At 45.2% G+C, this 61,957-nt stretch overlaps 1 protein-coding gene across 2 annotated transcripts; it reads left to right on the forward strand.

The window, feature by feature from the left end:
• The first annotated feature begins 10,304 nt into the window (after positions 1–10,304).
• Positions 10,305–44,258, forward strand: LOC122919638 (ficolin-2-like). 2 transcript variants are annotated; one of them, XM_044268776.1, is made up of 11 exons: positions 10,467–10,616; positions 11,783–11,896; positions 12,209–12,230; positions 35,181–35,305; positions 37,121–37,234; positions 37,547–37,600; positions 38,531–38,569; positions 39,248–39,375; positions 40,278–40,407; positions 42,658–42,792; positions 43,501–44,258. In XM_044268776.1, the coding sequence occupies exons 1-11, from the start codon at positions 10,547–10,549 to the stop codon at positions 43,746–43,748; spliced, it is 1,179 nt and encodes a 392-aa protein (XP_044124711.1). In that variant the 5' UTR covers positions 10,467–10,546; the 3' UTR covers positions 43,749–44,258. The 2 variants fall into 2 exon arrangements, with proteins under 2 accessions (XP_044124712.1, XP_044124711.1); XM_044268777.1 differs by lacking the exons at positions 35,181–35,305; positions 37,121–37,234; positions 37,547–37,600; ... (3 more) ...; positions 42,658–42,792; positions 43,501–44,258 and adding exons at positions 13,220–13,258; positions 13,937–14,064; positions 14,961–15,090; positions 15,737–15,871; positions 19,402–20,616 and having other exon boundaries at positions 10,305–10,616; positions 12,209–12,262.
• Positions 44,259–61,957: the final 17,699 nt, after the last annotated feature.

The following is a 61,957-nucleotide window of genomic DNA, read 5'->3' on the forward strand; positions in this document are numbered from 1 at the left end:
AATTGAAAATTATTTTTCTTGGGCCATTTGGCCATATTTGCTTTTAGAGTTAAAAGTTGTATTCTGGTTTCATCTCTAGAGCAGCTGTCCAAACACCCAACTTGGGGACCTCTGATACACCCACTGGTGTTATATCCATCAGCTATATTTCGCTTGATACCTTCCTAGTCTCTGGTGCTCCTCTATTTTTTTTTTTTTTATCTTTTTTGCTTCTCTATTGTTGTGGTTTACATGGCGGCAGTGATGATATTCCTTATTTACAAGCATCACTGCTGCCATGTAAAGAGATACTGGTGGTGCAGTGGTGGAGGTTTTCAAGTTATCCTCTCCACACCTTAGGGCATAACTATATGAATAGTGGGGTCCGATTCTGCAACCCCCATTGATCCCAGGAACGGGTCCTGTTCCCCCTTTTTATGGTGTGACAGGCCTCACATATGTCCTGCTGCTCCATTCATTCTCTTTGGGACCACTGGAAATACACAGCGCTGTACTCTGCCGGCGACCCCATAAAGAATGGATGGAGAGGCAGGGCATATGCTCGACCTGCCACTCAGTCAAGAAGGGGGATGAGTGGGGGCTCCAGCATTCAGACGGATCACTTCATCTTTCGGGTGGATAGAGGATAACTAGAAAAGTGGACACAGGCCATTTAACAGACGAGAATTTCTATTTTAGTTTGACACATATTTTGGGCCAGATAAAAAAAAAATTTACACCCAAAGAAAACCTTTAAAGGGATTCTGTCACCAGATTTAACCCTATTAAGCTAGCAGACATTAGCGATGTGCTAATGTCAGCTAAACCTAACTAGCCTATTCCTACTTTTATCTATGCCCCGGTTACGCTAGAAATCTAACTTTTATAATATGCTAATTAGTCTCGGGGGGGGGGGGGGGGCGTTGTTCCTGCTCCTAGAGGCTCCGTTCTCCCAACTTTGTTGCCTCCCTCCAAGTCCTGATTGACCGGGCCAGGCAGCGCTCGCATCTGTCTGCCAGCCCTGTGCTCTGGTGAAATCTCGTGCCGTTCAGCATTCGGCGCAGACACGGTGAGGGAAAGACGCTCGCAGGCTGCCAGCTTCCTCACCGCGCCTGTGCCGAATACTGACTGGCGCGAGATTTCACCAGAGCACAGAGCTGGCAGACGGATGTGAGCGCTGCCTGATGAAGTTGAATAGCAGCTTTACTTTGGTAAACTTTCATTAGACACAATCTTCAAACTTGGTCTTGGTTCCAGCAAGCTTTGGCATGAAACTCTGGCAGGCAAACTCGTCTCTGCTCAGCGAACGCATTCTGTGGATACACATGTCAGCGCCTGGAATTGGCCTCACAGGACGCACTGCACATGCGCCAGCCGGCAATGAGGAGTAAATAAATTAGCAGTGGGGCGGTGCTGGGCTCCAGGAGAAGGGGCACGGCTGGGCACCAACGGCCAGAGGGACAGCCCCTTGGGCACCTTACTCAGGTAATTACCGTATTAATAAATTTTCTAGACAAAGGACAACACATAGGATAGTAATACTAGTATATTTTAATACAAAACGAGCAGACTGATGTAATGATGTTAAAAGCTCTGTCACTAAAATCCAGGTGACAGAATGCCTTTAAGGTCCTGTGTGATATCGACACAGATGAAGGATTGTAAGTATATACAACACTAGATTGGGAAGTCACAAGGAGGTAATTTATTTGGAAAATGTTGATCTTTTGCATTAATATCATTTTCTACTTTTAGAGGGACTGAAACTCAATGGGGGAGATTTATCAAATTTGTGTAAAGTAGAATAAGTATCCCCAGGCCTCTACTGGGTTCTCGCCCTTCGAACTGCTAGATGGCAGACACCCTCGTGGTTTATTGGACGTCGCAAAAGAGCCGTGGGAACAACAAACCACACCGCGCAAAAGTGTAGTTGAGTATGTCACCCAGATGCAGAAACAGATGTTGAGTACACCAGCCAGGAAGGCGAAAACCGCAGCAGGTGTACCATGTGAATCTGCTCAAGCCATGGAAGGAAAGGGAAACCTGTATGGATATAAAAACCCAGCCAGCACGTTCAGCTGTGTGGATTATCCTCCATGACAGAGGAGCTGAGGAGTCTGTGGTTTGAGACACTGAGGCATCTATTTGTGAGAGAGCCATAGGCTGGGGAAACAGGCCACTAAAGCTTGCTGCGGACTGTGGGTGAAAATCATCTGCTGACCAGGTGAAGTCTTTTTGCACTGTGAACTTTGTGTGGTGTGAACAGGCACCAAAACTGAACACTTACTTTTGGCTTGGTTTCTTGCTATCTGTGAATAAACACTGAACTTTGATTTACACCCTTGTTTTTGCCTCTGTACTGCGTCCGCTTACCCTGCCTACCAGAGCGAATCCCCACAGTATATATAATTATATTTGAGACAGGCACTGTCTTAAACTGAAATTCACCAATATATTATCCCAATCTTCAAGGGAAATTCCAGGACAATCAATTTGCCAAGCCTTTTGTCCCGGAGAACGTGTATTATTGAATCGTGTTTTAAGCAACACTTTATAAAATTGAGAAATTTTAACCTTCTGTCCCATATTCCCTATAAATGAATAGACAAAGCAGGAAGATCGAGAAAACAATTACACAGGGCATGGGGAAGGAGGGGGTCAAACATGGAGGCAGAGGAGGACACGAAGCAACATACAGTCAGGTCCATAAATATTGGGACATCGACACAATTTTAACACTTTTGGCTCTATACATATACCACAATGGATTTGAAATTAAACAAACTAGATGTGCTTTACCTGCAGACTGTCAGCTTTAATTTGAGGGCATTTACATCCAAATCAGGTGAACGGTGCAGGAATTACAACAGTTTGCATATGTGCCTCCCACTTGTTAAGGGACCAAAACTAATGGGACAATTGGCTTCTCAGCTGCTCCATGGCCAGGTGTGTGTTATTCCCTCATTATCCCAATTACAATGAGCAGATACAAGGTCCAGAGGTCATTTCTAGTCTGCTATTTGCATTTGGAATCTATTGCTGTCGACTCTCAAGATGAGATCCAAAGAGCTGTCACTATCAGTGAAGCAAGCCATCATTAGGCTGAAAAAACCCAACAAACCCATCAGAGAGATATCAAAAACATTAGGCGTGGCCAAAACAACTGTTTGGAACATTCTTAAAAAGAAGGAATGCACCGGTGAGCTCAACAACACCAAAAGACCCGGAAGACCACGGAAAACAACTGTGGTGGATGACCGAAGAATTCTTTCCCTGGTGAAGAAAACACGCTTCACAACAGTTGGCCAGATGAAGAACACTCTCCAGGAGGTAGGTATATGTGTGTCAAAGTCAACAATCAAGACAAGACTTCACCAGAGTGAATACAGAGGGTTCACCACAAGATGTAAACCATTGGTGAGCCTCAAAAACAGGAAGACCAGATTAGAGTTTGCCTTTTTTGACATCCAAAAAAGCCTTTACAGTTCTGGAACAACATCCTATGGACAGATGAGACCAAGATCAACCAAAGTGATGGGAAGAGAAGAGTATGGAGAAGGAAAGGAACTGCTCATGATCCTAAGCATACCACCTCATCAGTGAAGCATGGTGGTGGTAGTGTCATGGCGTGGGCATGTATGGCTGCCAATGGAACTGGTTCACTTGTATTTATTGATGATGTGACTGCTGACAAAAGCAGCAGGATGAATTCTGAAGTGTTTCGGGTAATATTATCTGCTCATATTCAGCCAAATGCTTCAGAACTCATTGGACGGCTTCACAGTGCAGATGGACAATGACCCAAAGCATACTGCAAAAGCAACCAAAGAGCTTTTTAAGGGAAAGAAGTGGAATGTTATGCAATGGCCAAGTCAATCACCTAACCTGAATCTGATTGAGCAGCATTTCACAAAACTGAAGGGAAAATGCCCCAAGAACAAGCAGGAACTGAAGACAGTGGCAGTAGAGGCCTGGCAGAGCATCACCAGGGATGAAACCCAGCGTCTGCTGATGTCTATGTGTTCCAGACTTCAGGCTGTAATTGACTGCAAAGGATTTGCAACCAAGTATTAAAAAGTGAAAGTTTAATTTATGATTATTATTCTGTCCCATTACTTTTGGTTCCTTAGCAAGTGGGAGGCACATATGCAAACTGTTGTAATTCCTGCACCGTTCACCTGATTTGGATGTAAATACCCTCAAATTAAAGCTGACAGTCTGCAGTTAAAACACATCTTGTTTGTTTCATTTCAAATCCATTGTGGTGGTGTATAGAGCAAAAAATGTTAGAATTGTGTCCATGTCCCAATATTTATGGACCTGACTGTATGTCCAGTCCACCTGTCGAAGGCTTTCTCGGCATCTGTTCCCAATGGGTCAAAGACAGTTTATTCTGAGAGGCTATCTGCAACAAGGATAGTATTCTCATTGTGTTATCCTTTCCTTCTCTGACTGCCACAAACCCTACCTGATCGCTAGAAATTAACTTTGGTACCAAAGGCCGCAATCTGCCCGCCAGCAGACTCCCATACAATTTCAAGTCCGTATTTAGCAGAGAAATCGGGCTATAGCTACCGCAGTTTGTATGGTCTTTTCCTTCTTTTTGAATCAGCATGATAGTGCTACGTCCTCTTCATACAGCTGATCGAGATAGGTGCTCAATATCGGAAACCAGATCGGAAACCCCTTTAAGGGGCTGACCCGTAATTATTCTTAAAAAAATGAAAATCAGACATCATGTAGTAGATAAAAACAAACAAACAAAGCTAGAACCAGCCTTGTACCTCACCTGGATCCAGAGATCTCCACATTCATTGCTACAAAAGCTCTGCTGAAGTTATTTGGAGCGACTTTTCTGCTGCAGCACTCTCCATGTAACTGTCAGGGCATCTAGTAGTAGATATAGCTGATGGCAGTTGAAGGATGGAACTGAGCATGGGAAAAAAAGGGAAGTAACGGACAGCGGCTATACTTAATTTCTAATTACATGCAATCATAAACGTATTCAGATCCAGGTGCTGGTTTGAGAAATGTGTAATGTTTGTAGTGGGACAACCCATTTTAATGGGGCAGTCCATTAAAAATTGATCTTCTACAATGTCATGGAAACTTTTTATAGTATGACACTGGTGGAGTCCAAGATCCACATATGATTACCTGTATGTTTTTGCTGAACTTACCCAGTATATGATGAAGAAATTCTAATAAAGTAGTGTTAAACAAAGTGAAGAATTCGAAGAGAAATTCGGTCCAAAGCTTAGGAAAACCTACATTCGCAACAAAGACGTATTTTATTGTACTTCGTGATAACAAATCAGGTTTTCCAAAAATGGCGTCTGCTCGTTTTAAAAACTGAAAGTAAGAAGCCCGGGAACATGAAATCACCCATAATGTTGTGCAGCCAGCCAATCCTCAGAAAGCCATCCCCTGTGATGTCACAGCCCTATATAAGCCTCAATCCGCAAGGTCTCCACCAATGCTCATGCGCTATGGAAAGTGTTGCTGCAATTATCTAGCGGCCATGTTTAATCCATCCACCATGCATCTGGTTTTAACCCGGATAATTTTAGAAGCGAAATACCATTAGGTTCATAGTAGGGAGGGATCCACATGGGATTATGGTCATCCTTGTTGTGAATCCTTCAATTTTATTACTTTGAGCAGGGGTGTAGCTATAGGGGAAGCAGGGGAAGTGGCTTCTTTGGAGCCCCAACTTAGAAGGGGCCCACCCAGGAGGATGACTAAAAGATTTTATTGTCAGGGCCCCCACAACAGTATTATACAATGACATTATATACAGTGACACTGTAGGAAATTGACGGAGCGGCTGCCGGGCCTCGTCTGAGAGAGTGATCTTGACTAGCCACAGGAGTGAGGGTCGCACGCGAGTTGCAGTGTGGGTTGAATGAGGGTTGCATGGGAGGAGGGGGCCCATTCAAAAATTAGCTGTGGGGCCCAGTCATTGATTGGGTTTTAAGGGTTTCCAGCTCAGGAGAATACATTTCCTAGCATAGAACATTACAGGATGTTAACGTTTCCTCCCATATTTAGTAGGGATTAAATCTGAGACCAGACCCAACCAACTAGTTCTGGGAGAATGCACTTCAGGGAGCCCCATTTTTAAGTTCTGAAAATGATGAATATCTCGACAAAACTGGCAGAGTATTGTACACTACAGTAGACCTCCATGTAGAAGCTAGTTCTTTCAATTGAGAATAGTCCAGTCGCGGTATATCCATCATCCACTTAGCAAAATACTTTATCAATGGAGATTCCTGCACAGCCAGAATCGCACTGTAAAAAGAGGAGACCTTCTTAATAACATTAAACTTCCTCACTATGGTCTCCACTGGTCCGCATTCCAAGGTCACAATCCCTCTACCAAACTTGTTCCCACACACGTTTCAAAACTGAAAATATCTGTAAAAACTAGATCACAGCAGATTAAATTCCTGCCTCAGACTATCATAGGATCGAAAGAGTATCTCCCTCATATAATTAAGTGAGATACTCCACCCTGTGCCATGGCCAAAACTCTAAGTCAGGCACATGTTGCAGCTGTGGAAGAGTAGGGTTGCACCAGAGTAGAAAGTAGGCAGTCCAAGTCTCCTCGTCCACTACTTGAGCATGACATGACTACGAAGGTAGTCCAACTCGCCACTGGTGCAGCCATTTTAGACCAAACTTCAACATACAAAGTTTTACAGTGACCCATAAAGGGTACTTTACAATGCCTGATGGTCGGGCAGATTAGAGATAATCTGCCAGTGTACACGTGCGATCAGTTACCCGAAACCAGGGTTGTACCACCAATGAGGCCAGGTGAGGGGATCGCCTCAGGCAGCACCAGGTAGGGGCAAGGGGGGCAGCAGAACGGCCATGGGCAATGAGGGCTTTCATTGTGGAAAAGGGGTTAGGTTCAGAAATTGGCATTGGGGGGTGCCGTTTTAGTTTTCGCCTCAAGCAGCAGAAATGCTAGGTGCAGCCCTGCCCGAAACACTTGTTCATCAGGTAATAGGATCTTTGGTGCGTTCACCTAAATCTTCTAAACACCGCTCTGCTGCTGGCACACAATTATTCTGTATGGGGACGATCAATGGTATTAGCCATTGTTCCTCCCGTACTGTGGAGATCTCTTTCACTGACAAGCAGGCAGTCATCGGGAAGGAATGCTTCCTACCTGACAATTGTCTGCCCAATTGAGAAGTGTAAAGGGCACTTAAGGGCCCAATAAAGCTGTGGCCAGCACCGCAGCCAGGTTGTAAATGACAACTGGATAGTGGCACAGTATATATACTTACTTGGAAGGGCACGCTCCCTCTGTTGACCCGGACCATTGGGATGCTGCCACGACACAGCAGTGGGCCAATGGGAGAGAGAGAGACGGCTGGACTACTTAGCCACAGACTCCTGAGAGAAAGGGAAGAACAGCTGGCTCAGGCCTTTCCTCCTTCTTCTGTCTGGGAGGAGACTGAAGAAACCATCTCAGTGCCTTGTCTGTATTGTTTTTGCACTCAAGTTCCTTCAGTAAAGAAGCCCACTGGTTTACTGCAGACACTGACTATTAGGACTTATTTCCCATTGGGGTGCATCACGCCTTACCATCCCTTCTGTAGAGCAACAACAAATGGTGTCCGGGAGACTCAGCGTAGCACGGGGCCACCATAAACCCGTCCACTGCACTAATAAAGGTACGAGGTCTGAAATACCACGCAGGAGATACTCTGCTACACTGATATAAGACAACATATCTGAACTAGCAAATTCCAAATCAATCTTCAATAGGGAGTCAGCGGATACCGAGTGGCAGAACTGTTTCAAGTCAGGATGAAGCTGTCTCCACACTACCAACAGGTTATTTGCTTCTGCCGAGGTAACTAAAGATTTGTTGTGTCCAAACAAAAGTAAAAGACTGGCTAGAACCAGTTTGACTATATGCTCATCTAGGACTCCTAGTATATATGCAGAGACCACCAGCCACCAAAAAATCTTGACCCTTAAGACATGCATGTAAGAGAATGTATCAACTGGAAATATCTAGGTAAGGACTTGGCAACCAGAACTAAAACCCCTCTTGCAAAATTAGAGTATACCAGATGGAAGGCATGTCCTACCCATGGTCTCCTAAGGGCCATCACATTCTTCCCCCTTCAGATGAGTATCCTGTAAAACTATAATGGGGTTAGAACCTTTTAAATAGTTAAACTATGGTATTGCAACCCTCCTACTTCTGTCATCTAATTATGTTGCCTTCTTTCAATTTGGACCCGCCGGCAACATGGGGCCACTTTAAAGTTTTTTCCATTGCCACTTTTAGTTTCCAGTTCCCCCCCCCCCTACATCTCCTCCCTCATCTCCGTCTATCATCCTACCCCTGCTCTTTGTTCAGCTAATGACTTAAAACTAACATCCACCATAATCTGAACCTCTTACTCCAGTCTACAAGACTTCTCCCGAGTTGGAATGCCCTACCCCAAGCAATTAGATTAATTCATAACATCCATTTGTTTGAGGCGCTCCCTAAAAACATATCTTTCTAAGTTAGCCTATTACATCCCCTGATCTAACTCTCCTCCATTCACTGTCCACCTCATCACTATTCAACATCAGTCTTCTAAACCTGATCCATCATCAGATATTCACCCCGATGCACTCAGAAGCACTACAGATATCGTCTGGTGAAGGCTCATGCAGTCTTATATCTACTCCTCTATTGTCTTAAGATGGCCGGACAATTGTACAAATCTAGCACTTGTTACCTTTTGTGTCACTCCTATCTCCTCATAGATTGTAAGATCTTGCGAGCAGGGCCCTCATTCCTCTTGTCTGAATTGTTGATTTGTTGCTATCCTTTTTATGACTCTGATTGTACATGAAAACGCTGCAGAATAGGTTTGCACTATATAAATATAGATTATTATAATTATTATTTCAGACCCATATATGCAGGAGAACAGTATAATCAGGTCTCCCTACTTCTCTGATTTTAATCTGTGGAAGCTGTTTTCTTCTTTTCAAGAGCCTCCGCTCCAGAGATATCAATTTCACATTGCTTTAACAGCTTGAACCCATATTCAACTAATAGAAGAACATGTGAGCTTCCATATCTGTGAAAGATTAATTTTGGAAAATATTGGGAAATATGGGAAATCCCCATTTCTAAGGTATTTTGTTTTCTTGCAGGAGAGCTGTAATGGAATGCACTTATCTCCTCTGACATATGGTAGTTTGTGAGAGGTCAGTATATAAATCAATTTGCTTAGAAGGTTCTGGTAGGGAGGGATTCTTTCTAGTCAAAGCCATTACTTTTAATTTTATGAGATAAAAGTGTTTTTGGGCCAGCACATCTCTGGGCTTGGTGTCTGGGATTGATTTGGGTTTAGGGAGTCTGTGGACCCTGTCAACAGATCTAGGAGATGCATCTGGGGTAGCATTAGCTTCTGATTGTATGGCAGAGGTTCTACAGGGGTAATTGTTTCAGGTATGCCCTTGAATTTGATGTTATTTCGACTTAATGAATCTTTCAAATCTTCTATCTTGGATTTCAAAGTGAATTATTGGCATCAAGGAGTATGTTGTGAGCACCAGAGTATTCCGCAATCTTATTTTCTGTATGGCTCTCTCGGTCTCTTGGGTTATCAAATTTGCTGAAAAAGTATTAACCATCTTAGAAATGTCAGCTTTGATGGATCCCTTCAGAGCTAGAAGAATTTATTTCCTGAGATCTACAGTAATAACATCTCCTGAGGTGGGAATACGAGCAAAAAGCTCTGTAGTTTGAGAGGAATAAGACTCAGAAAGCCCTACCTAATCTTCATCTATGGCAGGAGTGGTCAACCCGCGGCTCACGAGCCGCATGCACTCTTCGCACCTTCATTTGCGGCTCGCAGAGGAGCGCGCTCTCCTCTACATATTCGGCTCACAGGGGAGCGGGCCAGCTATTCCTGTACTAGGGATGTCTCAGGTATCGAAATATCAGCAGCACAGGGGAGAAGGAAGCAGCCCTGCTCTGCCTCTGCGCCATTTTTTTATTTTCTCGCCGTCATGAAGAAGTCTGCAAGATGCTTTGGTGGCTCCCTCTTTTTCCTTCCTTTCATGATGGCTTGCTTCCTGAGACATTCCACAGTCAGTTGGGTGGACTGTGGGGCAGGTAAGTGTCTGAAATAGCTTTGTAAGTCGCTTTTGTCAGAAACGAGGTGAGGATCTCTGATAAGCTGCCGCCATCTTGTACGTAGCTCAGACACGCCCTCCAAATTCTTATATTTTTACTGACTGCTTTAGGCTTGTTTCACATCTGCATGAAGCAGATCCAGCAGGCTGTTCCCAGCCGGAACAGCCTGCCAGACCTGCTTCACGCAGATCCTCAGGATAGGTCATCAATATTAGGGGCTGGACAACACCTTTAAGCCTGTTGGGAAATATTTCATAAGGACGTGGTTGGGAAAGTTCAGCAGTGCGGCGGAGGGGCGGCACATGACATCTATAAAAGGGAAGGGTCTTGACAACAAATTTAATTAGAAAGTCCATGTGGAGTCTTTAAGACCGGTGTAAACTTCTTGAGGCCGTCATGCGTGTGCCAGTACTACTCCTGTTTGGAATGGTGTTTGGGCTCTGTAGCAGTGATCAGTCATGTCCGGGTGAGTACTCTTTAGGCTGTGTTCACAGGTTATGATTGCATTGTGTTTTTTTTCCATGATTTAGTAAAAATGATCACAGCAGTAGCACAGATTTATGATATCACGGTCATAAGAAAAGAAAAAGAAAAGCAAAACGATTGCATTGTGTGGACACAAAACCACAGAATAAAGTATTCAAAAGGCAAAAGATGCTTAAAACCCCTAATGCTGTAACGTATTTTTACCCGGGGGAGCAAATCCTGCCCATGTGATCCATTGCTAACAGCAATCCCCAGCAAAAATGCATACAATAACAGCCGATCACATGTGCAGGATTTGCTCCCCTGGTTAGTAATGCACTACAGGATATGGGGTTTTGAGCATTTTCTGCTTTTAAGACTTGTGTAGGATGTTTTTGTGGTACATGTGGTCCGCTACCGGCATCCTCCATTGTATGCATTTTTGCTCGTTATTGCTGTTAGCAACAGACCCCATGGGCAGGATTTGCTCCCCCGGGAAAAAATGCGCTAGAGCATTGCCTTTTGACCACTCTATTCTGTGACTTTGTTTGTATATGTATGCATGGAGGTGTGGCAACCTCAGGTTTCAATGTGCATTAATTTTGATTTATGAGTAACATTCAGGTGCACCTGGGCAGCCTGCATCACATGACCCAGTTAAAGGTGGGACTCAGAACCTCCTCCCTTCTCCCATTGTATGTGTGATTTCACACTGGAGGTAACTGGGAGCTGCTGGCTGTGTGTCGGACTTTATGCACCTATAATAAATTGTCCATATGGCATAGGTAGGTTAGCGTTAGGTCCACATTGCCACATTGAGGGACCTTGACGGGGTGCGCGGGTTCTTGATATAAGAATATAATGGTGAAAGTCTCATTTTAATATCAGTGTGAGGGTTTAACCATATATTGTTGATTGCATCTACCATTGTAGTGCACCATTTTCAGTGATTTTCATTGTGTGAACACAGCCTTAACCACACATGTTATATATTAATATGAAGGAAAGTCAGGAACCAGCACAATATCAGTAAATGAACTCACCATACTGTGTATGAGTGTATCTTATATTTATTCCTTTGGTCTTCATTTTGTTTCCATTTTCATGTCTATTACATGCTTGTAATATTCTAGTTATCCTTTATATGTATGTATTTTTTATTGACAGAAGTGAAAGTTTTAGGGATTGGGGACACAGACAAATTATCGATTCTTCGAGGCTGCCCTGGTCATCCTGGACTTCCGGGTCAAAAAGGAGATGTTGGGGCCCCAGGAGAAAAAGGTTGGTACAAGGCAAATAACTATTGATGTTTATGGAACTATAGAATATCGCCATATGTTTCATCTTATAAAGTGTCTCTCTACATTCATAAATCTATGAACTTTAAGTAAATGGGCACACATACCATAGGGGTAGTCCATGCGGCTGCTATGGGGCTCCAGGTTGATCTTGACCCCATTGTGATGGACGGTGAGATCTTGCACAGGGATGTGGTGGTGTCAAGTAGAAAGGGGCCTAATGTTTACCTTTGCTATGGGGCCCCCGTTCTCTATGTATGACACTGTATATAAGTCTATTGGTATTTTTTTCCAGGGCAAATGGGATCCATGGGGGGACCAGGAAAGGTTGGACCTCCTGGTGAAAAAGGTTAGTAAAGAACTTCAATGTATAATAAAATATAATATAACAATAATGCAATAATGTGAAGGCCATCTTTCTGGAGCCTTCCACTTTTAAAGGGGTTGTCCAACTGTTTAATACTGATGACATATCCTCAGGACAGGTCATAGATATCTTATAGCTGGGGGTTTGCCTCACAGTACCCCCATAATCAGCTGCTTGGAGAGAGTGAGGTGTGTGCTGCAGCCTCTTCCTAGGCCATGTGATGTCACGTTCATTGATCACATAGACATAGCCTAGTCGGAGCTCAGTCCCATTCAAGGTAAAAACCGGGAGAGCAAAAACAATGGCAAATCAGAAACCAAAGGGAGGTACGATTCCAAGCCAAGGTCCAAACACGAGAAGACACGTCAGGGTTCCAAATGTCAGGCAGAAGAAAGTCCAAGTCCAAGCTTCCTCCAGGGCAGCCATTGCACAGTCAGAAATTCATATGGTTTATGGATTAATAACATATTGTTCACATTGACAAGGTTGAGCTGGCCCCACCAGGGTATCAGAAGATCCGCCGGTGAACCCATCGATAATAAGACTGGTGGTGCAGGTGATGTTCTGATATAGTGAGTGGAGATTCCTTGTGCCTCCGCACAGGCTCAGTGGACATGGTTTTTTTGTGTGCATGAGGTTTGATGGAAAGAGTAGGGGAGTAAGATTTCTAAGAAGCCTGGGTAACTGTGTGACACAATTATGACCCCCATAGTTGCTAACATGGCTGCTGTAATTGTTGTTATTTCCTGGACATGGCATCAAGAGGATAAAGGTCTTAAAACATCAGGACGTCAAAATCTTTCCATCGTGTATTTTCAGATCTTTCAAACAACGGGCACATTTTATGCTCTGCCAACTATCTGAGCGCTGTGGGAGGATATGGAAGGACAACTGCTCTTATAACACTCGCTTACATTTATATATATATTTTTCTTACAGGAGAGAAAGGAGATAGAGGGACGACTGAGACAGTCTATGGTATGTTATGTGTCTAGACCCCATTACCTGGGATAATGATCGTCCAAGTGATTGTTCCCGACCATGGTCCTGTGTAAGCACGTCCATCAATCATCAACAAACGAGACAACACTTGTTTCTTGTTGATAACATTATCGTTAGTCGGCAGCACATCCCCTCAGTTAAGAAGGAGAAGTTCTGCTGACAGTTATGCAAACTATAGGGGGACGAATCCACGATCATCCTCACATATAAATTATAACTACACCATGTAAATTGAAGAAAATGCGCAGCTTACTACATAGACAATCTACATTTGTTATGGCTGATTATCTGCCCACGTAAATGGACCCCTACTGAGAGCTGAACTTCTACTCCACCAAGGATCCCCTGACAATAAGTTGATGCCAAGGTCCTCTGATGGTCGGACCCAATGTGATCAGTTGTAATCTGTGAGGGAACCTGACAGCAAGTGTTCAGTTCTCCTACAGCACCACCACAGGGGAGATTAAGTATTACACAATTTCCTTTGAAGTCAATGGTATGTCTCTGTGCTCAGACATACAGGGCCCTCTGGAGTGAAAGATGCTCTTTATCGCTGCTTTCTGCTCCTCCTGATAGGTGACAATCCTAAATGGAGAACCCTATCCTTCTATTAACTCAAAGTTTACTAAAATAATTTTTCTATATGTCTCCTAGCTGCCAGGAACTGCAAAGAAATACAACATCAGGGGGCAGTCCTCAGTGACTGGTACACCATATACCCAGATGGCAGCCGTCCCCTGAAAGTCCTGTGTGATATGGACACAGATGATGGAGGATGGATTGTAAGTATATACAATACGTGAACGGGACGTCACAAGGAGATAATTTATTGGGAAAATGTGGATCCATCACAACCATATCCTCTTCTATGAAATTTAATCATAGCTTAGAGCGGCTGCATCTCCATATTTGCCTTTGAGCAGAGAAAATGTTTTTGCTATATGATTCATGTAGTTACTAGGATAGTGGTAGTGTCATGTTCCCTCAGGTGACTGATGTCAGGAGATCAGGGAGACTGGTTGAGCGTGGAGGAATCTAACAGCCTCCTTGATTTCTTTTGATTCAGTGTTGATAGGGTTAATGACCACTTTCCTTGTCTCAGCTGTTGCTCAGTGGTCATCACTTCTACCCTTTATAGTCTGACCCGATCCTTCTGACTATGCGGTAGATTGCTTCATTTGATTTTGGAAAAAGCTGGAGTGTGGTTCTCCCTGTGTTCCTGCTCATTTTTCTACAACAGAAGCTAAGTGTCTCACTTGTTTGTATTTTGTCTTTTCCCCTTGGTTGTTGTTGCTAGGTCTCAGGGAGACGCTTGTTCCTTCATCTGAAAAGGAACGGGTTGTCTCAGCCCTGCCAATATCTTTAGGGATCCTCAGGATCTCCAGAGCTTCCAGGTTCCTGTGTATGGGCATCTCTTCCTTCAGGGGGTGGTCATACAGTTAGGAATCAGGGAAAGGAGTAGGGTTCTTTAGGTGGTGACCCTTTCCCTTCCCTAGTTTTGAGGCCTAGTGGCTTTTCCCTTCTCCCCTGGTTGTCGGTGTGCTGTTTACTCCTTTACCTCATACGTGACAGGTAGCATTGTTGTAGACTATATTGTTCAAACCAGGACTATTCATTTCTTTAGTTTAGCCACAACGAGTAGGTATGTCTCGATAATCTGGTCTTTTCTTCCCTTTAGGTAATACAGAGACGTTGGGATGGGTCAGTAGACTTCTTCCGCACTTGGAATGCTTATAAGAAAGGCTTTGGAAGTCGGCTAAGTGAATTTTGGCTGGGGAATGACAATATTCAGCAAATAACTTCAACAGGTAATGAGAAACCCGTAGATCATCTCATAGATTTTTTTTCTCCTCGTTACTCGACCCATTACTGTGTATCCAAGGCTGAAGGGTCTATAACTGGCTGTTGCTAGCCTGTTATGGACTAGCTGACCTAGAGCTCCATTATTTGAGGGCACTACTCATCATATTCCCTGATTTATGAAACTATGGGAACTAGATTAGGTTACAGTTTTGGTTTCTGCATCTACCCAAAGTTCTTGAGATCCCCCTACCATCTCTTCTAGGCCACACATAATGGCTATGTAGGACTAAAATGGGCCATACACATAAGATAGCTGTTGGCCTAATGCTTGTTAGATCAACAGTTTTCTCCATCTCCACCTTCCCACTCCCAGACATGATATGTACTTGCCAGGTCAGTTCCGGTCATAAGACCAGGTATATAACACAGGCACTGGCTTGATTGTAGGGATCTCTCTCCCTGAAGATGCCAGATCTTTGCTGCAGTGAGGTTTGCATATAAATATTTACTCTGAGACTAAAGTGTTATATGGTCCCCTTTTTGTTGATGGAATGAGTTGAGTTTTGGAAAGGCTCTTCAAGCCCATTGCCATGTTGTTGTAGCTATGTTAGTTTCCAGCTTCTAAAAGATTCTGTTTTTATCTATCCCCAGGAACATGGGAATTACGTGTTGATCTACAAGATTTTGAAGGCAAAATAGTGTTCGCCAAGTATGCAAGCATCAAAGTATTGGATGAATCTGAGAAATATGCATTATTAATTGGAGCCTATCAGGAAGGAACTGCAGGTAAGATGCAATTTGTTCAAGTTGTCTGCTATGCTATGTGATTTGTTTACTGTCAAAGGAACTTTCTAACAAGCTAGAATTATCCAAAGCAGAGAAGCCCTTTAAGTGAATTAAACATTAATTGTGGCTGCTATAGGGAAAGGAGGAGGTCCAGCCCTGGTTCTACCCATTTCCTTTGTTACTGCTTGACTGAACAAATAAGGGAGTGAGGAACTGGCTTAAATCCCTTTGAGGACCATAAGATTACCGTCATCAATTTAAAAATAATTATATATTTTTCCCTTTAAGAATGTATTTGAACAATAAATAAAGCTAGATCCATTTGTTAATAAGAACTAATATTTTGACAAAAAAAAAGTATTTTAAGTTCTTAACCGCTTGCCGTCACACTAACGCCGATAGTGTGCGGACAAGAATAGGACATGTTCTATATTTTTGCGGAACGGAAGTGCGGACCCGGAAGTGCAGATCTGCGGAACAAAGTCTGTCCCCATAGAAATGAATGGGTCCGCAATTCCGTTCCGCAAAATGCGGAACAGAATTGCGGACGTGTGAATGGGGCCTAAGGGTCCCTTATCACCACCAGTTAGTTAGCTACTTGTTAGTTAGTTAGCGTCCACCGCAGTCACTGATTAGTCGCTGATTAGCGTCATCGCTGTCGCCAATCAGCACTAGTACTATATAGTATCTGTAAGTGATCAAGACTGATCGCAATCAGATCTATATCAGTACATTAGGGTCACCTTAGGCTCTACAAAAAACGCAGTGTTCGCCCGATCAGGCCTGATCTTGTGCGCACACTTGCGTTCAGTCCGCCCCACCGCAGTGACAGAATAAAAAAATTTCTGATCACTGCAAAAACACCGTAAAATCGCAGCGGCGCTATAAAGATCACTTTTGAGCTTTTTGGATCTTTATTAGCGATCGCAGCTTTACTTTGCAAGCACTCCTATGTCCTTTCCCCTAATTTTTTTTTTTGCAAATTTTTGGGGCAGAGATTTTTTAATCCACATTGATCAATGCGAATGAAGAAATCTGTTCCGTTAATTTTTTCTTTCAGCCCAGAGGCTGAACGAAAAAAAAATATCTCATTACCTGTATGCTCAATATAAGGCCTCATGCACACGACCATGCCGTTTTTTTGCGGTCCGCAAACAGCGGATCCGCAAAAAACGGAAGGCACCCGTGTTGCCTTCCGCAATTTGCGGAACGGAACGGACGCCAGCAATATAAATGCCTATTCTTGTCCGCAAAGCGCGGACAAGAATAGGACATGTTATATTATTTTTGCGGGGCCACGGAACGGAGCCATGGATGCGGACAGCACACAGAAGTGCTGTCCGCATCTTTTGTGGCCCCCTTGAAATGAATAGGTCCGCATCCGAGCCGCAAAAACGGCGGCTCGGATGCGGACCCAAACAATGGTCGTGTGCATGAGGCCTAAGGAGAATAGCAGAAACTCCTAATGCTGGCCATACATGTAATGATTGCGGAGACCCTTAAATGCCAGGGCAGTACAAACACCCCACAAATGACCCCATTTTGGAAAGAAGACACAAGAGGGGCATATTGAGTCCATGAAAGATTGAACTTTTTGTCACAAGTTAGCGGAAAGGGAGACTTTGTGAGAAAAAAATATGTAAAATCAATTTCAGCTAACTTGTGCCAAAAAAAAAAATCTTCTATGAACTCGCCATTCCCCTCACAGAATACCTTGGGGTGTCTTCTTTCCAAAATGGGGTCACATGTGGGGTATTTATACTGCCCTGGCATTTTAGGGGCCCTAAAGCATGAAAAGAAGTCTGGAATCCAAATGCCTAAAAATGCCCTCCTAAAAGGTACTCGTTGGACTTTCGGCCAATTTGCGCATTTTGACTGCAAAAAAGTGTCACACATGTGGTATCGCCGTACTCAGGAGAAGTAGGGCAATGTGTTTTGGGGTGTATTTTTACATATACCCATGCTGGGTGAGAGAAATATCTCAGTAAATTTACAACTTTGTATAAAAAAATTGAAAAAGTTGTCATTTACAGAGATATTTCTCTCACCCAGCATGGGTATATGTAAAAATACACCCCAAAACACATTGCCCTACTTCTCCTGAGTACGGCGATACCACATTTGTGACACTTTTTTGCAGCCTAGGTGCGTAAAGGGGCCGAAAGTCCAACGAGTACCTTTAGGCTTTACAGGGTTGCTCACAATTTAGCCCTGCCCAAAATGCCAGAACAGTAAACACACCCCACAAATGACCCCATTTCGGAAAGTAGACACTGCAAGGTATTCACTGAGCGGCATAGTGAGTCCGTGGGAGATTTTATTAATTTTTTGCCAGAAGTTAGCAGAAATGGAAACTTTATTTATTTATTTTTTTCCTCAGAAAGTGTCATTTTCCGCTAACTTGTGAAGAAAAAAATAATAATACATAAACTCATCATGCCCCTCCGCGAATACTTTGGGGTGTCTTCTTTCTAAAAAGGGGTCATTTGGGGGGTATTTATACTATCCTGCCATTGTAGAACCTCAAGAAACATGACAGGTGCTCAGAAATTCAGAGCTGCTTCAAAATGCGGAAATTCCAATTTTTGTACCATAGTTTGTAAACGCTATAACTTTTGCGCAAACCAATAAATATACACTTATTGGATTTTTTTTTATCAAAGACATGTAGAACAATAAATTCTGAGACAAACTTGTATAGAAATGTAATTATATTTGAACAATTTAACCAGAGAAAGTTAAAAATACACTTTTTCGGTCTATTTTGATTAATATCAGAAAAACTAAAAATGTCAGCAGCAATCAAATACCACCAAAAGAAAGCTGTATTTTTGAGAAGAAAAGGAGGTAAAATTCATTTGGGTGCCAAGTTGCATGACCGAGCAATAAACCGTTAAAGTTGTGAAGTGCCGATTTGTAAAAAAGGGCCTGGTCACTAGGGGGGTATAAACCTGTGGTCCTTAAGTGGTTAATAAGATGATACAGGCAATTAAAAACATGGGACAAATACGTCCCTTGGTCGGTCCTCAAAGGGTTAAGGGTCATAAAAAGGGAGTGGTGTGGTGAGTAAAGGAAAAGTCATTGGGTATGAGCATGGCCAGGTATCGATTGACCGTTTAAGCTGCAGCTGTTTTCCCATTAACTAATTACCATACATCTGCATTGTTTCCTCGGTCCTCATTGGTAATGGCCACACAAATCGGATTACTGCACGGACATTACTAATGAAGACAGAAGAAACAATGCAAATGTAATTACTTAATAGGATGCGGCTGCCACTCGTATGAATGCAAAGTCACATCCCAAGTACGGCATGGCCAACCTCGTATGGTCGTAACGGTTCAGTCCTTGTTGACAAAACGATAATTAGGCTTGCCTTTCGAGCTTTGCTGCCGGGTCCTCATTCTACTACGTATGTATCTAATTGTATATAGTGAAGTTTTCCATAGAATAAAGTCAATAGATGTGAGGATGAAGGCCGGTAAATCTTAAAATGTTCTGATATTTGATTTGTCTCTGTAATTTTTCAGGAGATTCTATGGGAGGACTAAACAACATGAAGTTTAGTACTAAAGATGAAGACAACGACACTAATGAGGGCAGTTGTTCCTTAATATTTAAAGGTGGCTGGTGGTATGGCAGTTGTCACGGGGCAAACCTTAATGGACTCTACCACCTAGGAGAGCACACATCCTATGCAGATGGCATCAACTGGAATACTGGCAGAGGGCTCCAATACTCGTACAAGCATGCGGAAATGAAGATTAGACCTGTTTAGATGGAGGAACAGCCTCAGCAATTTGTGGATTTTCAAATATTTGTAAAAAAATTCTTGTACCCCCCCTGAAGGAGAGCGCATCCGGCGCTCCAACAAACTCCCTAACCCCGACAAGAAGAGTCCAGGCAGCACTGACAGGCGGCGCTGCGTGAGAAGATCTCCACCAGCCCAGAGGAGACCAGGAGGGGAAAACCAAGCAGTCAAGCTGCTCCACTAAAGAGCAAAGGGAGAAGGGAGGCAGAGATCAAGCAGCTGCTGAGTCCTGCCCTGGAAGACTAAGTATTGCTTTCCCTGTCCTCCCTCCTCCTTAACCCCTGCTGCCCTGAACCCCTGCTATCCTTCCCTGCATTGCCCTGGGATCCCCTGCATTCTCACTGCCCCCTGCCATTAACCCCTTCAGTACCCAGCAGCCCCCCTGTGGACCCTGTAACCCCACAGCATTGCTGCTGCCCTTAACCCCTGCTGAACTCCCAGCAGCAGATTAACTCCTGCATTCAGTGCCCAGAAGAGCCCTGTACTGCAGAGTCCCTGTACCCCAGTACTCTATCCCTGCCCAGTGGAATCCCTGAAATCGCCACAGGTGTTAACCCTTTCCTGGGTTACCCCTTGCCCTGCCTTTCCCAGAACCACCCTGTGTTCCTTGGCCTGCATGTATCTACCCCTGCAGTGCCACAATTGTGTGTTTAACCCCTTGTACCCCGTAGGGAGAGTGAGTAGCCAGGCGGGCGGGTTACCGATATTTGTGAGAATGTAAATGTATTATTGTAATTGTAGTTAGATTCTGGGGAGGACTTGGGACTGTGTTGGTGTAGTTAGAACCGTATTGGTGTGTTGTTATAGTGTGTGTACTTATATTGCTGTGTGCTGCTATAAATATATATATCTATTCCATTGATATAGATATATATATTTATAAGCAAATATTAGACTGTAACGTGTAGTGTCTTAATAAATATCTTTTATTTAAGCACTGTGTGTAGTCTTTTGTAGTAGTAAGGCACCGCAGCAATATCTGTAGTGTAGTTCAGTGGAGTGTATAGGTAACAGAGGTAGTTAGCTAGTTAACATAACCTAGCTAGGTGTCACGAGTTGGAGGTCCCAGGAGAGACCACCACGTCGTCAAGCAATAAACAAATGTAAATCAGGTACAGACACACAAGAGTTTATTGCACAAACAAAAACCAGGGAAGGCAGCACAGACAAAACATGAGCTCTATGTACCATCAGCACAGTGGGAGCAAACCCCCACTGCGCCACTGTCTAGTAATACTCCAGAGGGGCATGACTAAGCAACTCCTGGTATTCACTAGGGCCCCAGATAGTAGGGTTAGGCTTTGCAGCAGGAAGTTGCCAGGGTCCACTCCAGAGCGTGAACTAGACAGTGACAGCAAGAACGAATGGACAACAGAAGGTACCGACGGCACATAGGCAAACATAACATAGACAGGCAAATACAAACAGGGCAACTAATAACACAAGCAGGAGCACAAGCAGGAGTACATAGCAAGGAACCAGGAGTGACAATGAGCAGAGGAGGACTTGCTCCACCAGTAGTAAACTGCATGGCCTTGCCCATGGCACTCTGCTGCAAAGAAAGGTGCAGCAAGGGCTTGCTGAACAGAGACATGAATACACACAAGGTAACTAAAACATAACTGGCAGAACAGATAACAGAAACACAGGAAAGAGGACATCAAGGAGGACGGGAATGAACAAGTAGGAAACCCACAAAGCACAGACAGACAGACAGGGATCCCATGGGTCAGCAGCATGGGAGAGTGAGTACAAACAGGAGCAGGACAAGACAACACACACCAGGAGAGCTGACCCAGAACTGAGGAAACCTCAGCCTTATATACAGATTACGTGAGTGCAGCAGAGAGGCCACACCCATGGAGCAGACAGAGAGGATTAACTCCTAATAGACACACAGGGGAGTTAACCCATAAAGAACCACAAATAACACACAGGAACAGAGCTGCAGCGAGAGCATAGACAGAAGGTCACAGCCAGAGGTAACGACTGTGACACTAGGTTAGTTATATATATTATGATTTAGGCATAAATAGGCGGAGTCATCACTAGACGATTCACGCCTATTTATGAATATTAATTATTGAGATTTAAAGAAATATCAATAATTAATATCCCCTTTAACACTAGTGTAGGGAGAGGATGCTGATGCTGTGAGGGAGAGAATAGGAAAGAAACTTTAATCAGAACTCCAATTGAACTCAGCGATCTACATAGATTTAGTTGTGTGGGTGCAGTGCACAATCTTTTTACCCTGCCCTGAGCCCAGTGACAGAGAAAAGTAACTTTTATCCGTCTGTTAGTTAGGTGGTCGGCGGCGGCCATTTTATGCAAGCTCAGTGCACCTGCATCTGTGTTTTTGTGACATTGAAATCCAAGCTTGAAATACTGCAATAATAATCTGGGTTTAAAAAAACACCAATTTTTGGCAATATCCTATATCTGGTGCCTTTGCAGCATTAGTCGGTGTGCAATTTAAGCTAGAAATTTTGGGCAAAGTACTTAATATTGCAGTCTTTGCTGCATCTGTTATTGTTAAAACAAGTTTGAAATACTTCAATAATTTTCTGGCTTTGAAAAAACACCAATTTTTAGCAATACCCTCCGTCTTGGGCCTCTGCCGCATTAGTCAGTGTGCAATTTAAGCTAGAAATACAGTTTTATTTTTCTGGGTTTAAAAAAACACCCTTTTTGGGCAAAATACACAATTTTACAGCCCTTGCTGCATATGTGCGTGTGAAATTCAAGCGTTATATACTGCTGTCATATTCTGTTATTTAAAAAAACACCCATTTTGGGCAAAATACTTAATATTGCAGCCTTTGCTGCATCTGTGATTGTTAAAAACAAGCTTGAAATACTTCAATAATTTTCTGGTTTTGAAAAAACAGCCTCTGCCGCATTAGTCAGTGTGCAATTTAAGCTAGAAATACAGCTATCATTTTTTGGGTTTTAAAAAAACACCCATTTAGGGCAAAATACTTAATCTGCGGCCTTGTCTACATCTGTCAGTGTGAGATACACGCTTTAGATACTGCTGTGCTATTCTGCTATTAAAAAAACACCCATTTTGGGCAAAATACTTCATTTGCTGCCTTGTCTGCATCTGTACGTGTGAAAATCAAGCGTTATATCCTGCTGTCATATTCTGGTATTAAAAAAAACACACATTTAGGGCAAAAATCTTAATTTTGCAGCCCTGTCTGCATCTGTACGTGTGAGATACACCCTTTAGATACTGTTGTTCTATTCTGCTATTAAAAAAACACCCATTTAGGGCAAAAAACTTAATTTTGCAGACTTTGCTGCATATGACATTGTGAGATACACCCTTTACATACTGCTGTGCTATTCTGGTATTAAAAAAACACCCATTTTGGGCAAAAATCTTAATTTGCGGCCTTGTCTGCATCTGTACATGTGAGATACACCCTTTAGATACTGTTGTTCTATTCTGCTATTAAAAAAACACCCATTTAGGGCAAAAAATAATAATTTTGCAGTCTTTGCTGCATATGTCATTGTGAGATACACCCTTTACATACTGCTGTGCTATTCTGGTATTAAAAAAACACCCATTTTGGGCAAAAATCTTAATTTGTGGCCTTGTCTGCATCTGTACATGTGAGATACACCCTTTACATACTGTTGTTCTATTCTGCTATTAAAAAAAACACTCATTTAGGGCAAAAAAAATAATTTTGCAGCCTTTGCTGCATCTGTCATTGTGAAATACACCCATTACATACTAAATAGCAAAGAGAAAAAAAGCTTGGTGTACAGTCACAAATAAGCAGCGGAACCCTTATCCAGGAGTAGGTTCAGTCTCCTTAAAACAGTCAAATCCACAAGCAATTTCAGGGACCGCGCTGATATCAGCAGTTTAAGACACAGTGCAGACTCGACACTCGATCCAACAGATGGTTGTTCACATTCCACTCCTATGGACCTCTCCTGCAGCGTCTTGCCACCAACCGAAACGTTCAATACATAGCACCAATACCTTCACAAAGAAAAGAAGCACATGGCGCAATACCCAAGTGGTAAAGTAAGTATACAATTTATTGTACTTACAAAATTCAAGGAGTAAAAAGCATTTTTTTAAAACGTGCCCGACCCGGGTTTGCCTTAGGCTTTGCTATTCTGGTATTAAAAAAACACCCATTTTGGGCAAAAATCTTAATTTGCGGCCTTGTCTGCATCTGTACGTGTGAGATACACCCTTTAGGTACTTTTGTTCTATTCTGCTATTAAAAAAACACTCATTTAGGACAAAAAACTTAATTTTGCAGCCTTTGCTGCATCTGTCATTGTGAAATACACCCATTACATACTGCTGTGCTATTCTGGTATTAAAAAAACACCCATTTAGGGCAAAATAAAATGAATTTTGCAGCCTTTGTTGCATATGTCATTGTGAGATACACACTTTAGATACTGTTGTTCTATTCTGCTATTAAAAAAACACCTATTTAGGGGAAAAAAACTTAATTTTGCAGCCTTTGCTGCATCTGTCATTGTGAGATACACCCTTTACAAACTCCTGTGCTATTCTGGAATTAAAAAAACACCCATTTCGGGAAAAAAATCTTAATTTGTGGCCTTGTCTGCATCTGTCAGTGTGAGATACACGCTTTAGATACTGCTGCATATGTCATTGATTGGGTCTTAAGGGGTTTCCAGCTCAGGAGAATACATTTCCTAGCATAGAACATTACAGAATGTTGACGTTTCCTCCCATATTTAGTAGGGATTAAATCTGAGACCAGACCCAACCAACTACTTCTGGGAGAATGCATTTCAGGGAGCCCCATTTTTAAAGTTCTTAAAATGATGAATATCTCGACAATACTGGCAGAGTACTGTACAGTACAGTAGACCTCCATGTAGAAGCTAGTTCTTTCAATTGAGAATACTGCAGTCGCGGTATATCCATCATCCACTTAACGAAAGCCTTCATCAACGGAGATTCCTGCACAGCCAGAATCGCACTGTAAAAAGAGGAGACCATCTTAATAACATTAAACTTCCTCACTATGGTCTCCACTGGTCCGCATTCCAAGGTCACAGTCCCTCTATCAATCTTGGTCCCACACATGTTTCAAAACTGAAAATATCTGTAAAAACTAGATCACAGCAGATTAAATTCCTGCCTCAGACTATCATAGGATCGAAAGAGTATCCTCCTCATATAATTAAGTGAGATACTCCACCCTGTGCCATGGCCAAAACTCTAAGTTAGGCAAATGTTGCAGCTGTGGAAGAGTAGGATTGCACCAGAGTAGCAAGTAGGCAGTCCAAGTCTCCTTGTCCACTACTTGAGCATGACATGACTACGAAGGTAGTCCAACTCGCCACTGGTGCAGCCATTTTAGAGGTAGAATAACGAGTCGGTTCGACCAAACTTCAACATACAAAGTTTTACAGTGACCCATAAAGGGTACTTTATAATGCCTGATGGTCGGGCAGATTAGAGATAATCTGCCAGTGTAGACGTGCCATCAGTTACCCGAAAACCAGGGGTGCACCACCAATGAGGTCAGGTGAGGGGATCGCCTCAGGCAGCACCAGGTAGGGGCAAGAGGGGGGCAGCAGAATGGCCATGGGCAATGAGCGCTTTCATTGTGGCAAAGGGGTTAGGTTCAGAAATTGGCATGGGGGGGGGGTTGCTGTTTTAGTTTTCGCCTCAAGCAGCAGAAAGGCTAGGTGCAGCCTTGCCCGAAACACTTGTTCATCAGGTAATAGGATCTTTGGTGCAGTCACCTAAATCTTCTTTTACTGGCAGCAGAGCATGCTGTCTAAACACCGCTCTGCTGCTGGCACACAATGATTCTGTATGGGGACGATCGATGGTATTAGCGATTGTACCTCCCGTACTGTGGAGGAGATCTCTTTCACTGACAAGCAAGCAGTCATCGGGAAGGAATGCTTCCTACCTGACAATTGTCTGCCCAATTGAGAAGTGTAAAGGGCACTTAAAGGCCCAATAAAGCTGCAGCCAGCACCACAGCCAGGTTGCAAATGACAACTGGATAGCGGCACAGTATATATACTTACTTGGAAGGGCACGACCCCTTTGTTGACCCGGACCATTGGGATGCTGCCACGGCACAGCAGTGGGCCAATGGGAGAGAGAGAGACGGCTGGACTACTTAGCCACAGACTCCTGAGAGAAAGGGAAGAACAGCTGGCTCAGGCCTTTCCTCACCATGAATCCTTCTTCTGTCTGGGAGGAGACTGAAGAAACCATCTCAGTGCTTTGTCTGTATTGTTTTTGCACTCAAGTTCCTTCAGTAAAGAAGCCCACTGGTTTACTGCAGACACTGACTATTAGGACTTATTTCCCATTGGGGTGCACCACGCCTTACCATCCCTTCTGTAGAGCAACAACAAATGGTGTCCGGGAGACCCAGCGTAGCATTAGGGCCACCATAAACCCGGCCACTGCACTAATAAAGGTACGTGGTAGTCTCCACACTACTACCAGGTTATTTGCTTCTGCCCAGGTAACTTAGGATTTGTTGTGGGTTAAGTGAGGACATAGTCTGTCTTTAAGAGGATCTACAGTGACACGGAAGTGTCCCAACAAAAGTAAAAGACTGTCTGGGACCAGTTTCACTATAAGCTCATCTAGGACTCCTAGTATATATGCAGAGACCACCAGCCACCAAAAAATCTTGACCCTTAAGACATGCATGTAAGAGAATGTATCAACTGGAAATATCTAGGCAAGGACTTGGCAACCAGAACTGAAACCCCTCTTGCATAATTAGAGTATACCAGATGGAAGGCATGTCCTACCCATTGTCTCCTAAGGGCCATCACATTCTTCCCCCTTCAAATGAGTATCCTGTAAAACTAAAATGGGGTTATAACCTTTTAAATAGTTAAACACAGTTGTTAAACACTTGATTTTGTTATTGAGGCCTATTACATTTCAAGATATAACTGAATAGGTAGCCATTTGTAAGTCTGTAAAAATCAAAACAGTGGATTGTTATCGTGGAGCAGATACAACACTCACTCCCACATCCACAATTAATCAGTACAAAGGGAAGAACACCCAACCCCCCCACTCTGTCCAAACAATCCCAACTTGTTTAAGCCTAGCACCCTAGACCAATATTCAACCAAATCTATTTCCTTCCTGACAATCGGCTGCTGCATTGTGCAGTCTAAACCAGCCTTAAAGCAATTGAGATCTAATTGCAAGTTGTCATCCTTGGCAGCTAAGGAAACGTTTATTCTCAACAGTCAGCTACTTGTAAAATGGAGGTGAAGGGCTGTATTCACCAACATAGTATGAGCGATCGCTACTGCTATCACTTGTCCCAATACCAAATCATTGCTCCTGGTCAGCAGAGTTTAGACACAATCTGCTTCCCATAAAACATGATTAAGGTGTCCACACCTAAGATCATTTCACGCGATGAAAGACCATTTTGTGACCTCCTGACAGCTAAATGCAACTGTGACGTCTCTTTACTAATTCTCCTCAATCTCTCTGCAGAATTGTACACTGTAGACCACCATCTCCTACTCACCATGCTCCAATCTATTGGCCTTAAGGACACTGCTCTCTCTTGGTTTTCTTCCTATCGCTCTGGCCGCTCTTTCAGTGTATCATTTTCTGTCTCTGCTTCCCCTCCTCTCCTTCTTGCTGTTGGGGTTCCTCAGGGTTCAGTCCTAGGTCCTCTCCTTTTTTCTCTCTACATGGCCCCTATGAGACAGACTATCAGCAAATTTGGTTTTCAGTACCATATCTATGCTGATGACACCCAACTTTATACCTTGATATCACTCCTGCTGTTCTACAGAAGACCAGTGACTGCCTGTCCACCGTTTCTAACATCATGTCCTTTCTATATCTGAAATGGAATCTTTCAAAAACTGAACTTTTGTGTCTTCTCCATCTACTAACCTACCTGAACCTGATATCTCCGTCTCAGTGTGCGGCACTGTCATCACTCCTAGGCAGCACGCCCGCTGACTTGGTGTTTTGTTTGACACTGATCATCTCTTGCTCGCTCATGCCGTCTGCACCGTAAAAAAACATGTCTACAATTTGGCCTTTTCTGGTAAATTTGAATTTTATTGAGATATTTTTTTCCAAAGTTAAAAGTATAACATAGACGTGTAAAATTCGGCCTTTTCTTACTGTGGAAACAACAAAAACTCTCATTGTTGCCCTAATCCATTACCGTCTAAATTACTGTAACTCATTACTAATTGGTCTTCCCCATACCAAACTTTCCCATCTCCAATCAATCCTGAACACAGCAGCCAGGCTCATCTATCTGTTCAACCGCTACTCCGATGCCTCCGCCCTGTGTCAGTCATTGCACTGTTTGCCCGTACAGTATAAAATCCAATCCTCATCCTCACCCACAAAGCTCTTCACAGTGCTACACCACCAACATCCAGGGGCGGATTGGCCATAAACCCTACAGAGAAATTTCCCGATGGGCCAATGAATTGGTGACCCACCCAAGCCCTCCTCACGGCTACAAGCTGGGTACATAATGAGCTGATTCTCTCATACTCACCTGGCCAGTAGCAGTCCTGAATTCAACTGTATCGACGTCCTCAGGACAACTATACAGTTGAATACTGTGGCAAAGGTGGAAGTATTTTGTGCTTTTCTGTGGTATTTGGTTCAGCTCTGGAGGTATATTGTTTTGCCCTATGGTATTGCAGCCCTCCTACTTCTGTCGTCTAATTATGTTGCCTTCTTTCAATTTGGACCCGCCTGCAACATGGGGACACTTTTAAGTTTTTTCCAGGGCCACTTTTAGTTTCCAGTCCCCCCCGCCTACATCTTCTCCCTCATCTCCGTCTACCATCCTACCCCTGCTGTCACCACCAGACATCTGAGAAGCTCTGACAGACGTCTAGAACCTCCTCCTTGAGGTTCCTTTGTTTTGCTTTCATTTTCTCATCTCGTTAGCCTCTCTCAGCTGTCATGTAGTTGCACTGATTGCATCCCTTTAAATCCTTTTCCCATAGTGCATCACTTTGCGGTTTATACAACTTCTTGGAGTGTGTGCATGCTGTTCCTACTTCTCAGTCTTCTACAAGATAAGTTTTCTTCATTTATTTGTGTTTTTCTGTTTGCTGGATCCCAGGTGACCCTGACTCCCTCCGTATCTAGTGTAGGGAGCCAGTGGTCGTGTCCCCTCACTATTATAGGGTGTTCAGGTGTTATACAGTCGAGGTACGAGGCTATGCGATCATCTACCATTGGGATTTTCGCATAGGCTGAGCAGTCAGGGAGAGAGCCAGGTCTGATGCAGGGCTCTCCCTTTTGTTCCTTAGTTTTGGATCCAGTCAGTCGTATATTCATTTTGTGTTTTCTAGTTTCCTGCACACCTTCCGTGACACCTGCTCTTTGTTCAGCTAATGACTTAAAACTAACATCCACCATAATCTGAACCTCTTACTCCAGTCTACAAGACTTCTCCTGAGTTGGAATGCCCTACCCCAAGCAATTAGATTAATTCATAACATCCATTTGTTTGAGGAGCTCCCTAAAAACATATCTTTCTAAGTTAGCCTATTACATCCCCTGATCTAACTCTCCTCCATTCACTGTCCCCCTCATCACCATTCAACATCAGTCTTCTAAACCTGATCTACTGATCTATCATCAAATATTCACTCAGAAGCACTACAGATATCGTCTGGTGAAGGCTCATGCAGTCTTATATCTACTCCTCTATTGTCTTAAGATGGCCGGACAATTGTACAAATCTAGCACTTGTTACCTCTTGTGTCACTCCTATCTCCTCATAGATTGTAAGATCTTGCGAGCAGGGCCCTCATTCCTCTTGTCTGAATTGTTGATTTGTTGCTATCCTATTTATGACTCTGATTGTACATGAAAACGCTGCAGAATAGGTTTGCACTATATAAATATAGATTATTATAATTATTATTTCAGACCCATATATGCAGGAGAACAGTATAATCAGGTCTCCCTACTTCTCTGATTCTGTGGAAGCTGTTTTCTTCTTTTCAAGAACCTCCGCTCCAGATATATCAATTTCACATTGCTTTAACAGCTTGAACTCACATTCCACTAAATGAAGAACATGTGAGCGTCCATCTCTGTGAAAGATTAATTTTGGAAAATATTGGGAAATATGGGAAATGCCCATTTCTAAGTTATTTTGTTTTCTTGCAGGAGAGCTGTAATGGAATGGACTTATCTCCTCTGACATATGGTAGTTTGTGAGAGGTCAGTATATAAATCAATTTGCTTAGAAGGTTCTGGTAGGGAGGGATTCTTTCTAGTCAAAGCCATTACTTTTTATTTTATGAGATAAAAGTGTTTTTGGGCTAGCACATCTCTAGGCTTGGTGTCTGGGATTGATTTGGGTTTAGGAAGTCTGTGGACCCTGTCAACAGATCTAGGAGATGCATCTGGGGTAGCATTAGCTTCTGATTGTATGGCGGAGGTTCTACAGGGGTAATTGTTTCAGGTATGCCCTTGAATTTGATGTTATTTCGACTTGATCAATCTTCCAAATCTTCTATCTTGGTTTTAAAAGTGAATTATTGGCATCAAGGAGTATGTTGTGAGCACCAGAGTATTCCGCAATCTTACTTTCCGTATGGCTCACTCGGTCTCTTGGGTCATCAAATTTGCAGAAAAAGTATTAACTATCTTAGAAATGTCAGCCGGCGGCTCGCACCTTCATTTGCGTCTCGCAGAGGAGCGCGCTCTCCTCTACATATGCGGCTTATAGGGGAGCTGGCCAGCTATTCCTGTACTAGGGATGTCTCAGGTATCGAAATATCAGCAGCACAGGGGAGAAGGAAGCAGTCCCCCCCCCCCCCCTGTGCTGCTGCCACCAATGAGAACACAGAGGGGAAGAGGAGGGGATGGGCTGTGCCACTGCCACCAATGAAGTTAACGCTCTCATTTATTCAAATACAGGAGGCGGGTGCTGGCTGCAGAATAATATAGCCCACACCTGATCTCTAGGAGAGGTAGCTGAGATCTGCGGCAGTTAATCCATTAGGTGCTGCACCTGAGGGGTTAACTGCCAGAGATCATAGCACCCTAATAGAGGCCAGGTGTCAGCTATGTGATTCTGCCGGCACCCGCCTCCTGTATCTGTATTAAAGGTTGTCATTGGTGGCGCAGTACACCCCCCCTTAATACGTGGAGGTGCACGCTGTGCACGCCAGGTCACTGTGGAGAGGGCGCCACAGTCCTCAGAGCAGTGGCAGCAGAGGTAGGATAAGCCTCCTACACAGAGGTCTTATCTGACATGGGAGTGGTATGATCTCAGATAAGACCCCCCAAATCCTCATCAGACCCACAAAATAAGCCTCCCCAGTGCTCACATCTCCCCTATGTAAAATCACCCCCCACACGTGATCTCAGAATAGGGGTGGGGTGGGGTCATCTGAGCAAGGGGTGTCATCTGAACATGGGTGGTCATCTGAGCATAGGGCAGTCATCTGAGCATGGGCAGTCATCTGAGCATAGGGCAGTCATCTGAGCATAGGGCGGTCATCTGAGCATAGGGCTGTCATCTGAGCATAGGGCTGTCATCTGAGCATGGGTGGTCATCTGAGCATAGGGCAGTCATCTGAGCATAGGGCGGTCATCTGAGCATAGGGCTGTCATCTGAGCATGGGTGGTCATCTGAGCATAGGGCAGTCATCTGAGCTTGGGCAGTCATCTGAGCATAGGGCAGTCATCTGAGCATAGGGCAGTCATCTGAGCATAGGGCAGTCATCTGAGCATGGGCGGTCATCTGAGCATAGGGCAGTCATCTGAGCATAGGGCAGTCATCTGAGCATAGGGCAGTCATCTGAGCATAGGGCAGTCATCTGAGCATAGGGCAGTCATCTGAGCATAGGGCGGTCATCTGAGCATAGGGCTGTCATCTGAGCATGGGTGGTCATCTGAGCATAGGGCAGTCATCTGAGCATGGGCAGTCATCTGAGCATAGGGCAGTCATCTGAGCATAGGGCAGTCATCTGAGCATGGGCGGTCATCTGAGCATAGGGCAGTCATCTGAGCATGGGCGGTCATCTAAGTATGGGTGGTCATCTGAGCATGAGGGTGTTATCTGAGCATGAGGGTGTCATCTGTGCATGGGCGGTCATCTGAGCATACGGCAGTCATCTGAGCATAGGGCAGTGATCTGAGCATGGGCGGTCATCAGACCATGAGGGTGTCATCTGTGCATGGGATGTCATCTTGAAACACATTGTGAAAAACAAAGATTTCCAGAAGTCTCACTAAAGCTGTCTACATTACAGGTAGGAAAGGTGGTTTAAATGCACTATTAAATGTTTGATAAATCAATTGCAGTAATACTGTCATGTGCACGCATGTTTGTGTAAATGTATAGCTTGTGGCAGTCATACATTGTTTTTTTCTGGCTCTTTGTGTCTGTCAAGTTGGCCACCCCTGATCTACGGTAAAAGTGTCCATCCTAGGTCTTTGTTTGGCTGAACTTCTAAGGGTACGACCACACGGCACGGTTGTGAGCCGGTCGGGTTGTGGCTGTGATGTGGTCAAGAACCATGAGGCCAATTATCCCACAGCTGCCTCAGATTTAACTAATGAAGACGGCACTGTTTAGTTGGTCTTCATTGTTAATGGCCACTGGGTTGATATATTTCGACTATACAGTGTGGTCTTCATTAGTTAAATGAAAGCCGCAGCACGTCCACAACCCGACCAGATCACGACCGTGCCGTGTGGTCATACCCTAACTGTGAGAGATTTCAGCTGTAGTACATCATCGACATCCTCCTGGTATTCAACTAGTGCATTTTGTATGGTGCAGTCAGGTTAGATGAGCTAAGGAAGCTCTTGTTTTCAATGCTCTGGAACTAGTTCCTTTTGATTATTTAGATGATTGGGCTGATTTTTTGCTGTGTTGCGACTGATTTATTTTATAGTTATCACCATAATTAGATGAGCTTGATAGGAAACTGCTGCGTGAGGAACTGGGGCTCTGCCTCGGCGCCATTTTTTTCTTTTCTCGCCGTCATGAAGAAGTCTGCAAGATGCTTTGGTGGCTCCCTCTTTTTCCTTCCTTTCATGATGGCTTGCTTCCTGAGATGTTCCACAGTCAGTTGGGTGGACTGTGGGGCAGGTAAGTGTCTGAAATAGCTTTGTAAGTCGCTTTTGTCAGAAACTAGGTGAGGAACTCTGATAAGCTGCCGCCATCTTGGACGTAGCTCAGACACGCCCTCCAAATTCTTATATTTTCATTGACTGCCCTCAACCTCGCTAAACAGACCTACTTCACCACTCTAATCTCCTCACTGTCCAACAACCCAAAAAAACTCTTTGACACTTTCCAATCCCTCCACAGTCCTAAAGTTCAGGCACTCATCACAGACCTCTCTGCTGAAGACTTAGCCGCCTACTTCACAGAGAAAATAGAACATATCCGTCATGAAATCAGCTCCCAGCCACAAAGTGCTATTCACCCCCCTCCCCCCGCATCTCCTCTGGCTGTCACCACTCACCTAACAAAAATTTTCAACCTCTCCCTCTCTTCTGGTATCTTCCCCTCCTCTTTCAAACACTCTATCATTACTCCATTAATAAAAAAAAATCTCTCGACCCATCCTGCACAACTAACTACAGACCAGTCTCCAATCTTCCCTTCATCTCTAAACTCCTGGAGCGTCTGGTCTACTTTCGCCTTACCTGCTATCTCTCTGATCACTCTCTCCTCGATCCGCCCCCTGCATTTGACAAAGTGACAAATGACCTCCTGACAGCAAAATGCAACGGTAACTACTCTCTGCTCATTCACCTTGATCTCTCTGCAGCTTTTGACACTGTAGACCACCATCTCCTACTCGCCATAGTCCAATCAATTGGCCTAAAGGATACCGCCATCTCCTGGTGTTCTTTCTATCTCTCTGGTCGCTCTTTCAGTGTATCATTCGCTGGCTCCACTTCCTTACCTCTCCCCCTCGCTGTTGGAGTTCCTCAGGGTTCAGTCCTAGGCCCCCTCCTCTTCTCCCTGTACACAGCACCAATTGGACAGACCATCATCAGATTTGGTTTCCAGTACCATCTCTATGCTGATGACACAAAACTATACACTTCATCCCCTGACATCACACCTGCTGTATTACAGAACACCAGCGATTGTCTCTCTGCCGTCTCTAACATTATGTCCTCTCTCTATCTGAAACTAAATCTTTCAAAAACGGAACTTCTTGTGTTCTCTCCATCTACTAACCTACCTAAACCTGATGTCTGCCTCTCGGTGTGCAACACCGTCATGACTCCTAGGCAGCACGCCCGCTGTCTCGGGGCAACTTTTCACACTGATCTTTCTTTCACCCATTATATTCAATCTCTCTCCCGCTCATGTTGCCTGCACCTCAAAAACATCTCTAGTATCCTCCCCTTTCTTACTATGGAAACAACAAAAACTCTCATTGTTGCCCTGATCCACTCCCGCCTTGATTACTGCAACACACTATTAATTGGCCTCCCCCTCACCAGACTCTCCCCTCTCCAATCTATTCTTAATGCAGCAGCCAGGGTCACCTATCTGTCCAACCGCTACTCTGATGCCTCCGCCCTTTGTCAGTCATTGCACTGGCTACCCATACACTATGGAATCCAATTCAAACTTCTCGTCCTCACCCACAATGCCCTCTACAGTGCTGCACTACCCTACATCTCTTCCCTCATCTCTGTCTACCACCCTACCCGTGCTCTCCGTTCAGCTAATGACTTACGACCGACTTCCACAAAAATCCAAACCTCTCTCTCCCGGCTCCAAGCTTTCTCCCAAGCTGCACCGGTTCTCTGAAATGCCCTACCCCAAGAAATCAGCCTTAATCACAACATGCACAGTTTTAAGCGTTCGCTAAAAACACATCTTTTCAGGGTGGCCTATCACCTCCCTTGATCTAACCTCCCATAGCCCATTTATCATTCCCTGAAGCTGAGCCTCCACTGCACTCAGAAGCACTTCGTATATTTGCTGCTGACCGGCTCATGTGGCTTTATATTTGCTCCCCTGTTCTCCCAAGATGGCTGGACTATCGTACATAACAAGCACCTCTACCTTTTGTGTCACCCCCTATAGATTGTAAGCTCTTGCGAGCAGGGCCCTCATTCCTCTTGTTGTAATAATCGACTTGTCTGTTGCTATGTTATTTATGACTGTTTGTACATGAACCCCTGAATTGTAAGACGCTGCGGAATATGTTGGTGCTATATAAATAAAGATTATTATTATATTATTATTATTGACTGCTTTAGGCTTGTTTCACATCTGCATGAAGCAGATCCAGCAGGCTGTTCCCAGCCGAAACAGCCTGCCAGACCTGCTTCACGCAGATCCTCAGGATAAGTCATCAATATTAGGGGCTGGAAAACCCCTTTAAGCCTGTTGGGAAATATTTCATAAGGACATGGTTGGGAAAGTACAGCAGTGGGGTGCAGGGCGGCACATGACATATATAAAAGGGAAGGGTCTTGACAACAAATTTAGTTAAAAAGTCCATGTGGAGTCTTCAAGACCGGTGTAAACTTCTCGAGGACGTCATGTGTGTGCCAGTACTACTACTGCTGGGAATGGTGTCCGGGCTCTGTAGCAGTGATCAGTCATGTCCGGGTGAGTACTTCATGAGCAACTGATCATTAATCTTTAGGCTGTGTTCACAGGTTATGATTGCATTGTGGGTTTTTTCCATGATTTAGTAAAAATGATCACAACAGCAGCACAGATTTATGATACCACAGTCATAAGAAAAGAAAAAGAAAAGCAAAACGATTGCATTGTGTGAACAAAATCACAGAATAAAGTATTCAAAAGGCAAAAGATGCTTAAAACCCCTAATGCTGTAGCGTATTTTTACCACCTGAATGTTACCCATAAATCAAAATTAAAGGCAACCTGTCACCAGTTATATGGTGTCCTAACTAAGGGCAACATAAATAAGTGACTGATTCGCTTAGCAAAATGCTGGGTCACTTTCTTTAATTGACCCAGTTAATCTGCTAACATCTTGTATTGAAAAGCTCCAGCTGATAATGATGAGTCATGAATATTCATGAGCTCCTGACTCTCCCCGCCCACCTTCTGCTGAGTGACAGTTTGTTTCCATAGGAATCAGCAGCAGGTGGGCAGGGGAGTGGCTATAGCACTGAATTAAATATACGCTGGACTCAATGACATCACGCTGGACTCAAATCAGCTCATTAGCATGCGGCATGCGGCATCTTTGTGTGTGTATTATGAGGTAACCATCTGTCACACCAGTAAGTGAATACATCTAAGGTACTTTTTAGTAGTTAATGATTGTATATAATTAGTTAGATTATAATCAAATATCCACATGACAGGTTCCCTTTAAGGCACATTGAAACCTGAGGTTGCCACACCTCCATGCATACATATACAAACAAAGTCACAGAATAGAGTGGTCAAAAAGGCAAAAGATGCTCAAAACCCCTAATGCTGTAGCGCATATTTACCCGGGGGAGCAAATCCTGCCCATGTGGTCTGTTGCTAACAGCAATCCCCAGCAAAAATGCATACAATCACAGAGGATCACATGTGCAGGATTTGCTCCCTCGGTTAGTAATATGGGGTTTTGAGCATTTTCTGCTTTTAAGACCTGTGTAGGATGTTTTTGTGGTACATGTGGTCCGCTACTGGCATCCTCCATTGTATGCATTTTTGCTGGGGATTGCTGTTAGCAAAACACCACATGGGCAGGATTTGCTCCCCCGGGTAAAAATGCGCTAGAGCATTAGGGGTTTTGAGCATCTTTTGCCTTTTGCCCACTCTATTCTGTGACTTTGTTTGTATATGTATTCATGGAGGTGTGGCAACCTCAGGTTTCAATGTGTCTTAATTTAGATTTATGGGTAACATTCAGGTGCACCTGGGCAGCCTGCATCACATGACCTAGTTATAGGTGGGACTCAGAGCCTCCTCCCTTCTCCCATTGTATGTGTGATTTCACGCTGGAGGTAACTGGGAGCTGCTGGCTGTGTGTCGGACTTTATGTACCTATAATAAATTGTCCATATGGCATAGGTAGGTTAGCGTTAGGTCCACATTGCCACATTGAGGGACCTTGACGGGGTGCGCGGGTTCTTGATATAAGAATATAATGGCGAAAGTCTCATTTTAATATCAGTGTGAGGGTTTAACCATATATTGTTGATTGCATCTACCATTGTAGTGCACCATTTTTAGTGATTTTCATTGTGTGAACACAGCCTTAACCACACATGTTATATATTAATATGAAGGAAAGTCAGGAACCAGCACAATATCAGTAAATGAACTCACCATACTGTGTATGAGTGTATCTTGTATTTATTCCTTTGGTCTTCATTTTGTTTCCATTTTCATGTCTATTACATGCTTGTAATATTTTAGTTATCCTTTATATGTGTGTAATTTTTTTATTGACAGAAGTGAAAGTTTTAAGCTTTGGGGACGCTGACAAATTATCGATTCTTCGAGGCTGCCCTGGTCATCCTGGACTTCCGGGTCAAAAAGGAGATGTTGGGGCCCCAGGAGAAAAAGGTTGGTACAATGCAAATAACTATTGATGTTCATGGAACTATAGAATATCGCCATATGTTTCATCTTATAAAGTGTCTCTCTACATTCATAAGTCTATGAATTTAAAGTAAATGGGCACACATACCATAGGGGTAGTCCATGCGGCTGCTATGGGGCTCAAGGTTGATCTTGACCCCATTGTGATGGACGGTGAGATCTTGCAAAGGGATGTGGTGGTGTCAAGTAGAAAGGGGCCTAATGTTTACCTTTGCTATGGGGCCCCCGTTCTCTATGTACGACACTGTATATAAGTCTATTGGTATTTTTTTCCAGGGCAAATGGGATCCATGGGGGGACCAGGAAAGGTTGGACCTCCTGGTAAAAAAGGTTAGTAAATAACTTTAATGTATAATAAAATATAATATAAAAAGAATGCAATAATGTGAAGGCCATCTTTCTGGATCCTTCCACTTTTAAAGGGGTTGTCCAGCTTTTTAATACTGATGACATATCCTCAGGACAGGTCATAGATATCTGATAGGTGGGGGTCTGCCTCCCAGTACCCCCATAATCAGCTGTTTGGAGAGAGTGAGGTGTGTGCTGCAGCCTCTTCCTAGGCCACGTGATGTCACGTTCATTGGTCATATAGCCTAGTCGGAGCTCAGTCCCATTCAAGGTACAAAACCGGGAGAGCAAAAACAATGGCAAATCAGAAACCAAAGGGAGGTACGATTCCAAGCCAGGGTCCAAACACGAGAAGACACGTCAGGGTTCCAAATGTCAGGCAGAAGAAAGTCCAAGTCCAAGCTTTCTGCAGGGCAGCCATTGCACAGTCAGAAATTAATATGTTTTATGGATTTATAACATGTTGTTCACATTGACAAGGTTGAGCTAGCCCCACCAGGGTATCAGAAGATCCCCCGGCGAACCCATTCTCTGATATAGTGAGTGGAGATTCCTTGTGCCTCCGCACAGACTCAGTGCACTTGGCTTTTTTGTGTGCATGAGGTCTGAAGGAAAAGAGGGGAGTAAGATTTCTAAGAAGCCTGGGTGACTGTGTGACACAATTATGACCCCTATAGTTGCTAACATGGCTGCTGCAATTGTAGTTATTTCCTAGACATGGCATCAAGAGGATAAAGTTCTTAAAACATCAGGACGTAAAAATCTTTCCATCGTGTATTTTCAGATCTTTCAAACAACGAGCACATTTTATGCTCTGCCAACTATCTGAGCGCTGTGGGAGGATATGGAAGGACAACTGCTCTTATAACCCTCGCTTCCATTTATATATATACTGTATATTTTTTCTTATAGGAGAGAAAGGCGATAGCGTGTCGACTAAGCCAGTCTATGGTAAGTTATGTGTCTAGACCCCATTACCTGGGATAATGATCGTCCAAGTGATTGTTCCCGACCATGGTCCTGTGTAAGCACGTCCACCAATCATCAACAAACGAGACAACACTTGTTTCTTGTTGATCACATTATCGTTAGTCGGCAGCACATCCCCTCAGTTAAGAAGGAGAAGTGCTGCTGACAGTTATGCAAACTATAGGGGGACGAATCCACGATCATCCTCACATATAAATTATAACTACACCATGTAAATTGAAGAAAATGCGCAGCTTACTACATAGACAATCTACATTTGTTATGGCTGATTATCTGCCCGCGTAAATGGACCCCTACTGAGAGCTGAACTTCTACTCCACCAAGGAACCCCTGACAATAATTTGATGCCAAGGTCTTCTGATGGTCGGACCCAATGTGATCAGTTGTAATCCGTGAGGAAACCTGACAGCAAGTGTTCAGTTCTCCTACAGCACCACCATAGGGGAGATTAAGTATTACACAATTTCCTTTGAAGTTAATGGTATGTCTGTGTGCTCAGACATATAGGGCCCTTTGGAGTGAAAGATGCTCTTTATAGCTGCTTTCTGCTCCTCCTGATAGATGACAATCCTAAATGGAGAACCCTATCCTTCTATTAACTCAAAGTTCACTAAAATAATTTTTCTATATGTCTCCTAGCTGCCAGGAACTGCAAAGAAATACAACATCAGGGGGCAGTACTCAGCGACTGGTACACCATATACCCAGATGGCAGCCGGCCCCTGAAAGTTCTGTGTGATATGGACACAGATAATGGAGGATGGATTGTAAGTATATACAACACGTGAACGGGACGTCAGAAGGAGATAATTTATTGGGAAAATGTGGATCCATCACAACCATATCCTCTCCTATGAAATGTAATCATAGCTTAGAGCGGCTGCATCTCCATATTTTCCTTTGAGCAGAGAAAATGTTTTTGCTATATGATTCATGTAGTTTCTAGGATAGTGGTAGTGTCACGGTCCCTCAGGTGACTGATGTCAGGAGATCAGGGAGACTGGTTGAGCGTGGAGGAATTTTAACAGCCTCCTTGATTTCTTTTGATTCAGTGTTTATAGAGTTAATGACTACTTTCCTTGTCTCAGCTGTTGCTCAGTGGTCATCACTTCTACCCTTTATAGTCTGACCCCACCCTTCTGACTATACGGTAGATTGCTTCATTTGATTTTGGAAAAAGCTGGAGTGTGGTTCTCCCTGTGTTCCTGTTCATTTTTTTTTTTTACAACAGAAGCTAAGTGTCTCGCTTGTTTGTATTTTGTCTTTTCCCCTTGGTTGTTGTTGCTAGGCCTCAGGGAGACGCTTGTTCCTTCATCTGGGAAGGAACAGGTTGTCTCAGCCCTGCCAATATCTTTAGGGATCCTCAGGGTCTCCAGGGCTTCCAGGTTCCTGTGTATGTGCATCTCTACCTTCACGGGGTGGCCATACAGTTAGGAGTCAGGGACAGGAGTAAGGTTCTTTAGGTGGTGACCCTTTCCCTTCCCTAGTTTTGAGGCCTAGTGGCTTTTTCCTTCCCCCCTCGTTGTCGGTGTGGTGTTTACTCCTTTTCCTCATCCAGGACGGGTAGCCTTCTTGTAGACTATATTGTTGAAACCAGGACTATTCATTTCTTTAGTTTAGATACAACGAGTAGGTATGTCTCGATAATCTGGTCTTCTCTTCCCTTTAGGTAATACAGAGACGTTGGGATGGGTCAGTAGACTTCTTCCGCACTTGGAATGCTTATAAGAAAGGCTTTGGAAGTCGGCTAAGTGAATTTTGGCTGGGGAATGACAATATTCATCAAATAACTTCAACAAGTAATGAGAAACCTGTAGATCATCTCATTGATTTTTTTCTCCTCGTTACTCGACCCATTACTTTGTATCCAAGGCTGAAGGGTATATAACGAGCTGATGCTAGCCTGTTATGGACTAACTGACCTAGAGCTCCATTATTTGAGGGCACTGCTCATCATATTCCCTGATTTATGAAACTATGGGAACTAGATTAGGTTACAGTTTTGGTTTCTTCATCTACCCAAAGTTCTTGAAATCCCCCCACCATCTCTTCTAGGCCACACATAATGACTATGTAGGACTAAAATGGGCTATACACATAAGATAGCTGTTGGCCTAATGCTTGTTAGATCAACAGTTTTCTCCATCTCCACCTTGCCACTCCCAGACATGATATTTACTTGTCAGGTCAGTTCCAGTCAACAGGCACTGGCTTGATTGTACGGATCTCTTTCCCTGAAGATGCTAGATCTTTGCTGCAGTTAGGTTTGCATAGAAATATTTACACTGAGACTGAAGTGTTATATCGTCCCCTTTTTGTTGATGGACTGAGTTGAGTTTTGGAAAGGCTCTTCAAGCCCATTGCCCTGTTGTTGTAGCTACAGTCATGTGAAAAAATTAGGACACCCTTTGAAAGCATGTGTTTTTTTGTAACATTTTTAATAAAAGGTTATTTCATCTCCGTTTCAACAATACAGAGAGATTAAAGTAATCCAACTAAACAAAGAAAACTGAAGAAAAGTCTTTTCAAGATCTTCTGTAAATGTCATTCTACAAAAATGCCTATTCTAACTGAGGAAAAAGATAGGACACCCTTGCCCCTAATAGCGAGTGTTACCTCCTTTGGCTGAAATAACTGCAGTGAGACGGTTCTTGTAGCCATCTACCAGTCTTCGACATCGGTCTGAGGAAATTTTACCCCACTCCTCAATGCAGAACTTTTTCAGCTGTGAGATGTTTGAGGGGTTTCTTGCACGTACAGCCCTTTTCAAGTCACCCCACAGCATCTCAATGGGATTCAAATCTGGACTTTGACTTGCCAATTCCAGGACTCTCCATTTCTTCTTTTTCAGCCAATCTTTGGTTGATTTACTAGTATGTTTTGGGTCATTGTCATGTTGCATGGTCCAGTTCCGCTTCAGCTTTAATTTTCTAACTGATGGTCTCACATGTTCTTCAAGCACCTTCTGATACACAGTAGAATTCATCGTGGATTCTATGATGGTGAGCTGACCAGGTCCTGCTGCAGCAAAGCAGCCCCAAACCATGACACTTCCACCTCCATGCTTCACAGTTGGTATGAGGTTCTTTTCTTGGAATGCTGTGTTTGGTTTACGCCAAACATGTCCTCTGCTGTTGTGTCCAAATAATTCAATTTTGGACTCATCTGTCCAAAGAACATTATTCCAGAAGTCCTGGTCTTTGTCAACTTTATCTCTGGCAAATGTCAGTCTGGCCTCGATGTTTCTCTTGGAAAGCAAAGGTTTCCTCCTTGCACACCTCCCATGCAAGTTAAACTTGTACAGTCTCTTTCTGATTGTAGAGGCATGTACTTCTACATCAACAGTAGCCAGAGCCTGCTGTAGTTCTCGAGATGACACTTTAGGGTTTTTGGAGACCTCTTTTAGCATCTTGCGGTCTGCTCTTGGGGTGAACTTGCTGGGGCGACCAGTCCTGGGCATGTTGGCAGTTGTTTTGAAAGCCCTCCACTTGTAGACTATCTTCCGGACAGTGGAATGACTGATTTCAAAATCTTTTGAGATCTTTTTAAATCCCTTCCCAGACTCATAGGCTGCTACAATCTTTTTTCTGAAGTCCTCTGACAGCTCTTTTGCTCTCACCATGGTGCTCACTCTCACTTCAACAGTCAGGAGCACACCAAACTAAATGTCTGAGGTTTAAATAGGGCAAGCCTCATTCAACATGCAGAGTAACGATCTACTAATTATGTGCACCTGGTGTGATATACCTGTGTGAGATCTGAGCCAATTTAAGAGGGAATACATGTGAGGGTGTCCTATCTTTTTCCTCAGTTAGAATAGGCATTTTTGTAGAATGACATTTACAGAAGATCTTGAAAAGACTTTTCTTCAGTTTTCTTTGTTTAGTTGGATTACTTTAATCTCTCTGTATTGTTGAAACGGAGATGAAATAACCTTTTATTAAAAATGTTACAAAAAACCACATGCTTTCAAAGGGTGTCCTAATTTTTTCACATGACTGTATGTTCGTTTCCAGCTTCTAAAAGATTCTGTTTTTATCTATCCCCAGGAACATGGGAATTACGTGTTGATCTACAAGATTTTGAAGGCAAAATAGTATTCGCCAAGTATTCAAGCTTCAAAGTATTGAATGAATCTGAGAAATATAAATTATTACTTGGAGCCTATCAGAAAGGAACTGCAGGTGAGATGCAATTTGGTCAAGTTGTCTGCTATGTGATTTGTTTACTGTCAAAGGAACTTTCTAACAAGCTAGAATTATCCAAAGTAGAGAAACCCTTTAAGTGAATTAAACGTTAATTGTGGCTGCTATAGGGAAAGGAGGAGGTCCAGCCCTGGTTCTACCCATTTCCTTTGTTACTGCTTGACTGAACAAATAAGGGGGTGAGGAAATGGCTTAGGGTCATAAAAAGGGAGTGGTGTGGTGAGTAAAGGAAAAGCCGTTGGGTATGAGCATGGCCAGGTATCAATTGGCCATTTAAGCTGCAGCTGTTTTCCCATTAATTAATTACCATACATCTGCATTGTTTCCTCGGTCCTCATTGGTAATGGCCATACAATTTGGATTACTGCACGGACATTACTAATGAAGACAGAAGAAACAATGCAAATGTAATTACTTAATAGGATGCAGCTGCCACTCGTATGAATGCAAAGTCACATCCCAAGTACAGCAAGGTCAACCTCGTATGGTAGTAACGGTTCAGTCCTTGTTGGCAAAATGATAATTAGGCTTGCCTTTTGAGCTTTGCTACCGGGTCCGCATTCTACTACGTATGTATCTAATTGTATATAGTGAAGTTTTCCATAGAATAAAGTCAATAGATGTCCGGATGAAGGCCGGTAAATCTTAAAATGTTCTGATATTTGATATGTCTCTGTAATTTTTTAGGTGATTCTATGGGAGAACTAAACAACATGAAGTTTAGCACTAAAGATGAAGACAACGACACTAATGAGGGCAGTTGTTCCTTAATCTTTAAAGGTGGCTGGTGGTATGGCAATTGTCACAAGGCAAATCTTAATGGACTCTACCACCTAGGAGAGCACACATCCTATGCAGATGGCATCAACTGGTATTTTGCAAGAGGGCATAAATACTCGTACAAGCATGTGGAAATGAAGATTAGACCTGTTTAGACGGAGGAACAGTCCCAGCAATTTGTGGATTTTCAAACATTTGTTAAAAATTTCTTGTATTGATTTTATAAAAGTCTTGATGGATGGCAGAGCACTATGTATGGATGCCTCTGACTGCATGGGTCTGGTGGGTGAAGGGTTCAGTTTGGCTGTAGTAGGCTGAGTATACTGGCTGCCTGGTCATAGTCATAGCTAGGCTTTCCTTCACCTGGGGAAACCATAAAGTTCTCTGCTCTAGGCCTGTATCTAAATACCCTGACCAATGTGTGGTGGCCCAGCACCCAGTGCAAATGTCTCACCAGCTTCTCTTCCCCATAGATAGTCCTTGTAAATAGCTCATTATAGGTTTGGTTCTAGGTAGGACTGGGAAAATTTAGGCATCCTAGACCTAAGTGCAAAAGCAATGCCTGGACCTCCAATTAACCACCGATGACTCCACATGCCACCATTTCTAATGTTGATATCCTGCATAAAATGTATGTAAATCAATAAATCTATGATATTCCTATATTTTCATTGACTGCTTTATTGATGTGAGTCAGGAATTTCCTCTGATTAAAACAGGATTATGGACCCCATATATTATAACTGTCTACAGAAAAACCTCCCCCACCTACAATTATGATACAATTTATAATAATAGTCATTTTTTATGTGACAGTGCTGCCCATAAGGAAAGTGTCATGTCCCCAAACACTGAGTGTTACGTATTATTAGGCCGGGATATATGTCAGTTAATTTGATTCGGATTTAGACACAGAATCTGCACCTAAATCCTAAATGTGTGCTTGTATCTTGTAAGTTATGCCCAGTTCATTGTCTGAGAGGACGGAGTGCAACACACACCAAAGGGAGCATCTCAAGACACTAGATGTGGCATTGAAGCCCAAGCTGACAGACAGGCCCACCACAGGAATGATGGCATGTAGTCCCTGAAGAAGAACATGCAAATGAACAAGGATAAGGGTCATACAGCTCACCACTAAACTACTTATCAAGGTCCAAATCCGTGAAAATGTGACGATGCACGGAAAAGCAGCTCCGAAGACAGATACGAGAAATCTAGCAACAATTCTTTATTGGTCACTTCTTAAAAAGATCTATAAAGTGCAAATTCACATGCTACGCGTTTCAGATGCATGTCGTCCTTCCTCATGGCATCAACTTACAATGTGCAAACAGACATTTACAAGACAGAACCTGGATCCAAATACACACCTCCAGGATCTAATTGTACTGAACACCAGTGTTAACCCTTTGAAAGCCTGAAGGGCAAAAGCCACTAATAAATTACACCTGTTCCACCTAGCAGTGGAAGGAACGGTATTGTTATAAACCATAATTATCACAAAAATTTAATAAACATACAGTCAGGTCCATAAATATTGGGACATCAACACAATTCTAACATTTTTGGCTCTATACACAACCACAATGGATTTGAAATAAAATGAACAAGATGTGCTTTACCTGCAGACTGTCAGCTTTAGGCTACTTTCACACTAGCGCTTGATCGGATCTGTTCTGAACGGATCCGATCATATTAATGCAGACGGAGGCGCCGTTCAGTACGGATCAGTCTGCATTAATAACTTAGAAAAAATTCTAAGTGCGCAAGTAGCCTGAGCGGATCCGTTCAGACTTTCAATGTAAAGTCAATGGGGGACGGATCCGTTTGAAGATTGAGCCATATGGTGACATCTTCAAGCGGATCCGTTCCCATTGACTTACATTGTAAGTCTGAACGGATCCGCTCGCCTCCGCACGGCCAGGCGGACAGCTGAACGCTGCAAGCAGCGTTCAGCTGTCCGCCTGTCCGTGCGGAGGCGAGCGGAGCGGAGGCTGAACGCCGCCAGACTGATGCAGTCTGAGCGGATCCGCTCCATTCAGACTGCATCAGGGCTGGACGGAGGCGTTTGGGTCCGCTCGTGAGCTCCTTCAAACGGAGCTCATGAGCGGACCGATGAACGCTAGTGTGAAAGTAGCCTTAATTTGAGGGTATTTACATCCAAATCAGGTGAGTGGTGTAGGAATTACAGCAGTGTGCCTCCCACTTGTTAAGGGACCAAAAGTAATGGGACAATTGGCTTCTCAGTAGAGGTGAGCGAACACCTGGATGTTCGGGTTCGAGAAGTTCGGCCGAACTTCACAGAAATGTTCGGGTTCAGGATCCGAACCCGACCCAAACTTCGTCCCGAGCCCGAACCCCGTTGAAGTCAATGGGGACCCGAACTTTTCGGCACTAAAAAGGTTGTAAAACAGCCCAGGAAAGGGCTAGAGGGCTGCAAAAGGCAGCAACATGTAGGAAAATCCCCTGCAAACAAATGTGGATAGGGAAATGAATAAAAATAAAATAAATTAAAATTAACCAATATCAATTGGAGAGAGGTCCCATAGCAGAGAATCTGGCTTCACGTCAGCCACCACTGCAACAGTCCATTGGCATATATTTAGGCCCAGCACCCAGGCAGAGGAGAGAGGTCCCGTAACAGAGAATCTGGCTTCATGTCAGCAGAGAATCAGTCTTCATGTCATAGCAGAGAATCAGGCTTCACGTCACCCACCACTGGAACAGTCCATTGTCATATATTTAGGCCCAGGCACCCAGGCAGAGGAGAGAGGTCCCATAGCAGAGAATCAGTCTTCATGTCAGCAGAGAATCATAATGTAAGAGAGAAATGTAACAAAGTTGCGGCACTCACCGAAGTGTAAATGTCTTCTTTATTGAAACTTCCTTGGAAGATAGCTGAAGGATCCAGGGGCGGACACAATGTTGCAAGCGGCGAGGGCCGTTTTGCGCGTGGGATCGCGCTTCCTCAGGCCACTGAACACGTCATCGCGCATACGTGCGCTTTATACAGGTGGATAGGAGGACGGCCGACACCGTCAGCAACTATCTCGCTCCCACGGATTAATGACAAGGTTAAAATGCATGCAAACAACAGGTACAATTATTTATAATAAAAACACATTCAATGAATCAGCACCAAAATAGAAATAATTCAGGGCAAGGGGAATATCGGGCAGCACAATACAAGAGTACAGCATATGTGTTGAATTTCAAATGGCAATATCTTGGCTATCAAAGCCGAATGATGGCAGTATAAGGGGTCGCGGGTGCAAAACACCACCGCTACATGTCACGCTTATGAAAAAAATCGCCGATGCGAAAAAGGGAAAAATATAATCGCAGCATGCGAACAAAAAAGCGCCTCTATATCGAGCGCATGCGACTCATAGGAACACTGACCTATCATTCCTATCGTTCATTCCCACCGCATTCATTGCTTCCGTCTGCATAATCCACCTTGCCTCTCTCTGCAGGAGCAGGCGATGCCGGTCACCACCCCGAGGGATGGGACGGACATGCTCCACCCCCGCAAAGGAGAGGCACCGTGGATGAGCATCATGGGCTGTGCGGATGTGTTCAATGAGGCGTGGACTACCTCTACCCGATCGAATGGAACCAACATGTTCGCGAATGCGCTCAAATAGAGGGCGAATTGTTTTGCCTATATAGAAACTCTTGCAGGGACAAAAAACTATGTATACCACGTAGGACGTGCGGCAGTTTATAAAATCCCGTACTGTATGTTGCATTTAATGCACAAAATGAACAGTGGCCACATTTAAAATTGCCTACAGGTTTCTTAAGCCAACTTTCATCCTTAGGTGTGGAGAATACGCTCCTAACCAATTTGTCTTTAAGTGTAGGACACCTTTTAAATGTGACCAATGGTCTGTTGTTAGTGAAGCTGTTAAGAGTAGAGTCTCCCTTAAGTAAGTCCCAATTGCGATTGATTACCTGTCGAACCATCTCAGCAGCAGAGCTATACTGAAAAGAAAAAGCGAAGCGTAAGGGTTTGGCATTGGTTCCCCGCTCCATGAGCAGGACGTTGCGGTCTAATTGAGCCGCTTTATGAAGAGCTAATGAAACCTCTCTCGATGGATAGCCCCTATCTAACAACCTAGCCCTAAGTTCTCCAGCCTGTCGATGGAAACTTTCGTCTGTGTCGTTTATCCTGCGCAGTCGGACAAACTGTCCATACGGGACTGCGCGTTTAACGGACGGCGGGTGAAAGCTGGTCTGGTGGAGGAGCGAGTTGGTCGCCGTAGGCTTCCGATAGCCACTGGTGTGTACAACACCATCTTTTACCGTGACATGCACATCCAGAAAGTCCAGAGCCTCACCACCAAAATTGATGGTGAACTTCATGTTCATACGGTTCCGTGCGTTCAAATAATCAACAAATGCACGACACGACCCCTCGCTCCCCGACCAGACCAGAAAAATATCATCCACATATCTTAAAAGTGGATGTGGAACATGTAGGGGTTATCCATCGAGAAAATATAAGTCTCCTCGAATACCGCCAGGTACAGGTTAGCAAATGTGCACGAGACAGGCGTGCCCATAGCCGTACCTAGTACCTGGCGGTACCACTGTCCATCAAATTGAAAGACATTATTCCTGAGAACAAGGTCCAATGCCTCATGGATGAAGTCATCAAATGCCGCACTCTTATTGCTTTTGCTCAAAACAGTGCTAATTGCTGGAGTCCTAAATCATGGGGGATCCGAGTATTCAAGCTTTCGACATCTAGGGATACGAGACTGAAATCCTCCTGCCACTCAAGACACCGGAGTGCCCGGAGAAAATCTCCCGTATCCTTTAAGTATGTCGGAGTGCTTTTTAGCAAGGGTCTAAGAAGCCAGTCAATATAGCCAGACAGGGGCTCCAGCACTGAACCAATTCTCGCAATGATTGGGCGACCCGGAGGTCGGGTCAATGATTAATGGATCTTAGGTACAAAGTACCAAGTCGGAATTTTGGGGAAGGCAGGAATGAGTCTATCCCTCATAGTTTTAGGTAAGAACCCATTGTATACATGTCTATGTGCCTCCTCCATGTAGTACTCCCTAGGCATCAGGACCACATTCCCTCCCTTGTCGGCCGGCTTAATGACCATATTATTCTGTTTACTTAACCACAAGAGAGCGCGGGATTCTTCTACCGTGAGGTTAGAAGGTGCTGCGGGATACACCAGCGCACGCATTTCTCTCAATACTCGCTTGTGGAAAAGATCTATAGCTGAGCCGGCCGGCATGGGAGGAAGGAAGGTGGACCTGATGCCCCCGGTGTATCTATTAAGATGATCCAAAGTATCTATAGATTCATCTGGTTCGGTGTTGGAAAGGAAATGGATACAGGCTATCTCATCGTCACTGAATTTGCCTAGAAGGTGAAAATCGGTAAGCGACATGGTGGCTGGGACCTCCCCCTGTAAAGGATCAAGAACCTGGGAAGGGGTCTCAACAAACAGCTTCTTAAGGTATAATTTACGAATGGACAAAAATAAGTCAATCTCAAAATCTACTAGGTTGAACTGTCCAGGTAGGCTGTATCCCAGCCCTCGATTGAGGAGTGGGATACAGCCAGGGGGCAGTTCAGAGCCCGTGTGTCATGGAACCATGAACCAGACGTACAACAAGAGATAAGTGGAACTAAGAAGGCTTTATTGAAAATCAAGCTGTAAGCAAAAGTCCAAACGGATGGCTAAACCGAAGCAGGGTCTTGCGTAGACAAAGGTCAGGAACCAGGAGGGTAGTCAGAAGAAGCCTGGATCAGGAACCAGCAGGGTAGTCAGACGAAGCCAGGATCAGGAACCAACGGGGTAGTCAGACGAGGCCAGGATCAGGAACCAGAAGCAGCAGCAGTCTTAGAAGCATGTGAACACAGGAGGACCAAGCAAGGAACTGAAGCCACAGACCTCCTATATATATGAGCTAGGCATCCAGCTCCTCCCAGTGGGAAGGAGAAGCCGCAGGGTGGGAGGCTACAAGAAACCCAGAAACCAAGATGGCCGCCAGCACATGTCAAACGAAGGAGAACAGTGAAAAGGTAAGACCATGACAGTACCTCCACCTCAAGGGCCCCTCCTCCGCGGAGTAAGGAACGGTTTCTGAGGGAAGCGTGCGTGGAAGGCTCGGAGCAAAGCAGGAGCATGGACATCTGCGGAGGGAACCCAGGAACGCTCCTCTGGACCATAACCACGCCAATGGACCAAAAACTGCAACCGACCGCGGACCAGGCGTGAGTCCAGGATATTGCTCACCTCATATTCCTCACGATTGCCCACTTGGACCGGACGGGGCCGAGGAACCGAGGAAGTGAAACGATTACACACCAATGGCTTCAACAGGGAGACATGAAACACGTTGGAGATCCGCATGCCAGGAGGAAGCGCAAGGGCATAGGCTACCGGGTTTACCCTGCGAAGCACTCGGAAGGGACCAACAAAGCGAGGCGCCAGCTTGGGAGTGGGCACTCGAAGGTTGAGGTTGCGGGTGGACAACCATACACGGTCTCCGACCTGGTAGGAAGGAGCGGGCGCTCGTCTGCGATCAGCCTGGAGTCTCTGGCGCTGCGCAGAGACCTCAAGGGACCTCTGGATCTGTACCCAAGAAGCACGTAGGACGGAAAGGTGATCCTCCACAGCCGGAATATCCTGGGGAGAGAATACCTCCGGTAACACGGCAGGTTGGAACCCATAATTGGCCATGAAGGGAGACGTCCCAGAGGAAGAGTTCACCGCCGTGTTCCTGGCAAACTCAGCCCAAGGCAGGAGGTCAACCCAATTGTCTTGGTGATCGGAGACATAGCAACGAAGGAATTGCTCCAAGGCCTGATTGGATCGTTCTGCGGCCCCATTGGACTGAGGGTGGTAGGCCGAGGAGAAAGAGAGATGAATCCCCAACTGGGAGCAAAAGGCGTGCCAGAACCTGGACACAAACTGACTCCCCCGATCCGACACAATCTCCTTGGGCAAACCGTGCAACCGGAAGACCTCCCTGGCGAAAATCGTGGCCAACTCTTGTGCAGAGGGTAACTTCTTGAGAGGAACACAGTGGCACATTTTGGAAAACCGATCCACAATCATGAGAATGACCGTATGGCCTCGGGATGCAGGGAGGTCCACAATGAAATCCATCCCCAGGTGTGACCATGGGCGCTCCCCGGTGGCTATGGGTTGCAAAAGGCCCAACGGAAGGTGCCGAGGGGACTTACTCTGGGCACAAATGGAGCATGCCGCTACATATGCGGCGATGTCGGAACGTAGAGAAGGCCACCAGAACAGACGTGAAACAGCCCAGGACAGCTGATTCTTTCCAGGATGCCCCGCGGCCTTGGAGTTATGGTAGGTTCGCAACAACCGATGTGCGCAACTCCTCAGGCACAAAACACCTGCCGTTGGGTCTCCCAGAGGGAGCACCAGATTGAGCCGCCAAAATCTGCTCACCCAGGGGAGAGGTCAGGCTGGTGCGAATGGCGGCCAGGATCTGATTCGGAGGTATGACCGAAGTCGGAATCGACTCCTCCCCGGACAGCTCGGAGTACTGCCGTGATAAGGCATCCGCTCTGATGTTCTTGGAACCGGGTAGGTAGGAGACCACGTAATTAAAACGTGACAAGAACAGAGCCCATCTGGCCTGACGTGGTGTCAATCTCTTGGCCTCAGAAAGGTAGGTCAGATTCTTGTGGTCCGTCAGGATGAGAACCGGAACCACCGAACCCTCGAGCAAGTGCCTCCATTCTTTAAGGGCCTGCACGATGGCCAATAACTCCCTGTCACCAATCTGATAGTTGCACTCCGCGGAAGACAGTTTCCGGGAGTAAAACCCACAAGGAAGCAGAGGACCCTCTGGTGTTCTACGCTGAGACAGAAGGGCGCCTACTCCCGTCTCAGACGCGTCCACCTCGAGGACAAAGGGCAACCCAGGGTTGGGATGCGACAGAATCGGAGCCGACACAAAGGCGGACTTTAGAGCCTCAAAAGCTCGGATGGCCTCGAGCGGCCAGACCTGGAAATTACTGCCCTTCCTGGTCAGATCCGTGAGAGGCTTGGCTAGCATAGAAAAGTCCCTGATGAACTTCCGATAATAATTGGCGAAGCCCAAAAAGCGCTGCAGGGCACGGAGACCACTGGGCTGGGGCCACTGTAAGACAGCCGAAACCTTCTCAGGATCCATGGAGAACCCCTCAGCGGAAATGATGTAACCTAAGAAGGTTACCTGGGATCGGTGAAATTCGCATTTCTCAAGCTTACCGAACAGCCTGTTCTCTCGTAACCGTTGCAACACTCGTCTGACATCCATAATGTGGGCCTCCATGGATTCAGAATATACCAAGATGTCATCCAAATAGACCACCACACACTGCTGCAACAGGTCACGGAAAACATCGTTGATGAATTCCTGGAAGACTGCGGGCGCATTGCACAACCCAAAGGGCATAACCAAGGATTCATAATGACCGGTCCTGGTGTTAAACGCGGTCTTCCACTCATCGCCCGCCTTGATCCTTACCAGGTTATATGCCGCCCTCAGGTCGAGTTTGGTAAAGACCGTGGCCCCTTTGAGGCGATCGAACAGCTCGGAAATCAAGGGTATCGGGTAAGCGTTCTTGATCGTGATGCGATTGAGACCCCTGTAATCGATGCAAGGCCTCAACTCACCGCCCTTCTTTTTCACAAAGAAAAATCCAGCCCCTGCCGGGGACGAGGATTTGCGAATGTGTCCGCGTGAAAGCGCCTCCCTCACGTACTCCTCCATGGCCTCATTCTCCGCTACCGACAGTGGATAGACTTTGCCACGAGGAGGAACGGCACCAGATTGTAACTCTATGGCACAATCGTATGGGACGGTGCGGAGGTAGGGCAACCGCGCGCACCTTATCGAATACATCCCGGTACTCTTCGTATTCAGGAGGCAACAGAGAGTCCGAGGAAGTACACAGCAACTTGACAGGCCCATGGATGCAACTAGCCCCACACTGCGGTGACCACGAGAGGATCTCGGCCGATCTCCAATCGAAAGTCGGATTATGCTTCTGGAGCCAGGGGTACCCCAAGACCACCGAGTAGTGTGGAGACGAAATCACCTGGAGACAGACCGACTCTCTGTGAACGGCACCAATGGCTATCCCCACTGGAAGGGTCTCATGAGTCACGTGTGGCGGCAGAAGGGGTCTGCCGTCTATCGCCTCAAGAGCCAGTGGGGAACCTCGAGGCTGCAGAGGAATGGAATTGGCGGCAGCGAACACACTATCAATGAACAAACCACCAGCACCAGAGTCCACCAACGCCTGGGTCGTCACCGAGCCCCCGACCCAGGAGAGGACAACAGTGATCAGTGGTTTGTCAACACGGGAAACCGGGGACGAGGAGACTCCACCCAAGATCTGCCCCCGACAGGATCTCAGGTGCGAGCGTTTCCCGGACGGTTCGGACATGCCAACCGAAAATGCCCACCGAGACCACAGTACATGCATCGGCCCTCGCGTCTCCGGAGTACCCTCTCCCCCTCGGACAGGCGAGCAAACCCCAGCTGCATGGGTTCACCCCCAGACAAGTCATCCCCAGGAGGCGTGGGAGGAGAGGGAGGCACGGGTGGGACAGCAAACGTAGGCGCCAATCTGTTAGAAGACCTCCGCAGGCTCTCCTTAAAGGAAGGTCTCTCCCTGAGTCTGGTGTCAATCAAAATCAGGAAAGAAATAAGAGACTCGAGCTCCACTGGTAGGTCCTTAGCTGCAACCTCATCCTTCAAGGCATCCGAGAGACCATGAGAGAAAGCAGCGACCAGAGCCTCATTATTCCAGCCCACCTCTGCTGCCAGGGTACGAAACTCAATGGCGTATTCAGCTACGGATCGTGAACCCTGTCTGATGGACATAAGGAGCTTCGCAGCAGAGGCAGCACGAGCCGGCACATCGAATACCTTCCGAAGAGAAGCAACAAAACCGGAAAACTCGGCAACCACCGGATTGTTGTTCTCCCATAAAGGGCTGGCCCAGGCCAAGGCCTTGTCCGAGAGCAGCGAGATCAAGAAGCCCACCTTTGATCTCTCAGTAGGAAAGGCATGTGGCAGCAACTCGAAATAAATGCCCACCTGGTTAAGGAAACCTCGGCACTGAGTTGGCTCTCCCCCAAAGCGCTGTGGAAGGGGGGCAGAACCGGTCATACCCCGAGACACCGCAGGCGCAGCAACAGGTGTCGGGGTAGACTCTGGCGCAACAACCGGAGCGGCAGTAGGAACGGGCCCAGGAGCGACAACCGACCCATCGGCAACGGAAGCGAAATGAGCCGTGCGTTCAAGCAGGGTTTGCAACGCCACAGCGAACCGACCCAACAGGTGATCCTGCTGATCAAGTCTGGCAACCAGCGTAGGTAGCGAGGATGGCCCTGTACCGTCAGAATTCATGGCTTGGTCCTAATGTCATGGAACCATGAACCAGACGTACAACAAGAGATAAGTGGAACTAAGAAGGCTTTATTGAAAATCAAGCTGTAAGCAAAAGTCCAAACGGATGGCTAAACCGAAGCAGGGTCTTGCGTAGACAAAGGTCAGGAACCAGGAGGGTAGTCAGACGAAGCCTGGATCAGGAACCAGCAGGGTAGTCAGACGAAGCCAGGATCAGGAACCAACGGGGTAGTCAGACGAGGCCAGGATCAGGAACCAGAAGCAGCAGCAGTCTTAGAAGCATGTGAACACAGGAGGACCAAGCAAGGAACTGAAGCCACAGACCTCCTATATATATGAGCTAGGCATCCAGCTCCTCCCAGTGGGAAGGAGAAGCCGCAGGGTGGGAGGCTACAAGAAACCCAGAAACCAAGATGGCCGCCAGCACATGTCAAACGAAGGAGAACAGTGAGAAGGTAAGACCATGACACCGTGAGATTGACAACTACATCCTCAGTGGGTACATATGCATTCAGTCCATCGGGATCTACTGTCGCCAGGAAACCTGACGTCTCCTCCTCGTGGATTTCCGAATCCCTCTGGATTTTTCTTCTGCGTCTGCCACGCCCCCTTCTCGTGCCTTTTCTAAAGGGGTTGTTTCTTCACCCGAAATGGCTCCATTTCCTTCAGATTGACTTGATTCGGAGTCGGTGGCCCAGAAGTTATGGAGTCCTCTACGTGGCACACGCTTGGGGCGGAACCGTTTTTTGCCCCAGTCAAAGACACGATCTGATTCGTAATCATTTTTATCTCTAATAAATTTCTCCCTTTTGCGATCCTTAATGTCTGCCTGTGTGGCTAGTAATTTCTTGTTTAGCCTTTTTTCAAATCCACTGAACTGTGATTCGAGGAGTCGTTTTTGAAGCTCCTCTCTTGCTTTTGTCAATTCTTCTGTGACTGTAGTATATTCCTGCTGGTCACGGACCAGTACAAGTTCCATAATTTCTAGAGAAAATCTCTGATGCGCTGCCTTCCACTCCCCAGTAAAGAGGGGATCATCATTATATTGTACAATTTCTTTAAACAGGCGTAGGCCTCTAGGGACCCGTCCGCTTTCTTTATAAGATTTCAGCGATTCAATGGTCCAAAATAATCTGACCTCTTTATCAGCCAACTGGAATATTTTTATTTCCAAACTTTTAGTGCTGGTAGTGTGCACGTAATCCTGTTGATTACAGGTGGCAAAGAATGTGTCCGCCCCTTCACGACCCTGGATAAGACCGCATACAGTTTCAGGTATAGTTTCCAATACAGGAATAGTGGCCTCAGTGTTAACGACAGCGTGCTCTGCCATGATGATACAAATAGTTACAGTTGCACAGAAGAAAATAGAAAGAGACCAGGCGGCACTGCTTCCACTGGTATTGCCGTCAATGATGAACCAGACTGTAGTGCGGTACAATGTACTTCACAGCGTGGTGCTCAGCAAAGAGAAGATGCAGACTGAGGATCGCAATGTAAGAGAGAAATGTAACAAAGTTGCGGCACTCACCGAAGTGTAAATGTCTTCTTTATTGAAACTTCCTTGGAAGATAGCTGAAGGATCCAGGGGCGGACACAATGTTGCAAGCGGCGACGGCCGTTTTGCGCGCGGGATCGTGCTTCCTCAGGCCACTGAACACGTCATCGCGCATACGTGCGCTTTATACAGGTGGATAGGAGGACGACCGACGCCGTCAGCAACTATCTCGCTCCCACGGATTAATGACAAGGTTAAAATGCATGCAAACAACAGGTACAATTATTTATAATAAAAACACATTTAATGAATCAGCACCAAAATAGAAATAATTCAGGGCAAGGGGAATATCGGGCAGCACAATACAAGAGTACAGCATATGTGTTGAATCATGCTTCACGTCACCCACCACTGGAACAGTCCATTGTCAGATATTTAGGCCCCGGCACCCAGGCAGAGGAGAGAGGTCCCGTAACAGAGAATATGTCTTCATGTCAGCAGAGAATCAGTCTTCATGTCATAGCAGAGAATCATGCTTCACGTCACCCAACACTGGAACAGTCCATTGTCAGATATTTAGGCCCAGGCAGAGGAGAGAGGTCCCATAGCAGAGATTCAGGCTTCACGTCAGCAGAGAATCAGTCTTCATGTCATAGCAGAGAATCATGCTTCACGTCACCCACCACTGTAACAGTCCATTGTCAGATATTTAGACCCAGGCACCCAGGCAGAGGAGAGAGGTCCCATAACAGAGAATCTGGCTTCATGTCAGCAGAGAATCAGTCTTCATGTCATAGCAGAGAATCATGCTTCACGTCACCCACCACTGGAACAGTCCATTGTCAGATATTTAAGCCCGGCACCCAGGCAGAGGAGAGAGGTCCCGTAACAGAGAACATGGCTTCATGTCAGCAGAGAATCAGTCTTCATGTCATAGCAGAGAAACATGCTTCACGTCACCCAACACTGGAACAGTCTATTGTCAGATATTTAGGCCCAGGCACCCAGGCAGAGGAGAGAGGTCCCATAGCAGAGATTCAGGCTTCATGTCAGCAGAGAATCAGTCTTCATGTCATAGCAGAGAATCATGCTTCACGTCACCCACCACTGGAACAGTCTATTGTCAGATATTTAGGCCCCGGCACCCAGGCAGAGGAGAGAGGTCCCGTAACAGAGAATATGGCTTCATGTCAGCAGAGAATCAGTCTTCATGTCATAGCAGAGAATCATGCTTCACGTCACCCAACACTGGAACAGTCCATTGTCAGATATTTAGGCCCAGGCACCCAGGCAGAGGAGAGAGGTCCCATAGCAGAGATTCAGGCTTCATGTCAGCAGAGAATCAGTCTTCATTTCATAGCAGAGAATCATGCTTCACGTCACCCACCACTGTAACAGTCCATTGTCAGATATTTAGGCCCAGCACCCAGGCAGAGGAGAGAGGTCCCATAACAGAGAATCTGGCTTCATGTCAGCAGAGAATCAGTCTTCATGTCATAGCAGAGAATCATGCTTTACGTCACCCAACACTTGAACAGTCCATTGTCAGATATTTAGGCCCAGGCACTCAGGCAGAGGGGAGAGGTCCCATAACAGAGAATCAGTCTTCATGTCAGCAGAGAATCAGTCTTCATGTCATAGCAGAGAATCAGGCTTCACGTCACCCACCACTGGAACAGTCCATTGTCATATATTTAGGCCCCGGCACCCAGGCAGAGGAGAGAGGTCCTATAACAGAGAATCAGTCTTCATGTCATAGCAGAGAATCAGGCTTCACGTCAGCCACCACTGGAACAGTCCATTGTCATATATTTAGGCCCCGGCACCCAGGCAGAGGAGAGAGGTCCCATAACAGAGAATCTGGCTTCATGTCAGCAGAGAATCAGTCTTCATGTCAGCAGAGAATCAGTCTTCATGTCATAGCAGAGAATCATGCTTCACGTCACCCACCACTGGAACAGTCCATTGTCAGATATTTAGGCCCCGGCACCCAGGCAGAGGAGAGAGGTCCCGTAACAGAGAATCTGGCTTCATGTCAGCAGAGAATCAGTCTTCATGTCATAGCAGAGAATCATGCTTCACGTCACCCAACACTGGAACAGTCCATTGTCAGATATTTAGACCCAGGCAGAGGAGAGAGGTCCCATAACAGAGAATCTGGCTTCATGTCAGCAGAGAATCAGTCTTCATGTCATAGCAGAGAATCAGGCTTCACGTCACCCACCACTGGAACAGTCCATTGTCATATATTTAGGCCCCGGCACCCAGGCAGAGGAGAGAGGTCCCATAACAGAGAATCTGGCTTCATGTCAGCAGTGTCACGAGGGTGTCAAGAGCCACGTCTGACTCCGTTATACCCGGGGTCAGGAAGTCGCAGCGGGTGGCTGCGTGCTCTATGTCTAAAGATCACGTTGTTTCTTAGTGATTGTTTTCTGTGTTTGCCTTGCAATCCTTTTTGTCTCACTCAGGGATCCGTAGCTTCTCCTCCTCAGCTGTTTCTTGTCTGCCACTCCCAACCTCCTTATATTCTCCCCTCACACTTCTCTAGTTGCCAGTTATAGAGCTTCCTGCCTGGACATCTATACTGACCCACTGGAGCTGTGAATCCTGGTTGTTGTTCCAGAGTGCTTCCCTCCGGATCCCTGTTGGGCTTTTTGTTGTCTCCTGTTGTCGCCCACCTGGGATTATATGTTGAGTCTGTATTGTCTGTCCTCCCCTTGGTGTTTTCCTTTAGAGCTAGTGGTGCGGACTAGTGTTCCCACCGCCCTGTTCACTATCTAGGGCTCATCTTAGGGAAAGCCAGGGTTTTAGGCACGTGATCGGCGTACGGGTGAGGAACCCGTCTAGGGACGTCAGGGCAGCCAGGTGCCAGCCGCAAGGTGAGTCAGGGGTCACCACCTTCCCTCTCACTTGGGCAGGGCCTTCCTCTTTCCCTCCCTCTGTGTCACGTATGTGATAGTCACGCCGATCGTGATATTATAACTGGCCCTTAATGTTTGAGAGAAAAATAAAAATAAAAATAATAATTTTTTTTCTCTCTACTTAGAATCCAATATGGATCCTATTGCTGCTTTGGCAAAACAGCTTCAAGGCCTGTCTTTGGAGGTGGCAGGATTGAAGGCGTCTGTCCTCCAACAACAGCAGCAAATGCAGCAGACCGCAAGCCCAGCGGTTGCTATGGGTAACCAGGTTGTTACAGAACCCAAGGTTGTTCTTCCTGACAGATTTTCTGGGGGAAGGGACAAATTTGTGACGTTCCGTGAGGCCTGCAAATTATATTTTAAGCTGCGCCCTTACTCCTCAGGTAATGAAGAACAGCGGGTGGGGATTGTTATTTCCCTGCTTCAGGGGGACCCGCAATCCTGGGCGTTCTCGTTACCCCCTGGTTCCCAGGCTCTCCGGTCAGTGGAGGGATTTTTTGGGGCTTTGGGTCTCATATATGATGACCCTGACCGAGTCGCCCTGGCTGAGTCGAAGTTACGGAGACTCCTACAGGGAGATCGGCCAGCAGAGGAATATTGCTCAGAGTTCCGTAGGTGGGCTACGGATACTCAGTGGAACGACCCGGCTCTCAGGAGTCAGTTCTGCTCTGGGTTATCTGAAAGGGTTAAGGATGCGCTGGCGCTGTATGAGACCCCCCTTTCCCTTGATGCTGTTATGTCCCTCTCTATCAGAATAGATAGACGTCTTAGGGAGAGATCGAAAATTCCTGAGCAATCGGTAACCTCTCCCAAGCAGCAGTTAGTCTGTACTGACTTAGATGAGCCTATGCAGCTAGGAGGAACTTCTCGTTAGGTCCGTCCTCCTGAGGTTCGCCGTAGGTGGGGGGCTTGTTTTTTCTGTGGGGGGAGGGGTCATTTCATTAATGTCTGTCCCTCCTTTCTCAAAAACAAAAGACCGTCGGAAAACTACTAACCCCAGGCTGTGCGGAGGATGTCAGCCGGGGGTATACGTTTCCTCCATACGAACATCTCAATTTGTGTTGCCAGCGGTTATTGTTTTTGGTGTGAAGACGGAGTCTATTTCTTTTTTTCTAGACAGTGGAGCAGGGGTAAATTTGATAGATGCCCATTTTGCCCGCACTATGGGTTTGTCTCTCTGTACGCTGCAGAGACCTATTCCCATATTCGCTATTGATTCTGCTCCTCTGTCTCAGAGAAACCTCACTCACATTGTCCATAACTTACACCTTCGGGTAGGGGACCACCATAATGAGTATCTTTCATGTTACGTTCTGGAGGGCCTTCCCTCTCCTGTGGTATTGGGTCTTCCCTGGTTGGTAGCGCACAATCCAGTGGTGGATTGGCAGGCCAGGGAGATATTGGAGTGGAGTGAGCATTGCAGAGAGAATTGCTTAAATAACAATTGCTTAATCGCCTCCATAGCTTCCCTACCTACATTTATTTCGGACTTTGAGGACGTTTTTTCTGAAAAGGGTTGTCAGAAGCTACCACCTCATCGTCCTTATGATTGCCCGGTTAACCTGATTCCCGGTGCAAAATTACCCAAGTCCAGGTTGTATAATCTTTCGGGTCCCGAGAGACAAGCCATGAAAGATTATATCTCCGAGAGTCTGGCTAAGGGACACATCAGACCCTCTTCTTCACCCGTGGCTGCAGGGTTTTTCTTTGTTAAAAAGAAAGATGGGGGTCTGCGTCCTTGCCTAGATTTCCGTGAGCTAAACCGGATAACCGTCCGAGACCCATACCCTCTTCCTCTCATTCCTGACCTTTTTAATCAGATTGCGGGTGCTAGGTGGTTCTCCAAACTTGATCTTAGGGGGGCCTACAATCTGATTCGTATCAAGGAAGGGGATGAGTGGAAGACAGCTTTTAACACCCCTGAGGGGCATTATGAAAATGTAGTCATGCCTTTCGGTCTGACCAATGCCCCTGCTGTCTTCCAACATTTCGTTAATGATATTTTTAGTCATCTCATCGGCAGGTTTGTAGTCATATACCTAGATGATATCTTAATTTATTCGGCTGATCTGAAAACACATGAAGTACATGTCAGGCAAGTACTGCAGGTCCTACGGACGAATAAATTATATGCGAAAATTGAAAAATGTGTCTTCGCCGTTCAGGAAATACAGTTCCTGGGATATCTATTATCCGCTTCAGGTTTCCGTATGGATCCTAGGAAGGTCCAGGCAATTTTAGATTGGGATCTTCCTGAGAACCTTAAAGCTCTACAACGGTTTTTGGGTTTCGCAAATTTCTATAGAAAGTTCATAAAAAATTATTCAGTGATCGTTAAACCCCTTACTGACATGACTAGGAAGGGGACTGATTTTTCTAAATGGTCTGACGCCGCTAAAATTGCATTTTCCTCTCTAAAAGAGAGATTTACCTCGGCACCTGTTCTAATTCAACCTGATGTCTCCCAGCCTTTTATTGTTGAAGTAGATGCGTCAGAGGTGGGAGTGGGGGCTGTATTGTCTCAGGGTCCGTCTCCTGGCAAATGGTGTCCTTGCGCTTTCTTTTCCAAAAAGTTATCTACAGCAGAAAAGAACTATGATATTGGAAATAGGGAACTGTTGGCAATTAAACTGGCGTTTGAAGAGTGGCGTCTCTTCTTAGAGGGAGCAATCCACCCCGTCACGGTGATTACGGATCACAAAAACCTTCTGTACCTAGAATCGGCTAAGCGTCTCACCCCTAGACAAGCTAGGTGGTCGCTATTCTTTACCAGATTTAACTTTGTAATCACCTATCGTCCTGGGGCAAAAAATACCAAGGCAGACGCATTATCTCGTAGTTTCCCTGGAGGGGGTAATGTTAGTGATCCGGTACCTATTTTACAAAGAGGAGTGGTTGTCTCTGCTGTACACTCTGTTCTAGAGGGAAAGGTGTTAGAGGCCCAGGGGGACGCCCCGGCCTCTTGCCCCTCAGAGAAATTGTTTGTACCGTTAAACCTGCGTCTTGAACTATTAAAGGAACATCATAATTCGGCACTTGCTGGGCACCCGGGTAGTAAAGCAACCTTGGAGCTATTGTCTCGTCGTTGTTGGTGGCCAAGGTTGCGTCAGGATGTAATGGATTTCGTGTCTACTTGTTCTACTTGTGCGCGCGCGAAAGTCTCTCATACACGTCCAGCAGGGTCTTTATTGCCACTTTTCATCCCCAATAGGCCATGGACACATCTATCAATGGATTTCATCACTGACTTACCTTTGTCTGCGGGTAAAACAGTTATCTTGGTAGTAGTAGACAGGTTTAGCAAAATGGTACACTTTATTGCGCTACCCGCACTTCCTAATGCTAAGACTCTTGCTCAGGTGTTTATCAGTGAAATCGTGAAGCTTCACGGGGTCCCTTCCGGAACCCAGTTTATTTCTAAGTTTTGGAAAGCTTTTTGTTCCCGTTTGGGGGTACACTTGTCCTTTTCCTCAGCTTTCCATCCTCAGTCGAATGGACAGACTGAGCGTACCAACCAAACCTAGAAACAT

The sequence above is a fragment of the Bufo gargarizans genome, chromosome 9 (assembly GCF_014858855.1).
Source record: "Bufo gargarizans isolate SCDJY-AF-19 chromosome 9, ASM1485885v1, whole genome shotgun sequence".
Classification (NCBI taxonomy): Eukaryota; Metazoa; Chordata; class Amphibia; order Anura; family Bufonidae; genus Bufo; species Bufo gargarizans.

Excerpts from the sequence above, each read along its gene's own strand:
- LOC122919638 (XM_044268776.1), top strand. The coding sequence starts at position 10,547 with ATGCGTGTGCCAGTACTACTCCTGTTTGGAATGGTGTTTGGGCTCTGT. Across the intron at positions 38,570-39,247 it reads GTCGACTAAGCCAGTCTATG|CTGCCAGGAACTGCAAAGAA; the intron begins GTAAGTTATGTG and ends TATGTCTCCTAG. Across the intron at positions 39,376-40,277 it reads CAGATAATGGAGGATGGATT|GTAATACAGAGACGTTGGGA; the intron begins GTAAGTATATAC and ends TCTTCCCTTTAG.